This window comes from Micromys minutus, assembly GCF_963924665.1.
Source record: "Micromys minutus genome assembly, chromosome: 14".
Taxonomy (NCBI): Eukaryota; Metazoa; Chordata; class Mammalia; order Rodentia; family Muridae; genus Micromys; species Micromys minutus.
This window is the reverse complement of record NC_137983.1, coordinates 5077198-5149286: the sequence shown is the minus strand read 5'-3', so window position 1 is coordinate 5149286 and position 72089 is coordinate 5077198. Positions and strand designations below refer to the sequence as shown.

The window sequence follows — 72089 nt, the reverse complement described above, 5'->3', positions numbered from 1 at the left end:
CAATGAGATATTTTCATTTGTAAGAGTTTCATTAATCGTGGTGTCTCTTCACAGCAATGGGAAACCCTGACTAAAACATCCACTTTCTATTAAAACCTTCCATAATAGAAAAGAAAAGAAAACCTTAATTTCAAACTTCACCTTATATTTACTGAAGGTTTGGAGCAAAGCATTGTCTTTTGGACATGACAGGACAGTTAGGCGAAGGGGCTCACAAACCCCACCTCTAACTGAGGAGCTGTTGACAGTGAATGAATTCTGAGGAAAATAGAGTCTGTTTCCTTTAAAGGTGTAGGCTTTTCTAGATCAACCACACTCCAGTGGATGGCCTCATACCCAAGGGTATATGAGCAACATAAACTGGACTCAATAGGTTATCAAGAAGGAAAACAAGAGAGCACATCACATTGGCAGAAAGTAGGGAAGAGTAGGGTGGACTTGGGAGCAGTGGGTATAAATATCTTTAAATGCATTCAATGAAGCTCTCAAAGAATCCGTAGAATGTTTAACAAATTTTACTGAATTCTATAGTATAATATTCCTAAGAAACTAACACATTCCTTACCATCAGTAGTGTTACTCTCATCGAACTGGAAACCAGGCATGATTTGCAGTAATTAACCCAACTTAGTCATTGCAAGTGTATGCATATTTCAATTAATCTTGATTCTACAATAAATGTATGCACATCTTTATCAATTAAAAATGGGCAAAACTTGTTGTAAGTAATTGTGAAATATGCATGCCAATGTACAGAACTCGGATTTCACTCCTAGCTCATTGATTTTATTACTTGGAAGCTGGAATTCCAATATTGCTATGAAAACTCTATTTGACAAATTTTTATGAAACCAGTTACTTTCCTTTTTTTTTTTTTTTTTTTTTTTTTTTTTTGTTTTTTACTGTCCCCTCTAGTCCCTCCCCCATTTCCTTTCCCTCTTTTCTCGATTTCTTTCATTTTTCTTTGGCGGCATTACTGAAGATCAGTATCCCCTTTGGAGTTTTAGACTCAATGAAAGAATTTAAGAATGGATTCGGTCAGAAGCTTGAAGACAAATTTACTACATTTAAGAAAGCTTCAGGCAGGAAAGCTACAAATTTTGGCCATTGCCTGGAAAAGAAACACTGGGAAGAGAAAGAAAACCCCATATTGTTCAGGTGAAGTCCCTGGGCCAGGTGATTAAGAACTCAGATGGATGATTCGGTCTTAAGGGATCAGACAACGGTTTCTCACCTCCTAAGGGTGGATTCCATTCTCTTCTGTGTCTGCAGAAATCTTCCTGTCTCAGCCTCCAAATGCTGAGATTCCAGGCAGGCTTAGCTTGACTAATTTTTTTTTTTTTTTTTTTTTGAAGGAAAACAAACGATGCGGTCAATGTGGTCAATAAGAGTAAAACAGCTTCTGTGTCACTAATTTAAGATTTGACATTTAAAGTTTGAATTGTGTTAATATCATACTGTGTATCAGTCAGAGCTTCATCTACACTCGCAGTTTGACTTCTTACTTCTGTTGTAAATTATAACTCAACATAATAGTAATGTAGTGTATTCACATAACTAAGTAAATGAACCTGTATATCACAGGAATGTATATTTCCAAAGTGCTTTCTGATGAGGTACACATTTAAACAAACAAACAACAGACAGAGAGACCAATGTCCTAGGAGTTGTCAAGCTACCTTCAAGAGAAAATTTCTTTAACACTACCCTCTCCCACTGAATCCGACTCAAAAACTACATTCCAACTTACCCTAGTCTGGAAGTCAGTCAGCGTCGCTCATAAAGAACAAATTCTGGTGAGGGTGTGGACCAAAATACTTACTCACTGCTGATGGGATGTAAACTAGACTAGCCTGCATAGGTATCAGTATAGAACCTTCAGAGAACACGAAAAATGAAACTGCCTTATAACTCAACAAAAATAATAACAGCCCTGGGGATTTACCTCCAGGGCTCACATCAGCCTTTCTCAGAGATCCATGCACATCAAAGTTTATTACAGCAATATTCTCAACAGCCAAGTTTACATCCAAGCTGGGTATCCAACAACAGAGGAATGTATAAAGAACACGGAAGGTTTTTCAACTTTAAAAAAATAAAGCTATTTTGTTTGTAGGAAAATGGATGTATCTTGAGAAAATCATATCAAGCAATTTTAAACCAGCCACACAAAGACAAACACAGGCTTTCTTTGATTTGGGGCTCTTAGATTTCACACTGTCACATAGAAAGCAAGCATCTATATCTAGAATGAAAGTAAAAGTGAGGGGGGTTTGCTTCGCCTCTGCTAGTGGTGTCTTGGTTCTCAGTCTCTTCAAATGCTAAGCAATCTTGTTCCGGAGATAGTCTTTGAGGCTTCTGCCCACCGCCATAGAGGAGCCTTCAGAGAAAGTTGACCCAGTTGTGGATCCAGAAACTCCTCAGCCAAAAGATGAAGAGGACTCATCTGATGATTCAGTTTCAGAAATCCTACTACCAGAAGCCCTAGTAAAGGTCATGAAAAAGCTAACCCTGAACCCCAGTGCCAAGCGGTCAGCACATCACCGAGGCCTCTGCCGGATTAAGAGCAGACCTGTAGAGAACAGAAGTGAGAAAATCTTGAGGGATGTTCAAAGCGCCTTTCTCAAGAGAAAGGTCCGCACACTTCTGTCCGTGCTGAAGGATCCCAGAGCTGGGATGAGAAGGCTTGTTCGGATTGAGCAGAGACAAAAAAGGCTTGAAGAGAAGGAGTTTGAAGGGATCAGTGAACCATTCAGATGTCTCTGCACTTTCTGCCTGTATCCTTCTGAGAATGCTAAACTCGGCAAGAATTAGGACCTTCATTCCCGAGATACTGATTCCACACAGCAGATGTGAAAACTGCTTTTTGTTTAAGATTAAACTTTTTCTGGTGTTGGGGAATCTTCTAACTTGCTAATTAGCCTTTAAATTATACAGGATGTGTGATGTTTGGATTCATGTAAATGACTTAAATTTACCCCCAAAATGAAGAATGAGTCAAAGCATTCTGTGGACTTTAGAAGCCTCAAGCCCGGGGCTGAGAGATAATGTAGACAGAATTTGGAGTAGTTTGCTGTAGAAGGTAATTGGAATAGAATTTTGGATTTTCTGGTTTACAGAAATTTGTAATGGGCTGCATGCAATTAGCAAAGCAGTATTTCTTGCTATTTCTCCAGTAAGCAGTAACAATGAATATTGGTTGGAGGGATTGATTCTGCCTTTGTATGAAGGCAGAATGGAGAGGTGGCAGGTGGGATGGCTCAGTGGGAAGGACACTTAGTGCCAAGCTTGATGAGGCCCTCCTTTGATCCTTGGAACCCACATGGGGGAAGAGGAGAACTCTTCTGACTTCCACACAGGATCCATGACATAGACACATGACAAGCACGCACATGTGCATACCAGGTGGGCACACACAATAAATACAAGTAAAAGAATTTAAAGTACTAAGAAGTGGGTTAGTCACGAGACTTCAGGAGAAAAGAAGCCTGTAGAAATGCTATTGTCTGATTTCACCAAAATACAAGATTGCATATGACGATGAAACTCCAGAGTTAATTAGGCCAAAATATCTTTTTTCTCTGTCATCTGAGTATTATATTTCCAGAGATACCTGAACTAACTAATCTACTGATTAGCAGTATAATTTAATTCTGGGAATAATGTATAAATAACCTTGACCCACTTGATTTTTGAATACAAGAGAAAAAATACAGCATTTCCTGTAAGAACTTTCACTTACCCATCAGCAAATCTCAATGAAGCAGGGTGAAAACAATTTCCTACCATCCAGCTCCTAAACCACAAAACATCTGTTTTGATAGCATCTTTCCCAGATTGGAAATGTTGAGAGCTGCTACATTTGCTATTTTGTGAAACCATTCAACTATTGATTGACCTCTGTTTAACTTTCATGTGGTTTTATATTGTGCCTGAAAAAGAAAAATCAATTTTAGTAACTCTAAGACTAAATTAGAGATAACAAATGGATACAGTTGGGTTACTCTGCAAACTACTGTTTAGAAAAGGGGGGATTAACCCCAGATGTCTGAAAATGAACAAAAGTCAAACACAGCAGAGGAACTGCATGAATTATCATGTGTCTACCTTGTGCTGGCTAAGTCCAGATGAACTGTCATCTTTTTGGACAACTCTGCCTCCTACTGCTGTCATGGTTAGTCCAGGAAAGCTGAGACAGGTGGGTGGTGGCCAGGCTCACGGCAGCCAGCCCCAGTTACGGTGTCTGTAAAGCAGAATTTATGAAGCAGAATTAGCCAAGGTACTGACAGGAGACAGGAACAACGCAGTCCAGCTTTGTAGGTAGTTGTTCAGGATTACAGATCCAAAGACAACAAAATGTCTATAAAAATCCCAAGGGAACCTGTATTCAGCTCAGGTTTTATGATGAGTTCATAAACCTAGTCTGAGGTAAAAAACTAAAATCCAATTCTTTCTACTACCTGGTTTTTTGCCCCCTTGGAACTTTTTAATGGGGTCTCCCTCCCTTACTGGCAGGATTTCCAATCTGTGGGTCCCATGGAACAATCAGAATTCCACTCCATTAGCATTCAAATTAACTGACCACATTCATCTCCAATGTGTGCCTAATTTACATACAGTCAGGACTAAGTTGGGCTGTTCGAGGATATAAAAGAATCTCTGCATTAGATTTTTCATACTACCCTTCCAACCACCACTACACATACCCCTCCCTTGTTCATTCCCCTTTTCCCCAATCTCCATTTGATCCGAATGCTCCAGCCCCTGCCCCATCCACCTGTAACTATCTGTAACTATCTATTCTAATTCTCTTTCCTAACAAGTCCTGCACTCGATAACCCAACCTCTGCGGTTCTATGGATTGAAGCATGGTTGTTCTTGACTTCACGGCTAAAATCCATATGTAAGTGATCACATACCATACTTGTCTTTTTGGATCAGGGAAACCTCACTCAAAATGATTTTTTTTTCTAGGTACATACATTTACTCCCAAATTTCATGATTTATTTTAATGCTGAGTAATACCGCATTGTGTAAATGTAGGACATGTTCTTTATTCACTCATGACTTGAGGGACATCTAGGTTACTTCCAGTTTCTAGCTATTAGAAATTGAGTAGAATCAACATGGTTCATCGGGTGTCTCTGTGATGGGAAGAATCATAGTATCCTTTGGGTTCATGCCCAAGAGGTAGCTGGGTCTTGAGATAGATGGATTCCTATCTTCCTAAAAAACTGCCACATTGATTTTCATAGTTGATGTACAAGTTTGCACTCCTACAGCAATGGAGGAGTGTTTCCCTTATACCACATCCTCCCCAGCATGAGCTGTCACTTGTTTATGGATCTTAGCTATTCTAACAGGTATAAGATGAAATCGCAGATTGATTTTGATTTGCATTTCCCTGATGGCTTAGGATGTTGAACATTTTTGTCTTTCAGCCATTTGAGGTCTTCTGAGAATTCTGTTTAGATCTGTACCAAATTATTAAACTAAGTTGTTTGTTTTCTTGCTATCTAGTTTTTGAATTCTTCATATATTTTGTATACTAGTTCTCTCGGAGTGTAGTTGGTAAAAGTCTTTTCCTACTTCCTAATATATATCTCAATGAAAATGCCAAATGAAGGAGGAGACAGAGCCCCAACTAGCCATCACCTGTTACCAAATAAAGCTTCCAGTACCAAAATGGGGGTACATTGAAATGAATTGTTAGCCTAGAGAAACAATCAATCAAACAAACAAACCCCAGGCTGTTGCTAAAACTATAGGTTAATCTCCATAAAGTGACATCAAGGTCTCATTGTCCAATAGAACATCTACAGAAGCCATTGAACATGGAGAAGTTGAGTTGGTGCCTACATAGAGCTTTTACCCCTATGTGCTTGTTTCTTTGGTACACAAGGTCACTCTGAAGGATTCTAACAAACCATAAACACTGAGGCAGGCAGAAACCCTCCATCTTCAGTGGTATCCTGACTACAAAATATGCTAGCTCAATGCTGGCACAAAGCTTTTGGGAGTAGCCAACCAGCATCTGATTTGACTTAAGACTCATTCCAAGAGATGGAACCCATTTCCAACACTGTTTGGATGACCGAAGACTAGACAGCCCAGGGAACTCAGGTAAAGCCAGATGTTACTGGTGAAAGAAAAATAAGGCAATAAAAAGAGTCCTGATGACATTCTGCTATGTGCATAGATCAGTGCCTGGCTCAGCCATCAGCGGAGAAGCTTCCTCCTGCAGCACATGGGAATAAATGAAAAGACCCACAACCAGATACAGAAAGTGAGAGACCTTAGGACACAGCCCTAAAATGGGATGTATCTATAAAATCCCTCCCCTCAGAGCTCACCTTGTAGAAGAAGTAGGAAAATGGAGTAGCTGGAGAATATAGAGGACACCATAAAAACAAGGTCCTGTAAATAAAAGTTCCTATGAACTCATAGTGTCTGAAGCAGCAGGCACAGGACCCGCAAGATTCTGCACCAGGTCTTTTGTGTATTTATTGTGGCTTTCCGGTTTAGTGTTTTTATGAGATTCTTGAATGTGTAAACAAGTGGATCTCTGATTCTTGTGATTTCTCTTCTCTTGGGTTCTTTTTCTTCTTTTTGTTTTTGTTTTTTTTGTCCAATTTACAATTCAGAAGGGTCAGAAGGGTTCGTTTTTTTATATTATATTACTTTTATTTTATTATATTATACCTCATATATAAAATATTATTTAATTCTATTATTTTTATCATAAATTACATTATTTTATTATGTTACATATTATATTATATTATGTCATGTTTAAAAAAAAGCATCCTAAGAAAATGGGATTATGAGTTTGTGTTCTCGTTCTATGCAATTTTATCAATAAATTAGGATAATTTTCCCACCAAGCACTTCAAAGTTCCATGTCTAAATTGTTCTATATTCTGGTGATAAAGAAATACATGGAGGTTGACTTTCTGTGGCTGTATAGAACAATCAGGATGCTGAAGCAGGGTGATTTCAAGTTCAAGGCCAGCCTTAGGAATTAATCAGGACCCTGTTTCAAACAACAAGTGGATTGTGCCTAAGGTTGTCCTCTCCCCTCCACATGCATGCACTCTGAACACAGGACACAAGAAGACACACTCAGGAGAGGAGGAGGAGGAAGAAGGGGTAATTATAGAAGAGGAAGAGGAGAGGGAGGAAGAGGTGATGGGGGAGGAGGAAGAGGAGGAGGAGGAAGAAGAGGTGATGATGGAGGAGGAAGAGTAGGAGAAAGACTATCACAATGATTTGATTGGAAAACCTGATATTAGATATGAAGCAAAATAGCCTTTTTGAGGTCAGACAAATCTCTCTATCCAGTCACTGTACCAGTCAGAATTATCAGTGTTCTTCTGGGAGAATAGTCAGAATCTTTTCTAGCTATATAATCTCGTGAAGCTAATTGAACCTCCTTAAGTTTCAGTTTCCCTATTCATAAAATAGAAATGATAATTCTATCTATCTAATATTTATGGAGAAATGTCAGTTTAATAGAATGCTTAGAACAACAGTACCTGGCACATAGAACAGTGCTGACATATATGTGCACTTGTTAGTGTTATATTATACACTGGAAGGTAATTCAAAATGCAGTCTCTGCAAGGACACAGAACTTACGGAGTGCCCAGATATGTCCACTTAACATGTGCAGGTGCTACTCCAAGCTCACCAGTCCGATAAGTCATTTGCTACTCTCTGAGTGGTAGAGGAGAGTAGGAAGTTAGTGAGTTACTCTTTTTTGCAAAGTTTAGTGTGAGTGACTCGTGTGTGTGTGTGTGTGTGTGTGTGTGTGTGTGTGTGTGTGTGTGTGTGTGTGTGTGTGTTTGCATGGGGATGCTGTGGAGGCCAGAAGAGGACACCAGATCCCCTGAAGCTGAAGTCACAGGTAGTTAATTTTGAACTGCCTGGAGTGGTTGCTGGAAACTGACTTTGGTCCTCTGAAAAACCAGCAAGTGCTCTTAATCAATGAGCCTTTACTTAGTTATTGTTCAGATGTGAGTAATGGAAAGGCAACCTTTCTGTGAAGACATTACATGATGGTTACTGAGGATGCTGAGAGCCAGCAACATCCAAGGCTTCCCAGAGACCCAGGTGAAATTGCTATAGGGATCTATCTAGTTCTGTGTCTTTGGCCAGGGCAGACTTGGAAGGCCAGTCTTGGTCAGGGGTCTGAATCTGGAAGGAATTAAGGTTTCAATTCCTGGGAACTTGGCCATTCTCTTTGAGAAGACAGAAGTTATCAGTCCCAAAAACTGCTCGCTGTATGTCTAGGTCATAATGTTCTTGGGATACCTGCATTTCCTTTGTGCATATTACTTTATTAGCCTCTTATTGACTTCATCCCATTGACTCTGTCCCATCTTTCCCCTGAAAATAATGTACTTAATAAACTTGCTTGCGTGAGACACAGGTTATGTAAGAAAGGCCCCCAGATCCCAAACGTCCCTATCTTCTTATCTCCTGACCCTCCCACTTAGGATCCTGTAGAGAATGAGTCTTCTATCCTCCATTAAAGAAATCAAGATAATGCCTCACAGACCTTCCCAGAGACCAACCTCCTATGTCATTCTAACTCCTGTTGAGTTGACATTAACAATCATATCTAGTAAAATGCTTGGGGAGGATGTTGCAACTTGTGCCTCAGTTTCCCTACTGTATATCCTGGGGCAAAAATTCAGAACTTGACCTCAACTTACTACATCATAGTATGAGCAGTGACACCACACGGGCTGTTCTTAGCTTTAGGTAACAAGTATTAGAAAACCTCTCGATGTCATTAAAGACAGCACAGCCTTCGATCTGAACTGTACACATGTCTACTCATGTTCTTATACACACTGAAACAAATCAATCATTTTCATAGCCAAATGTTTCTGGCTTCAAAAAATTTGGAAATTAAAATCAGATCACAGGAAAATTTTAGACAATCAGATATCAACTCTTTGGTGCTCTTGACTTTTGTGATTAAATGCTTACTTCAACTGAACACTTGGTAGAATCCCGTGATATACAGGGACTCTGGGATGCCAGCCTCACCTTTTTTTTTTTTAATCTTCTGACTGAAAAGTTTTAATAGATTTATTAATCCTTGTCCTTGTGACCATCTGTTGAAATCCTAAGGCTATAAGGGCACTGACATGAATACTGGGTATGAGTCAGCACAAAATGGCTGACATCCAATATCTAAGGACCACAAAGATAATTAGTGATGGAATCTGTTGTAGAACTGTTTTGTGCATAGTAACACTTTTGTGTGGTTCTGTATAATTTGTCTATTGTAGTTTGGATGAAAACGGCTCCATAGGCTCATAGAGAATAGCACTGTTTGGGAGGTGTGGCCTTGTTGGAGGATGTGTGTCACTGGGGATTGGCTTTGGTTCTAAGATTTCAGTTTCTTTTCCATACAAGATGTAGAACTCTAAGCTCCTTGTTCAGTACTATGTCTACCTAAATATCAGTATGCTTCCTACCATGAAGATAATTGCCTACACCTCTGAACTGTAAGCCAGTCCCCCTTAAATGTTGTCCTTTATCAGAGCTATCACAGTCATGGTGTCGCTTCACAGCAATAAAACCCTATGACAAAGATCTTGATGTCAGAAGCCCTTAATTTGCCAGCCTGCCCGTGGGTTTTTCTGAAGGTATAGGTGTCTACTTCCTTGCAGTCTTTGTGACAGCCTATATATGTGCTGTGCCTACATGTATGAGGCCTGTGTGTTAACATATGTCTGGGTTCCTTCAGGGCCTGGTTCTTTCAGGAGGCTATCTGCTTAGTAATCAGTGTGTTGGTGAAAAAAGTGTTGTATTTGTCCAAGGAAGGCTCCTGTCTTAGTTAGGGTTTTATTGCTGTGAAGAGATACCATGAGAGGGAAGGCCCTCGGTTCTTTCTGCAAAGGCTTGACGCCCAGCATAGAGGAATGCTGGGGCAATGAAGCGGGATTGGATAGATAAGTGAGGAGCATCCTCATAGGGGTTGGGGGTGGTATAGAGGGTTTGCAAAAAGGAAACCAGAAAGGGGGATAACATTTGAAATGTAAATGAGTAAGATAACCAATAAAAAATTTTAAAAGAATAAAGAAATAGCATGACTAAGTTGGGGCCGGCTTACACTTTTAGAGGTTTAGTCTGTTTTATCATGGTGAGAAACATGACAGTGTTCAGGGAGTCATGCTGCTGAAAAAAAAAAAAAAAGTGAGAATTCTACATCTTGATCCGAAGGCATTAACAGGAGACTGTCTTCTGCAGGCATTCAGAAGGCACTGCACCAAGCCTGAGCATAGTGGGCCTCAAAGCCTACCTACAAAGTGACACACTTCCTCAAACCAAGCCACACTTCCTAGTAGTGCCACTCCCTATAGAATAAGCATATTCATTCCACCACAGCTGGTCCCTATATCTGCCTATGACTCTAGACCTTTCCTGGTATCTATGGATGGCCTTCTCATCATCTCTCATGTAAAACAAACAAACAAAACAAAACAAAATTTCATTATGAGCTCAATGAGCTTATGAGTTTTTTAATTTACTTAATCACTTTTCCCCCTATGGTTAGGGCTATACTTAACACAGATTTGTTGATTATTGAATAAATAAATAGAAGACAGAGAAAACTAAGTGAGTCAGACAAAACCACTCAGCACATTTTCAAGGCTGGGACTTTGTACATAGTAAGTGATTGGCAGACAGTGGAACTGTTATTAGAATGGGGACCAAAGGAGAAGTATGAAGAAGAGATACTGAACATTTGAGAGTTTGAGAAACTTGTCCCTAACCTAAAAATGTGGGTTGGCATACAATAAATGTACTGGCTGGTTTTGTGTATCAACCTGACACAAGCTGGAGTTGTCACAGAGAAAGGAGCCTCCCTTGAGGAAATGCCTCCATGAGATCCAGCTATAAAGCCCTTTCTTAATTAGTGATCATGGATAGGAAGCCCATTATCATGGTGCCACCCCTAGGCTGTAATTCCTGGGTTCAATAAAACAGCAAACTGAACAAGCCAGGGGGAGCAAGCTAGTAAGCAGTACCGTCCATGGACTCTGTATCAACTCCTGCCTCCCAGTTTCCGCCCTGTGTGAGTTCCTGTCCTGACTTCCTCTGGTGATGAACAGTAATGTGGAAGTGTAAGTTGAATAAACCCTTTCCTCCTCAACTTGCTTCTTGGTTATGATATTTTGTGCAGGAATACAAACCCTAAGACAAACTGGTACCAGAAGTGGGATATTCTGCAGGAGCTTAGAAGATAATGAGATAATGTTGAGAACAGTGCAAATGATGTAGGACTGACTTATGAAATTTCAGAGGGAAGATTAAAGACTCTTTTCAGGGCCATTGCTATTTTGATTGTGAAGTTTGTTAGCTGGGTCTGAAGAATCAGCTGTGATTAACAAGATATCAAAACTACTAAAGTTTGCATTGCTGGGATGATTGATACTAATTAGCTCAAGCTAAGAATTTAGTAGTAATTAAGAAGAGACCAACATCACTAACGTGAAATTTTGTGGGAAGTGTTTCCTGAAAGCACAGAGAAGCTGTGTTCTAGAGGCAGATACGGTTGTAGCTAATGTTGTCAGCCAGACTTGGTAATGTGGAAGAGTCACCCAGGTGGTACTGGTTTTGAAACATGAAGGGGTAACAACTGATGCTTGGTACTGTAAGAGGCCAGGAGAGGCCATTGTTGAAGGTACAGCCTCAGTGGTAGGTGAAGGCCCAGGACCGAAGGGGCCATGCTAAGAAGTTGTGGCTTAGCACCATGAAAAGACCCTATGTAAATCTATTTGTGAAAGTGCAGCTCAGTTGCAGAAGATAGCAGTGTTTTGGAAATGCCAGTGCCATGAGATGACCACCAAGAACAGCAGTAGCAGTAGATTAGAGAAAGCTGGATCCTAGAAGACAAGGTATGTACTACAAAAGGCAGAGCTGGAGAAGTGACCCAAGCCCTTGGAGGAGCCCAGAAGATCATGAGTGGATCCCAGATATTGGATCATTAGAGTTTGATTTTGCTTTTGTGCCCTGATATTTTTCCCTCTTGAGGTAAGAAATTATTTTCATGGAGCCCACAGTTAAGAGATTTTGAATTGTATTTGGATAATTTAAAGGGATTGGAATTTTAATATGTAAGAATTTGTAAAAACTGTGAGACTTTTAAAGTTATTTAGATCTTAGGAATGAATAAGAAAGTAAGGGTTGAGGCTTAATGTGATGTGCCTGTGTCTTGGTTAGGGTTTTACTGCTGTGAACAGACACCATGACCAAGGCAATTCTTATGAAAGACAACATTTAGGCCCACACCCATTGCCTCTCACAGTGTCAAGTCTCAACTATTCTTCATGACACCTTCATGCTTCAAAACCATATCACCTGGGTAATTCTTACACGTGAACAAATACAGCTGTAGCACGAGGTGCAATATTGGCTATCTCTGGAACACAGCTTCATTGTGCTTTCAGAAAACACTTTCCAGAAGATTTCACCTCAGTTATGCTGGTCTCTTCTTTATCACCACTAATTTTTTAGTTCCAGCTAACAGCATCAATTGTCCCAGTAGTCTCATTCTCTTGAATATAAAGTCAGAGCCACGTGGCCAAAGCTGCCAAGTTCTGTTGCTTGCAGGAGCTAGAACATCCCCCCTCGTTCTATAACATTATCACTAGCTTTCTCTTTTCCAACTCCCTTATTGCCTAAGCTTGGCTGTCCTGGATCTTGCTTTGTAGACTGACCTAGAACTCAGATATATGCCTTCCTGTCTCCTGAAATTAAAGGTGTGTATCACCACACTCGGACTTAACTGTTTCTTCACCATGAATATGTTTGTGGCTTTATCTCCTGGTATTAAAGGTGTGTACCACTATGCCTAGATCTAAATTTAGCCAGACTAAATCTTGCCCCGAAGTCCTACTCTCTTAATATGCCCTCTCCTAGAACACAGGATTCAGCTCCATTTCACTTCTTGGTGCCCCTTTAATACTCAAACCATATATTTTATGTTTTTTTTTTCCTTTCTAAGCTTGATGCATTTGTTCAAAATGCTCTTCATAAGACTTAACCAGAGAACAAAGTCTCTGCTGGGCTTTTTTTTTTTTTTTTGAGACTTCTTTTATCAAAGTAATTAAATTTCTTTACCTTAGCCTCAGGTAGATTCTTTAGATAAGGGTAAAAAGCAGCCACATTCTTCACCAAAATAACACAAATACAGTCTCTAGGCCACATATTGAAATTCTTCACTGAAACCTCTTGGGCCAGGTCCACATAATTCAAATCATTCTCAATAACAAAGTCTCCCATATTCCTACTAGGATAGTCTATTAAACCCCACTTAAAGCACCAAATCCAAAGTCCAAAAATCCACATTCTTCCAAACAAAAGCATGGTCAGGCCGATCACAGCAATACCCTAGTCCAAGGTACCAACTTTTTTTCTAGTTAGGGTTTTACTGCTGTGAACAGACACCATGACTGTGGCAAGTATTATAAAAGACACTATTTAACTAGGGCTGGCTTACGGGTTTAGAGGTTCAGTCCAGTATCATCAAGGCAGGAGCAATGGCTGCATCCAGGCAGGCATTGTTGCAGGAAGAGCTGAGAGTTCCTCATCTTCATCTGCAGGCTGCTAGTAGAAGTCTCTCTTCAAGGCTGCTAGGATGAGGGTCTTATAGCCCATATCCACAGTAACACACCTACTCCAACAAGGCTACACCTTCTAATAGTGCCACTCCCTGGCCCAAGCATATACAAATCATAACAGTCTCTGTGTCAAATTGACGCAAGGTCAGTTGTACTGGCTGGTTTTGTGTGTCAACTTGATACAAGCTGGAGTTATCACAGAGAAAGGAGCCTTCCTTGTGAAGGGAGAGAGGTAACCGAATGAACTCCATTTTGTTCTAAAGACTCCATTCTAAGTTAATTTGCCCTTAGAGAGGCATGGCCCCCTCTCTTAAGGTCTGAGAAAAACTATGAAATGTCCCTGATAGTTGCAAAATAGACTCAGCAGAGTGAGAAAAAACAAACAAACAAACAAACAACAAAAAAAAAACCAAAAACATAACTTTCCACGGTAAGGTGCTCCTTTTGATGTATACTTCCTTCCTGTGGTTTAACAAGGTGCTGTAAACAAATTAGCTTACAGATCAGCATTCCTTTACCCTCTCATGTAATGCCAAGGCTTGGAAACCCCCACTTGCGGTATCTTCCTTTATAAACCCCCTTCACTTAGACCTGGGGGTTCAGTCTCCTTCCTGTTCCCTCAGGAAGGCTGGTGGCCCAAGCTCCAGCTTGAATAAAGATTCTCATGTGTTCATATTGGAATTATGGGTCCGAGTTGTCTTTTTGGGTTTTTGCAATCTGGGTACAATATGAGATCCACCTGAAAAGCATTTTCTCAATTAGTAATCAAGGGTGAGCGGGCCCATTGTGGGTGGTGTCATCTCTGGACTGGTAGTCCTGGGTTCTATAAGAAAGCAAACCAAGCAAGCCAGGGGAAGAAAGCCACTAAGCAGCACCCCTCCATGGTCTCTGCATCAGCTCCTGCCTCCAAGTTCCTGCCCTGTGTGAGGTCTTGTCCTGACTTCCTTTGGTGATGAACAGCAATGTGGAAGTGTAAGCTGAATAAACCCTTTCTTCCCCAACTTGAATCTTGGTCATGGTGTTTTGTACAGGAATAGAAACCCTGACGAGAACAGTAAGTCAATAATAGATAATATTCAATACCTGGATTGCACTCACTGGCTCTGTATCCACCACAATTTCTGAGACAGGGATTTTCAAGAGCCTAGAACTTACTGTGTAGAGTAAGGCTAACTGGCAAGTGAGCCTTCCAGATCTGCCCAAATCCTTATTTTTCCTCATCAGAAAAGGCATTGTTATACAGGACTCTAAATGCGGTCGTTTGAATAGGTAAGTCCTCATAGATTCACGTGTTTGAATGCTTGGCTACAAGGAATGGCACTATTTGGAGATGTGGCTTTATTGAATTATGTGTGTCCTTGTCGGAGGAAGTGTGACACTGTTGGGGCAGACTTTGATGTTCTATAGGCTCTGGAACACTCAGTTGTGATTGGTAGTCCCCATCTGCTGCCTGTGGATCAGGATGTAGAACTCTTAGCTCCTTCTCCCGTACCATGTCTGTTTGCATGTTACCATGGTTCCCACAATGGTGATAATGACACTGATGATAAGGAGACTATAAGCCAAACTCAATTTCATGCTTTCAGTAGCTGCTTGTGTTCTAATGCTAATTGTGTCCCCTAAAACTGTTTGCACACAAGAGGGTTTGCAGGTAGCTTCTGGGAACCAGCTTCTAGTTAATTCTGAGTGGTAAATAAAGATACAAACAGCCAGTAGCTGTGGAGGAGAGACAGGTGGGTTTTAGGTTTCCTCGGATTGGGACCTTGAGGAAGCAGGAAGAAAAGAAATGCCATGTTTTTGTTGTGTGAAGGAGAGAGACTGTAGAGAAGCAAGGAGGGCTGACTAATTGGAGTTAAGAGCAGCCACAGTGCAACATAGAAATTAGTAAGTAGTAACACTAGCAGTTATTGGTCTGAGGTAGATTCTAACATCATCAACAGTAGGCAGATACCCAGCTACTGTGCTGCTTAAGGACGTAAACATATAAAGACTGCTTGTGTCTTACACTATGGAACATATTGAGGTGGGTAGTGTCACCAGGATTTATTAACATATCCACACTACAGTTATCCTTTATAAGAGTTGCTATGGTCATGGAGTCTTTCCACAGCAATAGAACTGAACTAAGATAATAAACCTGTCTGACTTTCCTTTTCTTTTTTCTTTCTATCTTTCCTTTTCCTACCTTCATCTTTTCTCTCTTCTTTCCTTCCTTTCTTTCACATATAGGTTTTTGTCTGTTTGTTTTGTTTTTAAAGCAGGTTACAGGGATGGCACTCAGCCTTTCATGCTTGCACAAGCAAACACATTGCTGACTTCAGTATTTCAGTAGCCCTGGCTTATGCTTCTGAAGTAGGGTCTTACTAAGGCTACAAGCCCTAAGTAGCCTTAAACTCCCTAGGGTACTCCTGCTTCAGTTTCCCAGGTGAATGCCGGAAGTACAGGCAAATTCTCCTCTGGAAATTTTACCGGTTACTCTGTGAGGTGTTCAAATGCCGAAAAGTTAGAGTTAGCCTTGGGCTAAACACTTCAGGCTAAGTTTAGCAGCTATTAGAAATAATGCAGTAGGCAGGAACATTCTGGAAGTACTGGAGGTAAATTCAGGACATTTTGGAACAGTTGAGCACTTAGAAAAAGCATCAGTTGTGAAAGAGTGACCTATTTCAAAGCCAGGCACAAGTACAGCTATTCTTATCCTAAAACTGAGATTGTCCCCATCTCAGAAACAAGAGACTTTTATCAGCAACAGTGGCTTTCTTAGATATCGCTGAAGTAATATACAGAGAATGAACAACTGTAGTACCATCTTAGGTGTTATCTAAAATATACTATACATATGTATGTATATATAGAAAATAAGATGTTTTACATTTTTTGTTTTTCTTTCCTTTTTTTTTTTATTCAAACATCTTTACAGGGGGCTGGTAAAATGGCACAGCGCGTTAATTCCCTTGCTGTTGAGCCTTGTGAGCTGAGTTCAATCCCCAGAATCCACACGGTGGAAGAAGGGAACTGGCTCTTTTAAGTTTTCCTCTGACCTCCCCATGTACCTGCCCATACACATGCACACACACGAAAGATGTTTCAAAAAGTCTTCATAGTATATGTTATAATCTGGACAAGAAAGAAATAGCTATAATAGATAAAGGTTCTTGAGACTGTTTTTCAGGAGAAAAAGAGACAATAAGGGACAATAAATATGGTAAGTAATAACTAATTTCATAGGTGGAGCTCAGAGATATTGGACAGAAAACAATGAGCAATAATAACTCAGGCCGTGACTAATACTTGAGTACCATGGTTGACTGGTCGAGGGGTCTCTTCTGGAGTGTCACCAGGGTGAAATACGTAAATTAGTGTGTGTTAGTCCGAGTTCTCTAGAGCCATAGAATTTGTGGGTAGTTTCTATACAGTAAGGGAATTTGTTGACGACTTACAGTCTGTAGTCCAACTTCCCTAACTCCCCAACAATGGTCAATAACAGATGTGAAAGGATCTAGCAGTTTCTCAGTCCCATAAGGCAGACAGGCAAAGAAGAGGGCCTCTTGCTTCTTCCAATGTCCTTATGTAGGTTTCCAGCAGAAGGTGTGTCCCAGATTTAAGGTGTGTACCACCATGACAAATCTGGGACTTGGTTTGCCCTACATGACCTTGAACACCAGGTTGCATATTTCAAGAATGATAGAATTGGGCTTTTAGGACACATGTATTTACTTGGGAAATACTGCCTAATCTTTGTTTTAGTGCCTATGGTCTTGGATTTCTACTTTATCTAGAAGGAAGGACACAATCCACCAATCTTAAAGTGCCATTGTTGTGTTCTTGAATCTTCTATTTTATACTTCAATTCTCTGCCAAGGATTTACCTTTGCTTTTAAAACTCACACTTGACTGTAAACATTTTAGTATGCAGGAATGCCTGGATTACTTCTTCTTCTACTTTAATGGAAAATCTTCTATGGAACTCCTACAATAAATTGTCAGTTAATAACATGTAAAAAATTACATAGTCCTTCTTGAGTATGTAAGCCTAGTCAATTGTTGCAATATTATTAGGTTTGGATGCATCAATCTGAAGACCTAGAAAATCAGAAAATTCTGATCTTTTTCTAAGATACTCTCTCTCTCTCTCTCTCTCTCTCTCTCTCCCTCTATCTCTCTATCTCTCTATCTCTCTCTATCTCTATCTTGTCTGTTCTGGAACTAGCTCAGTAGACCAGCCTGGCATCAGAATCACAGAGATTCACTTTACCTCTGCCTCCTGAGTGTTGGAAATAAAGGTGTGCACCAACACCTGGCTCTTCTACCCAAGTCTTAAGAACTTTGTGCTTGAGTATCTTATAATCTGACTAAAATATATGCTACATTTTAGAGTCACCGCACCCTTCCTATGAAGCAGCGTCAACTATGATACAGCGTTGTCCTAACATCATCAGTGGAATGCTTCACAACTGTTGTCTTTTCAATACACTGAAGAAGAAAAAAAAAATTTTTTTCTTTTGCGGTCAGAGTGTAAAAATGCTTTATATCCTCATTTAACTTTCAAGAGAAATTATCAAAAGTGTCTTTTCAAGACGTTCTGACTCAAGAGTCTCACGTACAGAAAGAAACTAGTACTGGAATTCTTCATGCATTCCCATCATGCCCAGAAGCCCCAGCTTTAGAGAGAGGCACAGTTCGTCCAAAGCAGCGAACACGGCGGACTTAGGACCCCGCGGAAGCCAAGTTTCCTCCGTCCTTAGACTCCTGGGAACCGGCGTCTCGTCCACGACGTCGCGCGCCTTCCCGGAAGTCCCGTGACGCCGGGGGCGTGTCTTCAGGTCTCTCCGCGTGCGGTTACCTGAGAGACGCGCGAGTTTTAGTGCGGCCGCGGAGGCGAACGTGTCTTCTGCGGAGAAGCTCGAGCTGCTCTGAGGCCCGTGCGGCGACATGGAGGTGGTGGAGGCCGCCGCGCAGCTGCAGACGCTCAAGTTCGGCGGCTCCGGCCAGGAGTCTGCAGCATCGCCGGCACCTGAGGAGCGCCGGGACGCCGGGCAGGCGGAGCGGGCCCCGCCGGCCGGGGAGCAGGCGCCGCCGGCCGCGAGCTCCGATGCTGGGGGAAACCCACCGCCGCCGAGCGGGGCGGACGCCGCGGAGCCCCTGCCAGTGCTGCAGGCCTCGGACTCATCGGACTCGGACTCGGACAGGTCGAGTGCACGCGAGCCCCGGGGCTACGGAGGCCGGGGGACACGGGGCCTAGGTAGCGGTGCGTGCGCGGGCTTTGCGGGGCGCTCCAGCTGATGCTCTGTGCGCACGTGCTCTCCGGGAACGGGTAGCCCGGTGTCGCCCCGTTGCTTTCCTCGGGTCCCAGCTCATTTCTAGGAGTTCCCAACTTCCTTTCCAAACTCGCAAGTCCATAAAGTTACAAGGGAAGGTAGCAACCTGTTTACAGGGTAGAAAACCCCGACATTTGTAAACTGTAAAATTAGTTGGCTATGTTATTATCATAGGACTCAGTTGAACACGTACTTTAGGGTTAGAACTTCTGTCTTTTGTGTCAGTTCAGAATTGTTACTTTTTTCATGGACTATTTTTTTCAAGTTAGGAGTTGAGGGGTCAGGAAAAGTACTGCTTGATGTTTTTTCAAAGTTCATTCTCTCCTCTTTTTTTCCTCGTCTAGCCCAGACTTGTCTGGAGCCTGGGAGGTTGAGGTTAAACTCCTGGTCCTCCTGTCTCTACCCTCCCAAGTGCAGGGTTGTACAGCTATCCAACACCGTCCTCTTAAAGTTGCTTCTTGACAGTTAATGTTAATCTGCAGAATCTTGGTAGGGAGCAGGGTTCTATGAAACCTGAGACCACTTTCTTGGTATTTGGGGCTCTGTGCTTTGCATAGACATTTCCTGTTTGTGTTCTTTGTGGAAGAAGATCCAGAATATAGAAGGTTATCAAAATACAAATGTTTAAATGAGCCTGCAGTAGAGGGCGGGGTTCAGGAGAGGGGAGCTTTTAGGAAGCCACCAAGAGAGGTAAGTGAGAATGGTTTCTACTGGAGGGAGAAGGTGTGAAGAGATTGGTGGAGGGAGACAAGCCAAGCTTGGCAGTTGTAAGATGGCAGTCATCTGATGATCAGAGCCTGCACTGCTGGGGAACTGATAGAGGGAGATCAGAGCCAGGGTTGGAAGGGAAGCCTGGGATGTGGTGAGTGGCATGGCTGGATAGTGTTGGAAACTGACTTCTGACTCTCGGGCCAGAGGGTACCAGATGCTTGGAGAAATGAAAAAGTACTGCTTTTTGCCTGTACGCTAGGTAGACGGTGTTTTCTTAGTAGGACCATTCGTTTCAAACTTTTGGTAATTGCTGTGTGGCGTGAACAGACATTTCTTCATCTGAGAGTGTGCACAGTAACAGGTCAAGGAAACAGGAGCACTGGAGCCCGGCGTCATGAGCGATATACATTGTGTGCTTGCATGCAAGAGCAAGGGTGACGCAAAGGTGCTGCAGCCTGGGAAAGCCCACGTAGCCTGGCTGGCAGAATAAGCCAAATGGCTGGAGCTCCTTGCTGTGGTGGCCGCTCTACAAGTAGCTTAGGGCCCTGTGAGTTTCACTAATTTCCTGAGTCTTCTAGGTCCTTCTCTTCCTCTAGGAGGCAGGGTTTCAGTTGGGAGGAAATAGTTACACAGCAGTAGCCCAGACTGGTTTTTAGCAGTGTGGACAGCAGTAGCCGTTTGAAAAGTGCACTGTGGAATTGGGAAGGAGAGTGATTTGGTGAGTAGGGGTGACACAAAGCAGGTAATATTCAAGGAGGAATCCATGTTTTCTAGGCTGAAGGCATTTCGGGCAAATTACATATTGCAATTGCATCACAGTGAAAATGCTAGGAGTTTGGGAAGTTTCACACATTAAGAGGATGGCCTTGAGTTTCTAGGAGAGCTGAGGTATCAATCGTGTATCACCATACTTAGCTTATAGTGGATATTCTTTTATTTAAACACAACGCAATTACCACAGTCATAAGTATTGTCTTATTTTATCTCTTGTTATATTTATACCGATTTATGTCAGTCATAAGTTTCTTCTTTAAAACAAGAGGGGGGCTCACTTGGATGAATGACGGTCCTGAGAAAGCTAAGGTAACTACAGTGGGGTGGAGAGAGGTTATGGGAGAGGCCATGTTTGTTCGGTATTGATTCAGCCATTACGGAAAAGGTGTGTAAGATGAGGAAGTGGAATAGGTTAGGAGACTGGACTCTGATTGACCTAGGATGAAATAGCTTTAAAATGATCCCAGGGTCTCACCTACCGAAACTGGGTGGAAGACTGAGTAGTGAAATGAAAAGATGTGTTCCAGGAAAGAAACCCATTCAGTAAGAAGGAGGGTTTTTTTCCCACCTTGCTTGTAGCTTGATGGGAATATGAGGTATATACAGTTCATACAGTCTCGATGTCCTCTAGAATAGTATTGTCAGGACTGAAAACACAGGCATTTATTTGCACATGGATGAAAAAGGTGACTGTGAAAACACTTAAAAATAGCACATAAAATGGGCTGAAGTAAGGGGACTGGTTGAGTCAAGCCAAAGAAGTTTTCAGAGTCACCATGGCAACCTTGAAGAATTCCAAGGTGAGAAGAAAGTTGTCATTGATATAAGTAGTTTCATTCATAGGTGAATCAGACAGTTACTTGACCTAGTCACTATCATTAGTCAGTGATTGTCACATGCTTAATTATATTTGTAGAGATTTATAACAAGACACTGTTGGTCTGGAGAGGGCCCAGGTTTTGATATCTTTAGTAGTTATATAGCCAAAGCCAAAAATGGTCTCCCCCACAATCATTCTTCATTCTAGGATTACTCTGACCTTTCATCCTAATGATTTCTGTTCTCACTTTTAAAGGATTTAAAAATGAACAAAATAAGCCGGGTGTTGTGAACATCTAGCACTAATTCTAGCACTCAGGTAGGAGAGGCAGGCAGATTTCTGAGTTCAAGGCCAGCCTGGTGTGCAGCAGGAGTTTGAGGACAGCTAGGGTTGCAAAAGAAACCTTGACTCAAAACCAAAACAAGAAACAAACTAATATCCTGCCAACAAAGTCAGTCTGGAATGTTAGCTTTTGAATTGGAAAAGCAAGAGAAGGCAAACTGTTTCCTACCTGAAGCAATTTTATTTTAATTATGATAGTACTTGACCAAATTTTCAACTTTTCCTCTACAGTGAAACAGATTCAGATAGCTCAAGCTCCTCCTCTTCGTCATCATCTTCATCTTCCTCCTGTGTATCACCTCCTCCTGTGTTGTCAGATGGAGAGGAAGATGTCCAAGTTGAGAAAGAAAATAAGAATTTTCCTCTTAAAACAAAAGATGAATTACTTCTTAATGTAAGTACTTACCTTGATTGTTCCATAAGCTTAGTGACTCCTCTTGGCTTTTTGCATGTACCTCTGACAGTCTATAAAGTCTATAAAGAGGCAACTTCTTACCCTGGTCCTTGATATTTAACTGATAAACTGATAGTTGTGGAGGCATTGATTTCACTTTGGTGACTCTTGTTTTCAGATCTTTTGAATGCTTTCTAGGCTGGACACAGGACAGTCAGTTTTGGACTACTTGCTTATTAACATGCATGAACCCCCCCCCCCCCCCCCCAAGGCTCTGTGTTCATTCTCTAGCACTACCAAACAATGTGGAAAATACTGTACTGGCTTTTGTGTCAACTTGACACAAGTCATCTGAGAGGAAGGTGTCTTAGTTGAGGAAACTCTTCCATGAGACCCAACTATAAGGTATTTTCTCAGTGGTCAGTTGGGGAGGACCCAGTCCATTGTTGGGTGGTGCAGTCCTTGGTCATGTGATTCTAGGTTTTATAAGAAAGGCAGAGCAAGCCAAGGAAAGCAAGCCAATAGGTAGCACCCTTCCATGGTCTCTGCTTCAGGTCCTGCCTTCAGGTTCCTGCCTTGTGTGAGTGAGTTCCTGTCCTGATTTCCAACTGATGAACAGTAGTATGGAAGTGTAAGCCCTTTTCTCTTTGACTTGCTTTTGATCATGGTGATTGATGGAAGCCATGGAAACCCTGACTAAAGCAGTTCCTTTTGTAGTTTCATGGCATTCCTTTTTTGATGCTGCTCTTGGTCCACAAGTCAGAAAGTTTCTTCCAAAGTAATTGAAATCTTTTACGTTAATTTCATTTAGAGAATTAGAATGCAAAATTCACTGGTTTTAATGTGTTTTAAGCTTTTTAGGATACCTACTCCTTGAAATCTTATATTTATTATTTTAAAGTCACAATTGGGAAATATTCTACCCAATTTGAAAAATAGGCTCTTTCTGTCTGCCTTTGCATCAAGATGTAGAATTCTCTGGGCCATGATGATAATCTAACCCTCTATCTCTTTAAGCCAGCCTAAACCTTTTAAAAGAGGTGTCTTGGTTGTGTTGTCCTGACATAGTAATGAAACCCTAAGACAGGCACTTACAGTGTTTAGTTAGTTAGGTTCTTTTTAGAATATCATTTACTTATGTTTTATGTTCATTGGTGTTTTGCGTAAATGTATGTCTGTGTGAGGGTATCAGAAAACCTTGAACTGGAGTTACAGGTGTGAGCTGCCATGTGGGTGCTGGGAATTGAATCCAGGTCCTCAGGAAGAGCACCCAATATTCTGAGCTTTCTCCTCAGCCCTTATTTACTGCCCCTCTTTATTTAGGTTTTTGAGCCAGGGTTTCTCTACAAATAGCCTTGTCTGTCCTGGATTTATTGTGTTGACCAGGCTGCTCTCAGAGTCATAGACATCTGCCTGTCTCTGCTTACCAAGTACTCGGATTCATTGTACACACATCATACCCAGCAAGTTTTTAATTTTAAAATGGAGTTTTGATTGGATATTAACATATATTGATAATATTAGGAAGGATAAATACTGCTGCTTTGTTATTAGAATTAGTGAAGACAGTATAATTTTCTAGTTTGCCCTAAATCTCTAGCTCTGTAAGGATCTATTAACAACTCTCAAAGGATTTTACAGGTTCAAGACAGAAGTGTATCTTGACCTCAGTGTCTTTCCTGCTCTGCCTCTGTGTTGTTCAGTGTGTGTGGCAGTTTGTCCTCCAATATGCACTTTTTATAAGGGATTAAATCAGATATGTACACCTGGTTACACAGTCTTGAATGGATAGTGGAATCAGGGAAGGCATATTGAGTTTGCTTGGACACGAGTCTCGTGGTCATCCCTGTGTGTGTGGGCAAATCTGTAGCAGTTGCATGCTCTGCTCTGCAGGTGTGGGCTCTCAGTGATACTGGGTGTGCCTGTGAGCCACTTGGCAGGAGGGAGATGTGAATGTGTGGAGTGACAGTTCTGGAGTTTTGGTTTCGTAAACAAACAAATAATTGTAATAATGTGTATGGGATTAAAATGAAATGGGGCTGTTTCAGATTCTCCACAGCAGTTGACTATGACTTACCTTGTGCTCTTGCAGGGAATGGGGGGCAGGAGGTGTTGACAGCTGCAGATAATTTCTGTGATCGTGTGACATTTGGAATTCTGGGGACCTGTCAGAGGACATATAATGCTAGAACCTCTAGAGGTGGGTTTGTTATTGTGTGTAAAGAAGAAACAACAAGAAGCAATCAAATATCCTGACAGTCTTGCACTCGGAGCCCTAGACCCTAATCATCAGGATGTAGTCTAAATATAACATTACCCCCTTCTGACCCCTAACTTATTCTGGGATCTTTTACTTTTCCTCTCTTTTTTCCTCTTATCTAAGATCAGGAGTGAAAGGGTGGAAGGAAGGAGAACCCACAAAGGAGTAGAAGGCAGCTACAGATGTGTGTTGGAGGAGGGTGGGTGCTGGGTTATTGGGATGGTTTTCTGACAGGTGAGGAGCACTGGGCTCCGAGGGAAGGACTTGGAAGGGATTGTGATGCTAAGCTAAGGTCGGAATCAGTGTTGAAAAGACCCAACTTACCAAAGAGAGCCGAAAGATTTATTGTAAACTTGCATTGGAAAGTCACAGGAACTAAGGCTGCTCTTATCCTTAGTTCAGTGCCTTTGGATATTCCTTCAGCTTCATAGAAACCATGTGATGTCTTTCCATATTGGCTTCCTGTGCTCACTGTTAAGATTGAACTTTTTCTTTCTAGCTTTATGGACTTCTCTATCCCAGGCTCTACATATGATATGTTCTTGTAAATTGGCTAATGTTTTGTTTCTTTCATTTTGGGTCAAAATATTAGGTTTTTGTTTTTGTTTGTTTAATAAGTAGCAATTCATTCTTCTTCCCTCTTTGCTGTATGCTTATGCTATATAGGCTGTTTTGTTAAGACCTTGGATGGGTCACTTGTACTCTTAGGCAGTATTAGGATGTCTTAGTGTGGAGCTGCTAGATATAAACCGTCTATTAATTTTATATCTAATGAAATCTGGAAGAAAATGAATTGTTTTTGCTATGCTCTAAACAGTTTATGTCAGCTTTCAGTTTGTGCAGGTCCTAGGGATGTCTAGATTGTTGACATGCCCAGTATAGTGCAGTTTTATGTCCTGTTTTTGAAGTGTTTCATCTTTGAGGGGTGTTCTCTTCAGATGTTCAGAACATCCTCCTTACTTCCCTTCAGTCTGCTTTCAAGCAAGAATGCTGCCTCTGCCTCTGTAAGTCATTCCTATTGTATGTAAACTAGAACTCAGTGATCTGGCAATGGGTTAAACATCTTAATGTGAAGAACTGAGGAAGGAGTCCCAGTGGGCCCTCTTGATGTCAGTTACAGGCTCTGATGTGTGATTGCTGAGGTGCTGTGGAACCTGACAACTGTAAACAGCACATGCACCGCAGCCTGGGACTCATGTTCAGCTCCATAGCACTGATTGTGTGTCGTTGAAATAGAAAGTTAGATTCCTCTTGAAAATTTTCTCAAATTTCTGCTTTTACCTCTTCAGTCAAATAAATCAAATGTAATTGAAAGTGTAAATTATTAAAAACATTAGGGACGGCAATGTTTCAGGCTATGAACTAGAAATAAGTTTTATACATTGCTGCTTATTTTCTTAACTGACAATTATGCCTTCAGTGCTAATGGGCAGTGTGCAGTAGGGATAATCCTGTGTGTTTATGCATGTGGTACAGCATGAGCAAGAGAATGTTAAATGCATGTCAGCAGTTCATGAGAAATTTAACATTCTCATCAAGGTTGCCTCTGTTTAGTTAGTTAATTTATAAGAACTGTACTTTGTGTTTAGGTTGAGGACATGTTTTCACCTGATTTTGCTAAATCATGCATGCAGACATGTCTAAAACATCTTCACATGAAGGAAGGACATACCTGGACCACTGCAGGCAGATAGAAGTTGTACTGAACTTCGTTATCCATACCTGATGTCTCAACTCCTGTGACATTGCACTATGGTCTGCACTGATCATTACTAAGTGAATGTGTGTGTGTGTTCTAAGTTCTGACTTACTAATAATTTTGTCCTAAATAGAGGGAAAAGCTTCTTTTAAGTTTTTATGATACTAGGTAGGTTTGGAATTCACTACAATCTAACCTGGGTACTAATGAAACTTGTCACAATGCCTCATACTTAGCAGGGTTTTATAGACTCAGAGGAAGATGATTTTTCTTTAGTATTTGATGTTACGCAGTAGTCAAAGTTTTAAAGGAAGGACTTGTCTTTCATTGTACAGCTGATTCCATAAAGCCCATATGCACCTACCTTAACCCCCACAGAGCCCTGGGTTCCAGCACCATACATGGTTATTCTTGGCAGTAAAGTGAACGATGTGTCTAGCTTCAGGTGAAGGTTGTTATGCACTAGTGCATCCTTACGTTTCCAGTGTTTGTACATATATGTGGTTATAATGATACAGAGCCATTCCATGCTCTTACTTTGTCTGATAGACTTTAATAAGTACCTTTGTCTAGCTGAAGTGTGAGGCTACATTTAAGTTGAAAGAGTAACAGAATTAGTGGCAATTGTAGAGGACTGCTGCATGGTAAGCAGTAGGACCTATAAAAAGAGAAGGCAACATATCTTGCCATGCTAAGGGAAGGAAGGCATCAGGGCTGAATAGAGACTTGGTGAGGAGCATGTGGACTTGCCTGAGACAGGCTGATTCTGTCCCCTGGCAGTTGTAGTCTGTCACCACCAGGGACTCACACAATGCTGATTTGTTCCTTTATTGTCCACACAGCTGAAGTTGGTAGTTCTGAACTGAGCTTTTTTTTCTTTTTTTTTTTTTGACTTAAAATAAACATTTTAGATACATGATCTATGGCAGTCAGCATCTTTTCTCTCAGTTTTATGTAAGATCTTAAATGAAATGTACAGTCTCAGGTAACAACTGATATGCTTAGAGGTTGTTAAGATTTTTCTTTATACTGAAGTATAATTTTAATTCAGTTTCATAGTTGAGTTTTGAGTCTTTTGCACTTCTTTAAAGTTTGTGCTTTGTGTGTTTTTGTTTGTTTGCTGTCTGTTTCTAAGATAGGGTCTCAGCTCTGCCTGGCCTCAAATTCTGCATAGCTGGTCTTGAACTCTGATTCTGGTTCTCTCTGAGATTAAAGGTGTTTAGCAACATGCCTACTCTTGAACTTTGATTTTGTTCACAGTCATTTTTGAGAAAAATGAAAACATAGTCATTGGAAAAGAAGAAAAAGACATTTCAAAGAATCTTTGACATTTTTAGGTGTAACTATTTAATGGCTGACCTGATACTGTGTGGTATCACAACAGTAATTACTAAGGCCACTAAGATGCAATCAGTACACAGATGACTGAGTTCTACAGAAATCTGAAGTTTCTGGAGAAGTTGAAAATTATGAATGAAATGTTAAATAAGGTCATAGTTGCCACAAATTGTACAGACCTAATTCATTCTTTTTTTTTTTTTTTCAATATGTTTTACCAGATAATAGGAAAAATAAAAATTGAGTCCTGGCTCTCAGTACTCCAGAGATTGGATCCTACTTTCCAAGCATGTCTGAAGGCTCACCTAATAGCATCAGGTAATTGGCATGCATTCTTCTTGGGTAATAAGAGAAAAGTGGCTTCATAATTTACTCCACTTTCCCACTTTTCTCATTTCTGCCCAAACTAGTACCAGAAGGGAGTTTTACTTCTTTTTCCTAGAACACTCTGTTCCTCTTATTCATTTTTATGAGTAAAAACTCATGTAATATTTTTTTAGATACTTTCACCTTAGATTATCAAGTTGCCTTTTTTTTTTTTTTTTTTTCAATAGTAAACCTTCAAAAAAAGAGCTAGAGAAGGCAAAGTCATTGTAGTGGATGAACATCATCTCCTAAAGGCTCTACTTGTGGCACTGCAGCTCCTTAAATTTTTGTGCTGGAAATTTTGTTTTTAGTAAGATGCATTTTGAATTTTGTGCGTTACTCATTTGAGTATTTTGTTGAACAGGTAACCTTGTATACTCCCAGATGTTTACAGAGGCAGAAACAATAATACTCTAACAACAAATGTTTCATGACTATTTCAGAAGTATTGTCAGGGTCTTTTGGTTTGGTTGGTTTGCTTTGCTTTGCTATTGGCCGTCTTACTGTTTAACTCTGACTAGCTTGTAACTCAATGTAGATCATTCTGGGTTAGGACTCTTAAGAGAGCCACTTCTCTCTGCCACCTGACTGCTAGTATTAAGGGGAGGCACCATCACATCATTTCTGGGTCTTGGAATTTTATGACGTGCTTATAAGTAAATCTAGTAATGTTCTTATCTGTATGTAGTTTCCATATTCATTACACTGCCTTTTGATGACGATTTCTCAGTGTGCTGTTAGACGTTTGTGCCAAGAGATTTTGCTCAGTTTTCTGTGTTAACGGGGAAAAAAAACTAAGAAAAAAAGAGGCTTTCCTGAGAGCTTGTTAAGTAGGAAGGAACTGATTCAGAATTGACAATAGCAAAGTGCCTAGTCACATTAGAATCTGGGCTAAGTAATGTGTTACTATTATTTAGGTTTTGAATAATAGTGGATTATTTTGTCATGATGAAGAATCTGTTGGATATATGTTTTTTAAATTATATTTTCGTCACATTTCCCTCAGGAAGACCTTTGACTTAGCTGTGGACTGTGTAGAAAATAAATGACCTGAATTTACTTAGTATATTGCTTAATCATTCCTTTACGAGAAGTGACTGGTGTATTTTATGTTCAGTTAGCCTTTCAGACTGAACAATGTCAATTCTTACATATTCTGTTTTCAAAAATAGAAATATGGACTGTCTAGAAAAATATTTTTATTAGATTTTTTTAAGATAGAGGATATTTTATAATATTTGTTTGCATAAATGATGGTGTAAGTATTTGTACAGTTTAGTTGTAGACAATGTACATTTAAAACAAGTTTTTAATTTCATTTTAATTTTGGGAACTGAAGTATACATTAATTACCGATCTTCATTTTCCAAGTAGAATATTTAGGTTAGCAGGAAGGAGTTTCAGTTATGTGGTTATGTGAAAATTTTAACTCTGTCCCAGGCTGGAAGCAGATGAGTATTAATGACTGTGTGTCTGCGCCGGTCTCTGTAAAGCGACATTATGCAGAAGTTATGTGCAGTTGAGAGTGTTTAGGGACAGTCGACTTGAGACTGACTCTTTAGTTAAAATTGATTTAATGAGTTACATTCAAACTTAACCAGTGTAGCTAGTGTCTTCCTATATGGATATGTAAAAATGAAAGGGATTGTTTATGGTTTGGAAAGTGATGTAGGGTAAACCCAGCTCATTTAAATTTTCTAATCTGCAGATAAGTACCTTCTTGTTTTCTCAGCGTCCTGGGTTTTGTTCATTACTTGATGATTAAGGTCTTTCCCGTTTCTTATTATCTCTGAATTAGATAATTTAGAGATCCTTCCCAGTTCTGTAAATGCTGATTGGAATCAAAGTGCCCACCAGGATGTATTACAGTTTCCCCCTATTATTGCTTTGTGTGTGCTTTTATTTCTTGTCAGATGTATATCCTTTTACCACCTACGAAAAAGTAAAGCGATTGACTTCTGTTTCTTTTAATAGAGGATAATATGCCTCTGAGGAGATTTACATATTGTCTGACCAGGAGATTTGCTGTGCTATCACAGAAGCCAGTGTTAACCTAATTGTGGTAATGCTTGCAGCTGCGGCTAGATGTGTCTAAGCATCATTCTTGGCAGTAAGTTTTTTTAGGAGCCTTTATTTTAATTTGAAGTGGTTGGGTTCAGGTGTTTTTCCTTCCTTAAGGGCTATATATTAAATTATATTTTCATTTTCTGATTTTTCCTCTGACTAAAGTGAACATTGACTTCTGAGATCTTTGATTAGCTTGGAGTGGCAATATGGATAAATTTATTTAATAAATATATAATGGATGTTCTGGCCATTGTTCTGGGTGTTAAGCTGACTGGGTCCTAGTTACTGGGTTTATTTCCTCATTAGGGTTGTGAAAAAAATGGATAGAATGTTAGTGTGATTTGAAGGAGGAAGAGTAGAATCATCAGGTAAAGAATAACTAGCTTTGGTCTTGAAGCACTTTAGGTTTAGTAGTTTGAAAGAGATGGTAAACTTGGAGTACAAACATTAGACAAGGCCATATTAATACTCTACTGGACAAGGTGACCCAAAGAACTTCACTTTGGATTTTTTTTACAGATCTATCCCTTGCAATCCTTTCGAAGTTCTGAAGTTCTGCTTCTTTGGGCTACCAGTAATTTTCAAGGAAAGAATATCTCTTAGATGAATTCTAGATGTTTTTTTTTTGTTCCTCTCCTAGCCTGTTTATTTGACAGAAATAAACATCTATTTTCCCATTAGTTTTTGTTGTTGTTGTTGTATGAAAAATACCTGTCATTCTGGGTGTAACTTTGTACAGCTTGATTTAGCTGGCTTTTCAAGGTTCACTAAGCTCAAATTGGAATTGAGTAGTGCTAGATTCATTAATAATCGATTGAACTTTTTCTGTACAATATTTAGCTGGTTATGTTTGCTCTGTGTTCTCTAGAGTAGTTAGAATAGAGACTTTATGGCACTTTATAGGTAGGTGTTATTCTGCAAAGGGTGCTGTGGCATGTGTCTGCAACTCCATCACTGGGGAGGGAGGGTGTTACTGCAAGTCTGAAGCTTGCCTGTGTAGCCAGTGAGTGAGCTTCAAATTTAACAAATCTGTCTCAAAAACCAAGGTGAGAATGATGAAGATACTTATGTCGCTCCTGGTTTACGCACATAGACACTCACACTCACACACACACACACACACACACACTCACACTCACACTCACTCACAAAATGAGTGAATAAAGGTGAATTTAATACCTTCAGTTTAAGGTTGAGGAAATATACATTCTCCTGTTTCAGGGTCCTCAAGATTGAGATTGGAAGTGTGGTAACAATCACTAATTCCAGTGTTTAATTTTTCCCTGTGTTTATTTTTCCATAAAATCAGATGTCCTGCACAATTTTAGTTGTAACCTCATATTGTTTTAATAATGATTGAAATAATAGTGATTGGTTTGCCTTAGAAACCGTCTACTTTATTTTCTTCTGCAAATTTTCCTTAGAAGAATATTAGGACTTCATCACGATGTACACTGAGGAAGTTACAAAAATTGTGTTACTAATAGGCGATGAAAAGACAGTAAAACTCATTGGACTTCTTTTGATTGTTCTGAGGAATAATTATATATTCTCTAACATTATAAAAATACAAATTGATATGGAATCTAAGAACATAAAGTACTATTATTGCAAAGAGTGTGTCAGTTACATTCCTGTAAAGACCCAGACAGAGCTGGGCAGAGTGGCACACACACACACTTGGAAGCAGAGTAGGTGGAGTTCTGAGTTTGAGGCCAGTCTGCTCTATGTAGTGAGTTCCAGCACAACCACAGTTTTGTAGTGAGTCCTGCCTCAAAAGAGCAAGGAGGAAGGGGAGAGAACTGAGCTCATGGGGTGGGATTAAGAAGGGATGTGGGGACTAAATATCAGGAATTTATGATAGCGAGTAATTAAAGTAGCTTAAGCAAGCCTAAGTGTTAATGTTGGTATCAAAGCTACTATACTGTGACCTCAGTCAATACTAACAGTACTGATATGACAATTCTAAAGTTTACCTTGTAAAACAAAAAGTTAAAAAAAAAAACCCATCTGAAAGATTATAATCTGTGGGGATTGCTGGCTAGTGTTTTAGGTAAAGAGAAAGCCAGTTTCTGTACTGATTTTATACAGGATAACATAATGAATTGACCAAATAAATCAATACTGACTTCTGAAACTAGAGGAGTGGCAACAGTGCCAGTGGGTTTTGAGCTACTCAGAAGTGTCAGATGTGTGCCATATGTGGAAAAGTCCATAGTTCTCAGAAGTCAGTGAAGAAGAAAACTATATAAAGTGCATTAGCAGTTCATAAGCACATGCAGATCACCAACAAATATGGTGTCTTGCTTGAGTCAAGTTTAAAGCAAAGATGTTTGAAGGCAAGATATCTTATTCTGTATCAGCTGGCTTCTCAGTAAGGATATGATGTAGGATGTGTGAATTGATACTATGTAGGATAATATGGAAGATCTTACAAGACTCATACACAATTAGGTAAAAATATGTATGGCAAAGACTTCTCTTTAGAGAGCAGTTAAAAGTATTTCATCATTACTGTGTTAGATTATAGCACACAAGACCATACAGTAGGTGTAAAGTATGATTGGGTAGATATTTATATTCTGGTCTAGGAAAATATGTGGCTGTAAAGGGGATATAGGTAGTTTGCAGCAAGGATATTTCAGTAGAGTGAAAAATATCAAGCTAGGTAAAGCCTGTGTCTTCATAGTGAATGTATTTGAAGGGATCACAGGTAAATGACAGTAACTGCTGTGGCAACAAAGAGGTCAGGAAATTATTCTTTACTTTGTATCCTGTACTACTAGAGGGCGTTTTTTGTTCTTTCCAGTTCTGTAAATGCTGATTGGAATCAAAGTGCCCACCATACTGACTCTGCTTTGGCAGGAGGATCTTGCCATAGAACTCCCTTCCGTCTTTATTGTGTTAAAGTGTAAGTCAGGGCTGGACAGATCACTTAACCCTTAACAGGCTCAGTTCCCATCACTTGATGACTCACAACACATCTGTAACTCAAGTTCCAGGGATTTCTTGCCCTCTTCTGGCCTCCTTGGGCACCAAGGATACACCTGGTGCCCCAACATACTTGTAGCAAAAACATACACATAAAATGATACATTTCAAAAATGTCAAGTGATTCTCTCCCTAAAGATGCTCAGTAGAAATCTGACAGTTGAAACAAATTTATTTTCTTTAACACTAGGCATGTTTTAGTTCTGCAGAGGCAAATTGCTGTATTATGTTGGCTGAAATGCTCAGTGTATCTCTTTGTAAGTAATCTTTGATTTAAAAAAATAGTATAGCCCAGAAGGAAGTATATTTCAGACATATGATTAAATGATTCTTTTAAAAATGTATGTTCCCAAAATGAAAAATGACTACCTATGATTATTTGTATTATACTATTATTTATATTTTTCTCATCTTTCTCAAAATTTCTCCAAACATTATTCTATCAATAACCACTAAGGTATTGACAAGACCTTGGCACTTTCAGGCCACCTTCAGAAAGGAACCCATTTGATCAAGGGTCAAGAGCAGAAAGCTCTGTTTACTTAATATGAAAGCTAACATTAATTTTATTCTTTTTTTAACTTTATTTTAAACAAATAAAGATAAAAGAACAAATTTTAAGCATTTTTGCATAAGTGTATACGAATACACTTTTGTCAGTGCTTGGCTTTTTTTATAAGTTTTGATATTTTGCATTAAGGTCTTACTAGTTACAATGAGCAAAAAATACATGTAAAACAGGATGTAACCTGGAATTAGTCAACGTTTTCTTGGTGTGTAAGGATTGAGCATAATGGTTTTTTTTTTTTTGTTTTTTTTTTGTTTTTTTTTTTTTCTTGAACTTCACACAGTCTGTGAGTTGTTTCTGGGGCAGTCCAAGCCTCTGGGGTTAGCATCCCACTATCAGTGACTGCATATTATGTCTGTTCTTTTGTGACTGGGTTATCTCACTCAGGATGATATTCTCTAGATGCAACCATTTTCTTAAGAATTTTGTTAAGCCATTGTTTCTGATAGCTGAGTAGTACTCCATTGTGTAAATGTACCACAATTTTTGTATCCATTCATCTACTGAAGGACATCTGGGTCCTTTCCAGCTTCTGGCTATTATAAATAGAGCTGCAATGAGCATTGTGGTACATGTATCTTTGTTGTATGTTGGAACTTCTCTGGGGTATATGCCCAGAAGTGGAATAGCTGGATCATCAGGTGGTACTATATCCAATTTTCTGAGGAATCGGCAGACTGATTTCCAGAGTGGTTGTATCAGTTTACAACCCCACCAACAGTGGAGAAGTGTTCCTCTTTCTCCACAACCTTGCCAGCATCTGCTGTCATCTGAGTTTTGGATCTTGGCCAATCTGACTGGTGTGAGGTGGAATCTCAGGGTTGTTTTGATTTGCATTTCCCTGATGGCTAAGGATGTGGAGTACTTCCTTAGATGTTTCTCAGTCATTCCATATTCCTCAATTGAGAACGTTTTGTTTAGCTCTGTACCCCATTTTTTTAATAGGGTTGTTTGATTCTCTGTTGTCTAGCTTTTTGAGTTCTTTGTATACCTTGGATATTAGGCCTCTATCTGATGTGGAGTTGGTAAAGATCTTTCCCCATTCTGTTGGCTGCCGTTTTGTTTTCTTGACAATGTCCTTGGCCTTACAGAAACTTTGCAATCTCATTAAGTCCCATTTGTTAATCTTTGACCTTAGAGCTTGAGCCATTGGTGTTTTGTTCAGAAAATTTTTTCCTGTGCCTAAGGTTTTCCCTACTTTCTCATCTAATAGTTTCAGTGTATCTGGTTTAATGTGGAGATCTTTGATCCAATTACACTTGACATTAATTTTATTCTTAGGTTTTGCTTTAACTTCATCTCTTCTAGTGTTTAGTTTCTATAGCAACTGAGGTATGGTTTACAGTTGGGTCAAAAAAGAAATCTGTAGGTGTTAAACTTATTTTTTAACCTGGAAAGAGAAGGTAGGAGGAACATCTTTTTAGCTTTTACGGGCCACATCTGTTTCCAAAAATTCTGTATTTGATTGATAGGTGTCACTGTCAATTAGACTTTCATGCTTCACACAGTATCAGGAAAGATTGCTGATTCTTTATTGTACTATAATTAAAGTCACATTAATTAATTAGCTAGATTAACAAAGCAGCTCAAAGACGGGGAGCCTCCTGCCTTGGAGCAATGGTCGTTCTTAGTAGAACCCTTCAAATGGAATCTCTGGATTTCTGAGTACAACTTCTTTTTATAGAGCTCGTCTCCTGTCAAGTGTGATTGGTAGTGTTGAGGTCTATATTCTTTGGCTAATGTACAGGGAGTTACTGAGCCACTTAAGTGTCAGCTACAATCAGCAGTCCAGATGGCTACTTAGAAAGAGACAATGAAGGAATGCTTTAACCCTTACCATCCATCTAACAGTCTTTGTCACACTTTAAATGGAAAATATTTTACCTCTTCTTAGAAAATGTTTTTGGAGCTGCAAGATTAATGTTTTCACTATTTATTATTATAGGAACTACCTTCTGTTGAAGAACTCACTGTTATTCTGCCTGAAGACATTGCATTAAAGCCTCTTGGGAACGTTTCGAGCATTATTGAACAATTAGGTATGTAAGTAACTTACAGTAACAATTTATGTTCAGGCATGCACCTTTGATATCAAGGTCAAGTACTTGATGTATTAAATTTTTTGAAACATGTACACTTTATCTTAGTCATTAAACTTGAAAGTAAAATACTCAGGTTTTAGTTAATTTTTTTTTTTTTGAGATTTTTTTCTTTGTATTTGTGTTTATTTTATTGGCTGTAACACGGTGGCATGAATTCTGTGAGTTAAAAGCAGTACAAATTTGCAGCATTCTTGGACGTCTGAGTTTAGCCTTCTAGGACCAGACCTGTATCACTGCTCCACATAGCTACCCAAGAATGCTCTGCCCTTCGTGGGGATCCTCTCTTTGGTTTGGTTTGTTTTTTGTTTTTTTGTTTCTTCTAGGCACAGCTCACAAGTTTCCTGTCTCTTATCTCTTGTCTCCTTCATTCTTTTGTTTATTTGCTTTCGTTGCTTCAATTTTATTTTTTGAGACAGGGTCTCTGTATAGACCTGGCTGTCCTGGAACTCAGTAGACCAGTCTAGCCTTGAACTCAGAGATCTACCTGCCTCATACTTACAGGTAGGAATTAATCCTCTTGGACTGTTCCATCATTACATATATTGTTGACATATATCTCTTGGAAAGTCTGCCATGACCAGCCATTAGGAGTAGTAGTACTTTGTGTAGATGAAGAAGACCCTCCCATCTGCAGAGAGTCACCTTCAAGAATATGAACTGTGTCCTCTCCCAGGAACCTGGATTTGGGCAGGAGAGAAGTTTGCAGATTTTTTTTTAGAATAAACAACAAAGGATAAAGAGATTGACTTATAAGGCCCTGGGTGAAAAGGGTTTTATAACCCATTCAATGAAGTTTAGTTTTTCTGTCCTGCAACCAAAGTATGTGGAGTCTTTGGCAGTTGGATCTTGTCGTCTAATTATTGTAGTCAACCAAGAACAACTGCTAAGTCTTCAGTGAGGTAAGTCTAGGAAGCTACAGTTTGCTGAGACCACCATAGGTTTTTTGAATTTGAGAAAGCAACTAAATTATGAGTCTGCTTAATTTATAGAACATACATAGCACAATTCAGTTCCTACTGTTTCTGATCTTACATATAGCTGAGATAGAACTTTATCTTTTGACCCATTTCTAAGCAATAGCTATATTCATATTTAAAAAAAAATTAGTACTTAAAATAATTTTCTAATTTTTTACTTAAATCTGGACTAAAGTAAATAACCTTTATTTTTATAAATAATAATTCTAAAACTTACATTTTAATACATTTACTGCATTTACATATACTCCATGGTATATAAGTTTTTGCATTTTATTACTGACTGTATGTGGGTGGAGGTCTCCTGAACTATCATGCATTTATATTTAGAACTCAGAATTTAGTTGTAGAAATAAATTAAAATACAAAAGAAAATTTTGGGTTATTTTAATTATATGAGCTTTATTTCCAGTATACATGGCATTATCTATGTAGTATAATGGTGTTCTGTGTTAGTGTAACTTTCCTACAACTTACCGTGGTGTATATATGTTACACATAAGAATTGTATCATGCTAAAGCCTTGGGATACTGAGAGGTGTGTAATAGTAATCACAGTGGGCTTGTTGTCACCTTGCTTTCATTCCTTCAGAAGATGTTTTCCTGAGTCATTAAACTTGTTAGCAAACAAAACTTTATAGGAAAGAATGCCACTGTTCTGTAGTAGCAGTTTTGAGACTAGATGATGATATATTTGGTAATAACCGCTTAAAAATGCACATGGCATAAATTTGTTCAAGACTAGTGAGCAATTAATATTTTCTGTTATATTCTATTTTTTCCCTCTGGGAATTGTAGATATTTTATATTAAAATAGCTACAACTCATCTCTGTTTGCTATTCGGTAATGAAGATTTTGTTTACTAAGGAGGAATACTTGCTGAGGTATGTTATGCCACCTTTAGATGTATTGCACTTAAGGCTTAGATTACATTTAAAATTACAGTTTTTCTTTTTAAACCAATCTTTTTCTTTCAGTAATAATTGAGTCTATGGCTAACTTACCTCCAGTCAATGAGGACACTGTCATTTTCAAAAGTGACCGGCAAGCAGCAGGCAAGGTTTGTTAAAACTCATACAAGTTTCTGTTACTGTTTTCTAGTTTTTCTCGTTTGTCTTCAGGGCTTAAGTAGATAAGTCGTTAAGTTATAATTCACTCTCAGTTCTTCATGTGTCTTATAAATTGGCTTAATATGCCCAACAATTCTTGGCTTCATGGACCAATAAATTCACATATTCATTTTATTTTTCTCAGTATTTTGTCAGATATTCAGCAATAGTGACATTGCTTCTCTTTCCACAGGTACTCAGGGCTGTGTAGCAGATTCCTAGTGTATAATAACTACTGTTTTTCTTTTATAACTTAGTGGCTTTGAAACTCTTTAGATGAAGGTACAAAAGGAAGTTTATTTCTTGTCTTTTTATGGGAAAAGGCTTTAACAACAAATTGAATATTGCTCTGTGTAAAAGCTAGAGGGTTATCAATCTGGATGTAGTAGCCAGGTCCACAGGACCCCTTTTGCCCTCTTAGTAGGTAACCATACATGTCTGTGCTTAATGTGAAAACCACACAGTTTGCCCAGTAAGTAAGGTAATTCTGAACCTCTTAAATTCAAGAGCTTAAGTACTAAACAATATTCATTTTTGAATTGAACATGCTGAGTAGATGTGTCCATGCTTTAAATTTTAAGTTAAGAAACCTGTGGCTCTCTGCAACATGCTGTTCAAATTTAGTTCTCAGATGAGCTTTTTTTGTTTCAGGAAATTTAAGTTACATTGACTCAGGAAGAAGGAAGTATTACTAGAAAAACTTACCTCCATTTCTTGGGTCTCTGCTTTTCTCACTATTTTAATTTTAAACAACTTAGAAAGAACCAAGTTTTACAGAGTTCTGTCACCTTCTATCACCTACATATGTTAAACTGGGCAAGCTAGTATACCACGGCCAATTGCAAAGCGATTCGTGGCTGGATTTATTGGCGTTGAGAACTTTGTATTTTCGGGGAAGGTTGTGAAGGGAGGGGAGATTTATATGAGGAGGATGGTGCTGTGCTTTGCTCCTGAAAACTGAGGCTGCCAGTGTGCATCTCCATACACGGAGAAAGAAAAGGAGTGTGAGAGGCCACAGGCTGTGCTCAGGGCAGCTTTCCATGGCCACTGTGCTGTTCCAGAAGAAACCAACTTTGTGCTTATTGCTGTCCCCAAGGAAGGTGACTAACAGAAGAAGGAAGGAGCAAGGAGAATCTGTTACTTGATATTCTTTTAATCTGAAATAAACTTACTAAAATTGATTGCTTTTCTAATTCTTAGTTTTTACTATGATAGCTTCCTTGGGAAATTTTAATTTCAGAATACATGCTTTGGTCATTTAACCTTAAAAATGACATTTTTATGCCACACATGTCTGAATTTGCAGGCATTAGATGAAGATTACATGCATGAAGATAAATGACATCTATGTTTAAATTTTTACTTAGAGAACTTGTAAATTGGAAAAGTGGTGGGCAACGCAGCATTTTATGGTCTGACCAGAATTGAAGAGACCCCGCCTTAAAGAAGGAAATAAAAAGTACCTTTTCTTTGAAATGGGTTTAGAGAAAAGTTGGGTAAAGATATTTGAGAAAGAAAGCCAGTGACCAGAATGAGGAAAACAAGCTGTTTCAGGTCCGTTTGCTGATAGATTTTTACTTAGAGAAAGTAGGAGTAACCTGGTCCCACATGGACTAACTGCTGGGTAAATGAGTAGAAGGGGATGGAGTTCATTTTTCCTAGAGTCTGTCAGCCGGCTTGGCCAGGGGATCACACCATGGTGGGTCACAAACTAAGGATAGCTGTGAGACAAGGATTTGGGGGACTGAGTACTCCCTCACTAGTTGTTTCCACGGAGCTTCCTGTGTTATGTAAGTGCTGTGTTGTGACGTTTGCATGTGTTGACTGCTTTGACAGGAACCCTTTGTGTAATTGTATCTTATTTAAAGATGCTTGTAGGTGGCTCAAAGTAAATGTCTCAGTTCTTATTGTTCTAAACTTTGCTTTTATGCTTTTCTCACACTGTAAAATTTCCTTTTAGTTTCACATTAGGTGCTGTGCAATTACAAACTTTCCAGTACTGAGTAGAATGTTAGGGCAGGGGTGCTACCCAGAGCCCACCTGTAAAGTTGCTTTTCAGTTTCACCCTCCGGTGTTGCTCAACATCAGATCTGTATTCTGAGCATCATAAGGTTTTTTTTTTTTTTTTTTTGATTGATTGATTGTTTCTTTGTTTTAAAATAATGTTACTGCATCCTTTTAAATAATCTTGATTGAGCAAATTGTTTTTAGTCAACCAAGTTTTCCTGTGACTGAGGTACAAACATGAGATACAGGCTAAGTATAATAATCTTCCCATTACTAGCTACATGATACTTTTTTAAAAAGTGGTTTATTATTAATTTCATAGCCCCAAATCGCCCCTCTTCTCCTGGAGTTCCTCTTGGAAGCTCCTCCCCCATTTTCTCCCTCTCCTTCTCTTAGAAGGGGGATCCCTCCCTCACTTCCCCTCTAACCCCCACACAGATCAGTTCCTACAGGGCTATCTACGCACATCCTCTCACTGAAGCCACACAGGGCTGTTAGGGGACTGGGATCCACAGGCAGGCAACAGATTCAGGGACAGCCCCTGCTCCAGTTGTTGGGGAATCCACATGAAGACTAAGCTGCACCTCTACATATGTGCAGGGTCCTGGGTTTGAATATGTGTGCTCTTTGGTTGGTGGTTCAGTCTCTGAGAGCCCCCAAGGGTCCAGGTTATGACTCTATTGGTCTTTCTGTAAAGTCCCTATCCTGTTTGGGTTTCTCAGTTCTTCCCCTGACTCATCCACAAGACTTCACAAGCTCCATCTAACGTTTGGTTGTGGATCTCTGTATCTGTTTAGGTCAGCTGTTGAATGGAGCCTCTCAGGGGACAATTTTTCTAGGATCCTGTCTGTAAGCATAACAGTATCATTAATAGTGTCAGGGAGTTTGTGCCTATGGGAGGAGTCTCAATTTAAGTCAGTCATTGGTTGGTCATTCCCTCTGTCTCTGCTCTATCTTTGTCCCTACACATCTTATAGGTCGGCCACAGTTTATGTTGACGCTTTTGTGAGTGAGTTGCTATCTTTATTCTTTTCACTAGGAGCATTGCTTGGCTACAGGAAGTAGCTACTCAGGATCTGTATTCACTACTATTAGTAGGTTCAGCTAGACTCATTCATGTAGCCACCATGGGGCTCAGTACCCCTCCCCTGTGTCCATCCCCCATCCCCCATCCCCCATCCATTCATTTCCATTCTCTCTTGCTCTCCCCACACCTGATCCCCATCTCACCCCTGTTCTTCCATCTCCCAACCAGTTTCCTCCCTCCATCACCTCCTATGTGATACATTTTTTTTTTTACTTTGAACTTCAAAATGATTTAATTGTAGCTGTGAAGCAAAAACACTTTAGATCATAAGGGAAGGGTTGCTTAATATATGTTCAAGAATTTTCAGTGTCACAGATTTAACATAAACCAAGCTCTACATAAGCCTGAAGTCACTAGGGGTCCTCAGGTAAAATCATTACCATAGTTAAGAAATGACATCACACTATTCGGGAAATGAGACCTTAGGGATGAGCCTTATGTACAGGGATGAGCCTTATGTACAAAGTTAAGGATGTAGATTATTACTATCTTATCATGTTTGTCCAGGAAGTAAACTTTTGAAGATATGCTGTAGTTTTGTATAGCATATAACTCATGAACACTGATAGAAAAGTTTACTATTTTTATCTAGAATGTACCATCAAAATGCTTAGAATTGTCCATAAAACAAACTTCTTTTCCTTTATTTGCAGGAAAGAAATGTGTCATAAGCTGTGTCTGTAATGTATGAAAGCTTGAGGTGTAAAACAAAGGACCGCCGTGGCGGAATGGCCTTGCTTTAGCGATTGTCAATGTTTTTAAAAAATTGCCACCTTTTCAAATTACTCTTGAAGGACACATATTCCATGCCTTTTGTTTTGTAGATATTTGAGATATTTGGACCTGTTGCTCATCCGTTTTATGTGTTACGGTTTAACTCTTCAGATCACATTGAGAGTAAAGGTATCAAAATACAGGACACTATGTATTTTGCTCCATCAATGAAGGACTTCACCCAGTATATATTCACAGAAAAACTCAAACAGTAAGTCTTGTGTGCCAGTCATTTATATTTTAGGAGTGATTCTCCTTAGATGATCATTTCCTTACATTTAAATGTAGCTGTTTTCCAGAGAATTCATTTTTCTTTCTATGAACATCTTTGGGAGCTATGACTTGTCATCAGCATTAACAGTTAGAAAATATATAATTTTATGCTTTTCCCAGATCAGCCACTAAGATCACAGCATTTGCAGAACATACAACCCTTATGAATTTTAGTTCATTGGGTTTTTTTCCCATTATATATTTTGTTATACAAACTACTTAAATAGTAATTATTTTTAATAAAGTTCTAAGTTTAAAGAACTGTTTTTAGTTTTGTTTGTTTTGGTTTTGTTTGCTTTTTGATTGTTTAAGGAAGAGTGTCCTGTATCCCTAGCTGGACTCATTCCTGGTCCTTCTACCTCTGTCTCCTACATGCTGAGTTTTCAAGTTTGTACTGTTCTCAGATACCACATAAGGCGTTCTCTAGGCCATTTTTATGATCAGTTAGGTTTCTGGATGCCATGTACTAGAAGTAAATATTCTGTTATTCAGACATACCATCTATAAGGATCTAAAGGGAACCGTGTGGCCTCAATTATTTTTCCAGCTGTATGTAGTTTTTTTTTTAACATAAAATGGTGACGAGATCCTTCATCACTAGTGTTTTTCTCCCTAAACTCGCCAGTCTTTTACACTTTGTTTTGAGAATCACTCACAAAACTGATGGTATTTCTTAGGTGAGTGAAGGAAACAGAACCTTGTCCCTTTGCCTCTGCCTGTTTCTGCGAAGTTCTAGAAAGGGGATTATTCTATTGTTGTTCATGTCTTACAACTGGAGCATCTTCTCATGTGTGGGTGTGGAACCAAGTTTTGTACAAAGCTCAGGCATCTTCAAAGTGAACATCAAGTGTAGAACCTCTTACTCTGCACTGCATAACCTCAGCTCAGCTCAGCTCAGCTCTCTAGTGTCAAGCACGTTTCAGGTGTTCCTCTGCGTGTGTGTTTCCTGTGGGATGCCTGCATTATTTGATATTGGTAAAGGACACCAAAAATAGTCTCAGTTTCTTTGTTTTTTCATATAAATTAATGCCTGGGCTCACTTAATTTCTCACGTGTTAGGTTCTATAAGCACTTGACAGAATATGATCTTTTCTAGGGACAGAGGATCGGATGCGTCTTGGAAGAATGATCAGGAACCACCTCCAGAAGTTAGTATGAGTCTTTTCATTTAATGTGTCACAAGGCAGCATATACTTTAATCATGTACATTGTTAGTTAATTCTAGCTTTCTTAGTTATAATTCTCATTTTTATGAACTTTGTTGATAGACAAAATGTTATTACTTAAAATCAGGTTGAACTCTTATGCTTGTGACTGTCAGTGTGGGAACTGATAACATTTGGATGTGATGCAAAATTAAGTAAGGCTCCATTGAAGGTGTGGGTCGTGTCAGGAGCCGATGCCAACTTTACTCCCTCGTGTTTGTGTAATACGGTTGTCCTTCTAAAACTGCATCTCTTGATTTTATGTGTTAAGGTGGGAAAATAATTTAATCTTTCTAGAGCTATGGGTCTTATTTGGGAATCACATGTGAATGAGTCGTGATTATTTTCTTCCACTCTAGGTGATGGAGAATTGGGTATTCTAAAGATTTTGTTGTTATGGCCTTGGTTTAATTGAAGATTTAATTTCCGAATATTTCAAATATCTCAGTGTAGAAGATCATGGTGTGTGTTAGTTTCTAACTTTTTTGAGGTATGAGTTATGGCCTCTTGAGATCTTTACAGGCACGAATCAAGTGGCCTGTCTTGGTATCTACACCATTACCTAGGGATGCTAAGCATGTATACTCACTCCCATTTTCTGGTACTTGCAGCATCTTAGCAATGAAATTACACGTTTTAAAGTGTTTTGGACATCAATATGGCCCTTAAAATTGATCCTGTTAAATTTCCATTTTAGGTCTCAGGATTAAAGTTAATAATTTTGGTAATGTTAAGTTCTTGTGAAATTGATTTCCTTAGATTTACTTTTTTTATAGAAGCAAATCCCACGTGCTGTATGATTGTGGTTTCTCGGGGTGGGAGGGAGAGCCGACTATCTCTGATTTAATTTTATATAGTCGTTAATGACATCTTTCAGTCTTAAAGAATTCTCTAATTTTAGATCATGGTAAAATGCTGGACATTCATAAATGACATAAAGATTTCTTAGAAATAAATTTTACATGTTTTTATCTATAATTCTAATGTACATATGCAAACTTTATAATGGACTTAAATATTTTATGAATGCAAAATTGAGTTTGTATAAGAAAGATGATTATAGGGGATGAAAGCAAAATTTATTCAAAGCCATCTTTAAATTCCCAATTAAAAGGTTTTCTCCCTTTAACTCCTGAGAAGAAGGCACTGATACTACCATGTTCTGATTCTGTTATGTTACACAAAAGCTTTGGTTTGCCTTAGAGAGCACATTTTCTTTTACGTAACTCTACTCTGTAAGTCTTTGCTGCTTTCTCCTGACCCAGCCTGACACTCCTACTAACACAGCTTGTTTGTTGTGTTGTATATTCTAAAGAACGAGATTCAGATGATAAGTTGATGGACAAGGCTTGTGTCTGATTTTGAGTGAACAAGTCATGGACTGATGTTTTTGATCTGGTGATGTGTAAAAGTAAAAAAGTTTAGCCATCATTACTGCTTTCTTTGTCATTCTCTGGCAGCTAACATGATAATGATCTTAAATTTAAGCAGGAAGTTGGACTTCTGGCCAGGGAATGGAATATGCATTCCATATCTGAATATTGTTTTTTTTTTTTTTTTTTTTTTTTTGGCATTTCAAAGTTACCTATCTGAAGACTTCTAGGAATTAAATAGACCAAAAGCAAACAAACAAACAAAAAACCAGTGTCCAGCTTAAGGAAGTTATTAGTGCTTAAAATCAAAGTCCCAGGGTTTTGTTATTACTTTAGATATTATTAACTCATATTAATAGGTAGTATTAAGTAGAAATGAGCACCTTTCCTCTGCTCAGTGAGTAAGCAGCGGTTTAAGCATGGGTTTACTGTCTCATTGACAAGCCTTACTTTTATCTGCAAGGCCTTGGACTTCAGTGATGATGAGAAAGAAAAAGAAGCCAAACACAGGAAAAAGTCTCAGATTCAAGGCCGCAAAAAACTCAAATCTGAATTGAATGAGTCAGGTGAGTATATTGTTATTTTATAGTCATTTTTACTTCATCTACAAATAGGTAGGTAAACATTAAAGAGAAGCATCCGTGTTCTCTGTTTTTCTCATGGTGCCCTCATATTACAGGCATTGCACTGGGTTAAAGCCCTCCAGTGAGCTCCATCTCAAGTTGTCTTCTAGTAACAGACAGACTGTCCGACAGCCGTGCTTCCTGTGCGGTCTCTCCAGGAGCCTGTGTGCCCATGACTAGATCTTAGTGGAACCCAGTCCCACATTTATTTTGACTTTCCCTTTTATAATATTTTCATTTTAAAAATTAAGCTTTTTGAGATTGTAGATTTACATAGTTATATTAAAACAACAGGAGAGATTTATTAAATGTCCTTCACCCCATGTCTTTTACTTGCAACATCTTATAAAATTGCTGTCTCAGCTAGCATTGTTATTACAGTAATGTTTTCAAGGCTCAATATTTCTAAGACCAGATCAGAGTGCTCTTTAGTCCTTCATTTGCTTTTAGCTGTGGCTACACGTCTTTCTCACCACAGTTCATACAAGCATGTCTGTCTGTCTGTACTTCCCTGCTCCATCCTTTGTTTTGCATGTGCAGTTGCTGGGCTCAGGGTTGCTCTGTCTGTGCTGTTCTTTATTTATCTGTTTACTATCTTTGGTCATTTCAGGAATGTCAGTGAAATCCTGTAGTGGATCACACAGTGCTGGTCATATTCTGGAAATTCATCCAAGCTGCTAGATGTGTATATTGTTCTTTCTGGAGTTTCTTGTCCTTTGGAAGGAATTACACCATCCATACATAGTTAGCTACTCACCATTAAAGAACATCTAACTTGTTTTCATTTTCTTCTTCTTCCTTTTTTCTTTTTCTTTTTTGGCCAGGAGTAAATCTTCTATAAATATATTTGTACAGGGTTTTAAAATAAATTTTTATTTCTCTAGGACAAATACTAGGCAGGAACATGGCCTTCCTGCTCAACCTTGGGTGTGGATTGGGATGAAGCTGTGGAGTTTGAATGCAGTTATTAGTAAATGTCTGCTGTTTTGCTGTTCTTTCCTAGTCATTAAGTTCTGCCTTTTCAATTTATTTAAAATTGAGTTTTCTGTCATGTATTAAGGAATGGAAGTTACTTTTTGACAATGATCTTGATATATTAAACTAAATTTTAATTTTTCTTTTATTTATTTCTGCTATCAAAGGTGAAGATTGTGGTGAAGTACATCAGAACTGGAATGCCCATAGCTCTTCAGAGCATCCAAAAGGATATCACAGCAGGGAACTCACACGAGGCTTTCAGAGGGGTAGATACGCTCGAGGAAGCCATGGCAGGCCTCCGCCTCGGCAGTACTATAACTCAGATCATATGGCATCTCAAGAGAGTTTGGGATTTCCACCTCAGAGACAAGATAATCCTGTCATGCCCCACTATCCTTTCCCCCCACCCATGTTTGATATGCATAACTTTCCACTCCCGCCACCACCCCCACCCCCACCCACTGTAAGCATGGGATGGGCTGCACCTAGCATGGCCTCTCATCCTGTACTGAACTTACCTTACTCCCTACCCCCGCCACCCCTTCCTCCCCCTCCTCCCCCTCCCTCTCCTGGGGAAAGTAATTCTTCTCATTTTGGACCTTACTATTAGTTGTATGCTTGTATTTCAGAGAAATATGGTAAAAAAATTTTTAACAAATATATATTATGGAACTAGATTTTTTTAAAAAAAATACACCATTAAATACTAAATCAATGACTCAGTTGTGCATTCATATATATTTTAAGTATCTCTGTTGTGAGTTCATATATATTTGTAACCTTTATGAAGTAGTATTCATAGGATCAGTTCATGTCATTCTTAGAGAACGCCAGTTGAGTTAATATTTAAGTAAATTGTTGAATCATGTCCTCCACTACCCATAGCTGGTAAACGGTATGCACAGTGGTGGTTAGGAAGCAGTTTCATCACTGCTTCTCATATGCTGACCACTGATTGTCCTTTTAGTATAACCTTAAGATGTTGAAGTCCTACTAAGCGTTAAAGTATTTTTATAAACTTGAGACTTTTGAAATTAGTTATAAGTTCAGGAATTCTTTAAGGTTGGTTTTCTCAAGCAAGTTGGAAGTGCGAAGGAGGAAGACTATTGGCCGAAGCTGGCACTCAGTGTTAGCTGTGTGTGGGCAGACTCCTTGTCTAGTAGCTGTTACGTAGAAATATGTAATCTCACTGCTCTGCTGCTTGTATTAGTGCATGTGTGGGTAGATATGTGTGTTCTGTGTCTACTCCTAGGCACTCTGGTGTCTGACATGGATGACATGCATAATAAAGGCATACATGACTGAATTTAGAGTTATTAATTAAGCAAGTGTTTTCCAGCCTTTGCGAAAACAAACGTTAAAAACAATTAAGGATGTTGAGCGTGAGTCGGCTTCCAGTGTAGTTTGTACAGGTTTATTGACTGAGGAACATGAGTGCTCAGAAGGGCTGTCAATCTCACCAAGACCACGTAGTAGCTTTTACCACGGCAAGGAGTCAAATCCAGGTTTCTCTGTGTTCTCAGCACCTTACTCAGGTGGTGCTTCTGACCTTTCATTCTTTGACATTTCTACAGTACTTTGTATGGCACCCTTATTTCAAGCCTGTCAGCTCTGTTTGCATTGAGGTCTCACTTAGTTCCCTACAGACAGGCAGCTGCAGTATTTGTAATAGAGAGCTGTAGAGCTCTGGTGTGGCACACAGAGCTTAGTCTGTGCAATATGTGTCTTTTATTATGTTGGGATTCTTCATTACTCTCTGAAGGTTGCTCTTTATAGCTTGCAGCATGTATTTCTGGCTTGTAGAATGTTTCTGCTTAATAGAATTAAGATTGTATTTGGCATGGAAAAATGGCTCAGCAGTTCAGAGTGCATACTGCACAGACTTTAATCATAGTCAACAGATATTTCAGGGCAAACGCATTACTACAGCTTTCTTGATAACTGAGTGGGCTAGTTTTGGGTAGCAGTAGTGGTACTGGTGAGAAAAACTAGCTACAAGCTCTATATTCTTAGCATTTGAGGATGGATTGTCTGCTCAGGATGTGTCTTGTAGTCAACCCTTCATCTTTGGGCTGGAACACAACTGCTAATGGATTTCATCCAAAATGAGTTGTCAGACAATATGCTGTAGGCAGTATTAAATGATATGGGGCCTTTGGGATGTGATTCCTTATGAACGAAGCTACCCATCAGTGGGTGAACGCCCTGTACTACGGCTGGTGGAGACTGTTATCTCTCTTCCTCTTCTAATCCTCCAATGGAAATTATGGGAACAAGGTGCTGACTTTGGAGCAGACATGGGCCAACATCAAAAAAGCTGCTATTTTCCAGCCTGCAGAAACAAGAATATTAACCCATTGTAAGTTACCCAGTCTGGATTTGGAGCAGTACACAGACTAACAGACCTTTTGAGAAAGAGATGTAAGTTTGATACCCTCACTTTCGTTATAGAGTGCATTTCAAATCACCCTGACCTTACAGCTAAACTTCAACCTGGAAAGTTGGTGAATGAATTTATTGAGGGACATGCCTTTCTGGGCAGTGGAGTTTTGTAACAGTGTACCTACCACAGACTGGGTAATTCATATCAAAATGACTCCACTCCTTTATATTCTCACAGTTTTTGGAGTCCTGGAAGCCCATGTCAAAATACCAACATCTGGCAAGGGTTTACTTTGCTGTTTTATCACATGGTAAAACTGGTTGGGGAAGATGGGGTATTTATCATACCATTTTATGTGACAACACCTGTTTTTAAAGGTCCCACTTACTAGTAACCTTCTAATAACAAACATGAGCTTGGGAGGGGACGGTCAGACCATAGCAGAACGTTTTGGAAAGTGAATTCAGAGATAGGTGTAACAGTCCTTAGTCATCAGTGCTACATAGAGAAGGAACAGAGACAGAAGCAGCCTTTCTTCTCTTACCCACTTTGCATACTCCACTCCTTTATATCCTTTTTGTTACCCTTATGTGTTAAATGTTTTTGCTAATAAAACATCATTTGATGAGAATCCAAGTGTTGTCATTTTAACTTCTGATGTGAAGGAGGGATTTAGGGCCCCAGAAAGCAAAGGCTACGTCATGTATATCTACAATGAGACTCTGAAGCACGACTGTTTGAAGGAGACTCAGCTCAAATGTAGTGTGCCATTGATGTCTTCTTTTAGCAGTAATGACTGTTTATTTGATTATGTGGATTTGTACATTTAATACTTTAAATGGGTTTGATATTTCTGCTGGGTCTTTTACAAAATTCCAATTATTGAGTTCCTACTATCTAACACCTTTCTGTTACACTATAGTCTGCTTCACTTCTAAGTCTCTTAAGACAGGGAATGTAAACTCAGTGAAGTAACAGCCTTTGTTCTTCACTTTCCCCTTCTTAACCAATGTCCTCTAAGATGTAAACAAAATTCTTTACATGGGGGTACCTTATGCCATGTAGCCCTTAAAATTCAAAACTTGACATTTACAGAATGGATTAATCTACATGTTCACATAATGAGCCTTCCTGAAATACATGTTCAGACACTGTTTGACATCAAAACCTATGAGGTGTGCATGCACGTGCACACACACAAGTGTCATTGCAGTTTGGAATAAAAATGTAAAATACAAAAATTTTACAAGGACCCATCAGGTAGTGCTAAAGCTGAAGGAAAAGGAAAGCACACATCAGTATCTTTTGTAGCCATTGTAATGCTGATACTCTGCTTTTCCATTCTTATGACTTTGCTCATCCTTATGTATGTGGATGTAAATTAGCATATAATAGCAGACAAGATTTTGTGCAGTTGTGTGCTGAGATATTAAGGACACTACTATAGTTGAAACCAAGGTTGGACATTATCTTCAATATTTCATATCAGATACTTGCTTTAAGCTTCTAACTGCAGTAGCATCACATACTTAACTATGTATCTAAATTCTTGTAGTGAATTAGATATGTACAACTACTCGGTATACTGGAAAAAGAGCAAATGTATTATTAGAAAATGAACAATAAAAATGAAGACATTCCTTAGTGCAAATAAAGTTTCACCGTGTGTGCTCTATGTTCTATGATGCTATTCATGTTTATTATTTGAAACCTAGTATGAAAACCTCACTATGACACATCAGTTGTTCATTGCCTCTTCTCTTTTGTAAGGCAAAATACATTTCACACTTTATAGTTCATTTCATTACCCCCAAAGAGAGCAAATTGCATGTGGTAAAAGCTTTTGTTTATATTGACGATAGAGGATCCAAGTGCTTTTTTAAACAAGAAATGTGACTCCAAAGATAACCTAGCACAGATACAAAGGGTTAGCAGGTACTGCCCATTGAAATATAAATAGATGGTCTCGGTGTGGTGATGCTATAGATGGTCTAAAATGTCCTTGGTATTAATTGCCAGTCATTGGGCAAAACCTGTTAGCATACCTCTCTAACACTTTTATGGTGTGTTCCAGTGACAAACGGGAACATTTGTTTTTTTCCCCTTCCAACAGCTCTTGAAATATCTGATGATGTGTCTATCATGCAGTGTTGTTTCAGACATGATTTGGCACGATCAGACTCAATTATGGGAGCTGTTTCAGTGTATGATTCATTTGATATAGATAATTTTAATGCTTTGGATTTTGACTGCATAATTATTGGTGTATTTGTTGGTAACAATACATGTTCAGATGAATTCAGATTACAAGTTATAGGCAGAAATGGTTTTAAGAGAAGAAAATAGAAGGCATTAATTTTGTTAATGTATTCCAATACTGTTAGGTTGAACCATTCAAAACTGGTTACAAGGTGGTAGTTACATATGGCTTAATGTATAAGTTGCGGACATATTGCTTTCTGAAGGTGTGTGTGTGTGTGTGTGTGTGTGTGCATGCGTGTGTTTTTTTATAGAACTTTGCGTTTAAATGCTTTTGGGATAATTGGCAGAATTTTGTATTAGGGTTTTGTGGTTTGAAGAGAATGACCCTCATAGACTCATGATTGAACGGAATGGTAGGTCCTAGTTAGTGGAACTATTTGAGAAGGATTAAGGGCATGCCCTTGTTGAAGTAGGTATAACCTGGTTGAATATCATTTTACTCCCGTTTTCTCTCCTTCTCTCTCACCCTTCAGAGATAATAAACAAACTCATGATTTAATGCTTCCCTCTATAAAAGTTGCCTTAGTCTTGAATTAGAGTCATGGCATCCCTAACAGCAACAGAACAGTAACTAAGACAGATGTCTGTCTCAGAGATTGCTCATCCTGCTAAGAAGATAATTAGACCAAAAGCAACCACTGTTCTTTGGTATAGTCTGTAGGTTCAAATGCATGGCTTTTGTTATCCAATATTTCAGAAATCCATTTAAATCCATGTAGTACAGATTTTTCTAGAACACAAGGCTCATCTTATTTTCAGGAGAGAGCACAAGATACAGTCCACATAATATTTAGAGCAGGAGAACATACAGAAATGTTTCTAATTCTGACAATGTTCAAATATTCAAAATCTCTATTCAGCTGTACATAGTAACTCCCATTTATATATGGTGCTGTGTATTCTCCCAATTCTCTTTTACCCTGCCCTCATACTTCTCCAATCTATGTGCAGGTCTATTTTCTTTTGTGTTCCCTAGCCTCACATTGGTGGGTGGGCACCTATCTACCTTTAGCTAAACAGGGTTACCCCGGCTTTATTTCATTTTTCTGAAAAGGACCTGATTTGGGAGTGGGGTTGAATACTCTGTTATGTATCTCGACTATTTTCTGTATCCTTTTGTCAGTTGATGTCACTGTGTGGTTCTTGAGAATAGTGCTTCAGTAAGCATGCATATACAGATGTCTGCAGTACCTTGACTTTGTTCTCTTTGAGTCTTCCTGTAAGTGCCATTGCTAGATCACTTAGTACTTACATTAGTGTATTAGGGAGCTATATTGTTTTTCCCTAGTAGCTTACTAATCTACATCCCTTCTTCCACACAAATTTGTAAGGATTTCCTTTACCTGCTCACATCCTTGCTAGCATTTTTCATTTGTTTTGTTGTGGGTTTGTCTAGTATGTTGTTGGTGTGGTTAAACATTATTTATTACTATGTATGCATACATATGTGGAGATTAGAAGACAACATTATGGAACCAGACATTCTGCCTTTATGTGGGTACCAGGAATTGAACTAGCATTGTTTTAGAAGCATCTTAACACATTGGACCACCTCCTTGGTCAATCATTTTGCTTTCTGATGAAGCCATTTTGACTGGACTGAGATGAAACCTCAACAAGCTTTAATTAGTTTTCATTTTGTGATTTTTCCCTTGTAGATAAAGATCTTCAGCATGTTCCTGTATTTGTTGGGTCTTTGTTTGTACATTTTTGAGAATCTATTCATAGGGTTTTTTTTTTTTTTTTTCCTCTTTATTTTTCCCTTCTTTTGTCCCTTGATCCCTCATCTATGTGCTGAGGGTAGCAAATTCCAACAGAAGGCCCGCAGAGTCCCATGGAAGTCCTCTACCACTGAGCCAGGCATCAGTTTGAGTTCTTTAGAGATTCTACATGCTAGCGCTCTGTTGGGTGAATGGATGGCCAGGATTCTCTCCCTTTGTATGGTTGGCCTCTCCTCAACCCCAAATGTCAGTTCTTTCATCTTCTGAGCTATGTTAAAAGTCCTGCTCTGCAAATCACAGTTTGTGCCAGTATCTTGAAGCTTTGGTCTCTTACCAGCTTAAACTTTTGCATGAACTCTGTTTTAAGGTGATTTTTATATGGCATAAAAGGGATCTAATTTTGCCTTTCCATCTGCATACTTTGTTTTGTAATACCTTTATTAAAGAACATGCCTTTTCTCTAATAATTTTGCCACATTTATTCAAGAATAAATTCACAATAATCATTATGGACAACTGGTTATCTGTGAGACCGTTTGGGAAACAACTGAATTTTAAAACCTTTTAAGGATAGTTTTTGTTCTTAAAGAATTTTATGCAAGGTATTTTGACCATACTAACTCTCTACTTCTTTACCCCAGCTCTGTCCAGCCTGCCCCCTTCCATGGGCTAAGAGAAGGGGAGGGGTGGATGGCTTTTTTTTTTTTTTTTTTTTTTTTTTTTTTTTTTTTTTTTAGCAAGTACAGCCAAAAGCAGAAGAAATATATGACATCTGTGATACCTAAGAATGCCCAGAATACAAGTTTCTTCCTGAAGGGAACTTAATTCTTCCTTGCAAATGAGAAATCATTCTTAGAAGAAGGGGAACCAGCATCCGGCTGATGCTTGCCAGTCTCTACTGTATCCAACTAATTGCAGGCCGACTGGGAAAGGTTGGAAATTATGCAAGTTCTCAAAGTGAACAGAGGGAGGCAGGATGAGGAAAAGACAGAGAAGGTTGTCGAAAAGACATGGAGGTGAGGGCAGAATGAAGCCACTCTGGAGCCTGTTCAGCAAAATGCTGTGACTTTTGGACAGTGGATGTGCCAAGTGTCACCACAATTAAAAAAAAGAAAAAATTAGCCTTTGGTATTATTTACCCAAGATTGAGCTTGGTTGTTCAGAAGAGTTGTGATCTCTTCTCTGCTCTGCTCTGAGCAAAGGCATCCTATCTATTAAACAGCAGAAAAATACTATTATGGAGAAAGTATGTGGGATTTTTGTCTTAATGAGTCTTTTATAGGGATCTGACAAGGGATGTGTACTGACTGGTTTTGTGTCAACTTAACACAAGCTGGAGTTATCACAGAGAAAGGAGCCTCAGTTGAGGAAATGCCTCAGTGAGATCCAGCTGTAAGGCATTTTCTCAACTAGTGATCAAGGGGGAAGGGCCCAGCCCATTGTGGGCGGTACCATCCCTGGGCTGGTAGACCTGGGTTCTATAAGAAAGGCTGAGCAAACCAGGGGAAGCAAGCCAGTAAGTGACATCCCTCCGTGCTTTTGCATCAGCTCCTGCTTCCTGACCTGCTTGGGTTCCAGTCCTGACTTCCTTTGGTGATAAACAGTGATATGGAACTGTAAGCTGAATAAACCCTTTCCTCTCCAACTTTCCTCCCCAACTTGGTCATGATGTTTGTGTAGGAATAGAAACCCTGACTAAAACATGTTGGAATTGCTTTACTCACCCTACTGATCCAGAACAGCACACAAAGACATAAGTAGGTATCATCAACCTATGCCCATAGGTTATTTTCAACATTGGTGGGGGACATTGTCTCTTGGAGCTTTGAATAAATGGTCAACATGTCTTATGAAAAGATACACTCTGAATCAGGCCTGAATGGTCAACTTCAGCTTGTATGAGGTAATCAATAGTAGGATTGATTACATTGGGTTTTGTAAAGGTCAGTTCATTCTAAACAAGCTGAGTCTACAGTACACAAGACAGTACATAGCTGTAAAGGATGTCAAAGCACAGCATTAACTTCGTTACTACAAGCTACAAGAAGCATCTCTGAGAACAGCCATCCCCACAGACCTACAGGATTCCATGCAATTCATACAGTTTCATAACATGTAGTAAGGGAAAGCAGCACAGATAGATTTACAACCATATAATTTAACCATATAATTTGTTCTTAATGTTTCTTTTAATGAGTCCCCCTAGTAAATGTATTTAGGGAGCCTTTGAACTGTCATCTCATTGATTCGAAGAGTATTTGTTTTGTGATCATTGTCTGATGACTAGGGTATAACTCTTTGAGTTCAGTGGTACACAACAGAACACTAGGTGTTATACAATATGTATGTGTAAGCTACAGTGGCAATTCTAAGAGAGTGAACTATTCTATGTTAGGTAGAGATGGGAGAGGAATAAGGCAGGGAATTAGTTCACAGAGAACAGGATCCTAGGCTGAATAAAAACAATTTTGTATACACTATGGAATCAAACAATCAAGCAACCAGACTTGGTGATGCAGGTTTGTAGTCCTAGTATTTCAGAGACCATGGCAGATAGACCTGGCCTGGGCTAACTCTGAGTTTGGCGCCCACCTGGCAGACATAGTTAAACTCTATCTCAATAAATAGGCAAATAAATATACAAGTAAGTGAGTAAAAGGAAACAAATAAAGCTCATTAAATTTCTAAACAAATTTTTGCTTTATGAGACAATTTGGTGTCATAATGATGATATCAATTTATGTGATATTTTGACAAACATGAATTAATTTGTTTGACTTTCAGAATGGTTCATTAAGCAATTAGCAGGGAATGGTTATGAAATTCTGTTTCATTTATGTACATCGAAAACACTAAAATGATACAACTTGTGCTATTTAAATAGAAAAGAATATTGCAACCTAGCAGGGCCATGTATGCAGTCCCTGTTACCACAGGTAAAGAAACAACAAATAACTAAAAACTAGCCCATGGGATGCTCATGAAAACCACTTGTTGGGTAAAAATTGCCGGAAGTGTCCAGCTTGTTTTGAAAAACAAGCTAATAAAAACCTTCTTTGAGCATGTTAAATGGTCAACAGATGATAAACAACGATGATGGCAAGTTTGGCAGGAGCTTCCGAAATGCTTATTCCCTTGCTCTGATACTTTTAAAGTCTATAGAGAGGAGCAGTGGCCTGTGTTCTCTTTCATGCAGTTGGTTCCAATAATGCTACTTTTTAAAGTTGCAGATGATGACAGCCTTGACAGTATATCCACAGAGTTAAAATAACCATAATCTGTGTATGTGGATATAAGTAAGTACTAGTCCACAAAACCCCTCATGCTAGTATTTTTTTTCCAAAATAATCAAATTTCTATAAAAACCTAGATATTAAACTGGACAAAGAAATAAAGTATCAGCGAGGCCCCTTAACTATTAAGCAGGAGCAACATCTGGACACCGGCTTTGCCTCAGAGAATACTCAGGGCCACATAGCTTCACACATAAATTGTAAGCATTTTCCAAACAAATACTCAGTGTCATATAAAATGGTGAGAAAGCCGAAGAAGAAAATATCATCTCTGAAACCAATGCAGCTGATCTATAGTCTGACTACTACACAGCAATAAAGGAAAACTACAGGCGTGTTTCTCTTAGGAATGTAGATGTGAAAACTCCATGGAGTATAGTGAATTGACAACAAGAAACCAATGTATTTTTTAAAAGATGAGACACCATCACCTAAGGCTCACATTACAGGTCCAGACTGGTTCAGCATGTCAGTCATTGGAGTAAATCTCCCTTCTCTTCCCAAACATCGTCATGTTTCCCCTATTGGGAAATTACCTCTGTCGTATCTTTTTAAGTCTTACCTTTGACCCTTTTTGCCAGCTAATGTCCTATCTGGTTCAGCCATCTCTGTGGTTGCTGCTACCACTTTCTCTTTAGTTTATTCTAAAGAGGCCTTTGCTCCCACTGAGTAGAGAAACAACCTCATCAAGTCCACGAATGATGCTTACACAGTCTGGAGATCTGAACGAAATGAACAAGTCTGTGGGAATGATGGAATGTTTAAGTGTCTGAAAGTTTTACACTCTCTTCCACAGAATCCAGCTGCTGTGTCCATCTGGCTTTACCTGGGTTCCAGGACGCAGACTCAGGTGATCAGAGCTTGCACAGCAAGTGCCGTACTCACAAAGGCTTCTCCCCAACCCCTATTTCTGTCTTCTATGTCCATGCATCTCTCAAATCCAGACATCTTTAGCTTTGTAACAGAGACCTTACCGTGCCCAAAACAGAACTGGAGACATGCATTTAAAATTTGCTTTAGTAGAAGTTTCTGTTCTTATGGTTGGTAGGTCCATCTTTTCAGTTGCTCGAGCCTCAGGAACCTAATTCACAACAGGGCAAATGGAAAAAATAAAATAAAGACTGCCTTTTTCTTTTACATTGTATTTTCAGATTGGAAGCAAATAGCAGTGGTGAGAGCAGAAAACTGGCCTGTTTTCCAGCACTTTAGGAGTTAACCTATTTCAACTAGACATTGTCCCCATCCTCAAAGCAAGCCACTAGCAGTTGGTGTTACCTCATCTTGGTTGCTAAATTAACACAGCCCAGAGGTAGGAACTGCCATTGGATCTTTGCCTCCACTAGATAGGCCTGCAGGCATGTCTGTGATTGCTAATTGATGAGCTTTCAGTGCACTGCACTGGATACCATCCCTAGACAGAGGAGCCTGGCCTGGATGAGAAAAGTAGCTGAATATAAGTCCACAGTGAGCAATGGAACAGGAGCAGGCAGTATTCCTCCATGGTCTGCTCTGGGTTTCTACTTGAAAACCTGCCTGGCTTCCCTCATAGGACTATAACCAGTAATAGGAAAGAAACTGTTTCCTCCCCAAGTTACATTGTAGTTCCTCATCACAGCAGCGGAAAACCATCTTCTTCTCCCTGGATACCCATCCCTTTTACACTTGACCAAAATCCATCTCTTTGTTTATCATCACATCAGTGTTAACGTGTGGAAGAGAGTATTTGTCATTTGTCCCTCTGGAAAAGCAGCCGGCAACAGTCAGCTGTGCGCTACAAGTTTTAATGTAAGGCTTTATAATCTTTTACTGAGTATGACATAACCTCTATAGATTGTAATACTGTAGAAAAAAAATCATTCCATATACAAACATGGAGGTCAAAGGACAGGCCCATGGGATTGGCATACTGTTTCCTTCCACCTTTAAGTAGGACTATTGGTTGGAAGCCAAGATACCAGGTCTGCACAGCAGCTGCTCTCTGAGCTGACCTGCCGAGCCGAGTATTTAGAGATCATGATGGTTAATTACTAAGGCTACAAATATAAATACCTGTGTTATGAGGTAGCTAGAGCTCATCCCTGGTGGGCTCCAACCATGTATACTAGAGTCTGATACGATGGAAATAAGCCAGGAAAGTCCAGAAGCAAAGCTGAAAGGCAGTTTCAAATCCATCTTTTCATTCCACTTTGGCGTAATCCTCCACTGGTGCTAGCAATGGCAAGCCTGGCAATCTGCTGTAGCATCTTTACAGACTAAAATCATCATCATTATGACTGCACAGAAAGCAGGTAGGGTGCTATGCGCATTGTATTTGCAGTAAGTAACAGGAAAAGCAGTGCAAGCATCGCGCCCAGGCATTTGAAAGGCATGGCATGGTGTTGAGTTATTTCCATGCAAGCATCGCGCCCAGGCATTTGAAAGGTATGCTGTTTAGTCATCCTTTATTGCACGTGGGAACAGAAGACCAGGAGTGTTTCTGTCCGTTCAGTCCTGAGCCTATTTTAGATTCTGCTCAGACTTGTCAAGGACAAAAATAATATCTAACTATATGCAGGGTGTGAGGTAATTCTGAAAACTACTTTTCTGTTAAAATGAAGGCAGGTTTTAGCTCCTCTTAGAAGACTGTCCTTCTCCCACCCTAGAGTTCAGAAAAACATGTTCTGCTTTGCCTTTCTGGGTTCTGAAAGACAGCTGCATCCTTGTCTGTTGGAATAACTTTTTTATTTTTATTATTATTATTATTTTACTTTGTATGAAGGTGTGTCTGTACATTTGCAGTTGTTAAGTCTCTACTGGCAGAGAGTTAAATTTGGGCAGGTTTTGGTATTCTCATTTCTATTGTCCTCAAGTGGGCATTTCTACATTGTACATATTCCTCGCCTGTCTAAAGGCAATCTAGAATTGTATCAGATGATGTCTCATTGCTGATTGGTTATAATAAAGATCTGATAGCCAATAGCTGAAGTTGGAAGTAGGAGGCAGGACTTTCATGCAGAGGAGATGAAGCAGGGGATAAGGCCGATGCAAGGACTTCGGGAGTGGACGTGGGGACACTGTGGAGTAGTAGGGAGCTAGCCATAGGGTGGGTCATAGGCAAGGTGGAGGTGTTAAATTAGATGAGCTGGCTGGATGACTGTCTTCGCAAAAGGCCTATGCTTTAATATGGCAGACTCTGTGTCATTCATACCATGGGCAGGTCCAAGAAAGTCCTGCAATAATTATCTCTTCTTGTTACTACCCGTGTGTGTTCTGTACGTCACGTTGTGCAATAACTCTGACATGATCATTATCTCTACAATCAGGATTTCTCTTCCTAGATACACTGAAATGTTTTGCTTTTTCTCTCCTCCAAGTAAGTAGTAGCAGTTGTGAGTTGCTATTTCCGTGTAGTCAAGCTGAATTATATTTGTGTTTTAAAGCCTGAAGTTAAGTAGTTCATCTTGAGTTAGTCTGTGGCATGAATTTCTTATGGAGTCTGTTGTCAGGAATAATGCGTGGTAGAAAGGTAAGAGGAGAGAGACGTATTCTTTTTTATTTCTTTATTAATCATTTTATTTGGTTACATTTCAAATGATATCCCCCTTCCTGGTTACTCCTCCTCAACACCTCCTGATCCTGCCCCACCCCCATTGCTTCTATGAGGTGCTTCTCCACCCCCTCACTCAGTCCTGCCTCAACACTCTAGTATCCTCTTTTCTGGGGCATCAAGCCTCCCTCTCCTCCCATTGATGTCAAATAGGTCCATCCTCTGCTACATTTATATTTGGAGTCCTGGCTCCCTCTTTAGTTGATGGTTTCGTCCCTGGGAGCTCTGGGTGGTCCAGTTAGTTGATATTGTTGTTCTTATGGGGTTGCAATCCCCTTCAGCTCCTTCAGTCCTCCTCCTACCTCTTCCATTGGGGTCTCTGGACTCAGTCTGATGGTTGGCTATGAGTATCTGCATTTGTGTTGGTCAGTTGCTGGGAAAACCTCTCAGGGAACAGCCATACCAGGCTCCTGTCAGCAAGTACTTTTTTGGCATCAGTAGTAGTGTTTAGGTTTGGTGTTTGCAGATGGAATGGATTCCTAGGTGGGACAGTCTCTAGATGGCCTCTTCTTCAGTATCTGTTCTATTTTTTTTTTTTTTTTTTTTTTTTTTTTTTTTTTTTTTTTTTTTTGTCCCTGTCTTACCTTTGGACAGGAACATTTTTGGGTTAAGGTTTTTGAGATGTGTGGGTAGCCTCATCCCTCTACTGGGAGCCATGCCTATCTACTGGAGGTGGTGTCTACAGGTTGTATCTCTTCTTTGTTGGATATTTCAGCTAAAGTCATCACCATTGGCTCCTGGAAGCCCCTTGATTTCCTGGAGCCTGGTACATTCTAGTGGCTATTCCTGGATCCCCATCCCCCACTACTATATGTTTCTATCCAATTTTCTGACCCTCTGCTTCTCTCTTGTCCCTTCCAATACCTGTTCCTGCTCCCCCTTTTCCCCTTCCCTCCTCGCTCCCTCCCAGGTCCCTCCCTCTTTCTACCTCTTGTGATTATTTTGTTCCCTGGTCTATGTAAGATTGAAGGATCTACGATTTGGTCTTCCTTCTTCTTAAGCTTTCATATGCTTTGTGGGTTGTATTGTGGGTATTCTGGGCTTTCTGGAAAAAAAGCCTCCAAAAATGTAAATCTCGATTCTTAGAATGGAGGGTGCTCTTCGTCCTTTTATGTCTAAAATACGTCTACATACAATGACCTCATACACACCATATTTGGCATATTGAATTTGTAGGATAAGGGATTAGGAAAAAATGTCTGAAAAGACTCTTTGGAGGCACAATAATAGTGATGATGATGATGATGATGAGATAGAACTCAGAAACACTATTATACTTGTGCTTTTAGTTTTTATTAAAGGTTTTTATCCTTCCATGCCCTGGCTAATGGAACAAATTGTAGAGAACTAATAGCTATATGGGAAGCGATTTTTTTTGTAAGTGGTTGAGTCAGGGCCGGGCTCTCCGGTAAAAGCCTGTTTACAGCATGTGCTGAGTCTTAGGCGAAAGTGAGGTTACTCTTATTTGAACTGGAGTTAGCTCATTTCTGAAGGACTAGGTGAGCCCCAGGCAGAAGAAAGGAAGTCGTGTTGTCTTGGATGGAAGCTGGCAGTCTGAGAGTGTACTTGGACTCCCAGACTGAAGGGTCAGATTCAATGAGCACAACCTGACCATAGCAAGTGGACACACGGTTCCACTTTGTGGCTCTACCATGCCTACCTCTACACAAAGGAGAACATTTTATGTTCCTCTTAGGAAGCATTCAATAATATTTCATTTCACGGGAATAAAATTTTGCTTATAATAAAAACATTACCTACCAGTACATTTTTCATCTTACTAAATTCTGTTTGTAAATAAAAAGAAATCTAAGAAAAAGTTACTTTTGACAAAACTTTGTAGCACTGAAAGAGTCTGTCTTCTGAAGTCCAGCAATAACATAGAATGTTCAGAGTATATGTTTAATAATAGATATTGAGCATATATTTTAGTTCAGAATAACAGAACAGGTTCAAAACCTGTAAGTTTCATTTTTGTAATTATTCTTATTGTTTTTCTCCAGTTTATACTCAGTTTAATTATTGGTAATGTTTAGTAAGCATTCAAGACTATACATTGGGTACTCTTCTAACTGCAATTTAATAGAGAGTTTCTCAATACTTATTAGAATGCTATTATCTGAGAGCTATTCTTAGCTGCAGCTCATAGTGAATAATTTTCCAGTGCTCACACTGCTAGCAAATTGCAGAGCTGAGGACTACATCAGCTTTTATCTCAGTGCTGATCCCATGGCTCAAATCTCAACCTCAGGAGCCACTACCCCAGGGGCTGTTCATTATGTGACAGTAGTTGCCAGGAATAGCCATAGCGACTCTGCAGACTAGTGATTAAAAGGGAGGGTCGCCATGTCTCTGCGGAATCTCCCTAAAGCAGTGCCAGAGCACAACTTTTAATAATATTGGGAGAAGCAAAGATTTGTCTTGAGCCTAATGAAAATTCCAGGTGCTGTGTTTTGTGTTCTTTGGTTTTCTGAGACATGGAATTTGCCAACACATGAGAAAAAAAGAGGAACAATTTGTTGAGCTGAGAATACAATTAAAGTGGATTTATTTTATATACAAATACTTCTCCTGGTAATTTATTCTGAAGCACCACGATTCTCACAAGTCCCAGCATCCTGGCAGGAGCCCTCGCTCACTCTGACATCATCCACTATATTCAAATTGATTCTTAGTGGTGGTTCGCTCTAACTGTGGCTTATAAATCAATAAACTTGGGAAATAGAATGGATAAGTCTTCTTATATAAAAATGTTCACCTTGCCACTGTAATGCAGGAAAATAATTGTTGAAATATGATTATCAATATATTTTAAATCTGTCTTTTTCAGCAACAAAATGAAATAACATGTATAGAACATAACAGAGCATGTTGAACAATCAGCTATTACCAACGTCTTTGCAATCTTTTGTGTATGTCTGTGGTGTATGGACATAGTCATGTGTGTGTTTGTGTGTGCACATTGGTGCACTTGCAAGTGTGTGAGCATGGATGGGGGGAAGGGGGTAGGTAGTGGGTGTTTTCCTCCCCAGTTCTGTACCTTACTTTACAAACACACAAACCACATCACCAGGAAACAAAAACACAGGGTTTCTCTCTCACTGAACTGGCTGTCTTCCTCCATCTGGCTGCCAAGCACTGGGTGGACAAGTACCACCACACCTAGTTTTTTTAAACATGGGGACTGAGTATCTGAACTCACTTCCTTACACTTGCATGGCAGGCACTCAGCCGAAGAGTCATCTCCCAAGCCCCACCAACAATATCAACTTCACTAATGATATTCTTTTGCAAATGCCAAGTATCCCAAAGATGACAGCAAGAAACTACTGTCTAAATTACACATATTTATTTATATGTCAAAGGACCTTATTAAATTATCTGTCCTGAAGAAATCTCTTGACAAAATTTATAGTCATCAAGTTACCATTTCTTTGTAAACAAATAGCTAAGAAATGATTAGAGAAAGACTCCAAGTAAATATACAACATCTACAAAAGTCATAACATCTGTAATTCAAAGAGGAGCAGCTGTTGTTTTGTTGACAGAATAATAGTTGGTAGACTTCTGTGAGCTAGAATTTTGACAGACTAATTGATTTCTGTAAAAAAAAAAAGAAATATACAACGTGAATCAATGAGTCACTTTAAAATTTAGATTATTGTAGGTTCTGCTTACAGTGGTTGGATCTTTTAGTCTGGAAGAAGTCAGTTTGTTCTTAACTTAAACTTTTTCTGTATTCACTAGTATCGTGTGACAGTGTATGATGCTCATGAGCATATATATGTTCTGTGGTGCACGTGGGGAGGTTGGAGGACAAAGCTTTGGCAGTCACTTCCCTCTTTCTACCTTCCAGAAGTTTCTAGGGATTAAGCTGAGCTTCCAGGTTTTGTAGCAAGAGCCTTTACCCCATGAGTCACCTCACTGACTCAACCACATTACTTATCTTTCATTCATTTTATTCTTTTTGCCTCATACATTGACAAGACTGGACAGAGAGAGAAAACATTGGAATAGAGACAAGTTTTTTTTCTTTTTCTTTTTTTTTTTTTTTTTTTTTTTTTTGTTTCCAAGTTCACCCTTTTATAGATGAAAGAGGAAGAAACTGAATTTAAACTTGCAGTCCCAAGGTGTGTACTCCGGAAAGAGTCCACAGTCCTAGGCTCTCCTGCAAACTCAAGCAGGTCAGAACTGAAGGAAACCGTTTCCCGGAAGCTGAAAAGAAAGGAGGTAAACAGTGAAAAACCCAAACAAAAGCTAGGTGAGGACACCCTTCTTACTGGTTTTCAATTTTAAGGGTTTGTTTTAATAATGTACCCATATGTGACTGTGCAGCTCCCCCTGGAGCCAGAGGTGGGCATTGTATCCCTTGGTGCCAGAGTTAAAGTTACTCTACCTGATGAGGGTGCTGGGAACCTAGCTAAAGCTCGACGCAGGAGCAGCGTGTGTTCATAACCACTGAGCCATCTCTGTAACCCATAAAGGCGGGTTTGGAGGTTTCTTTGTTTTCCCTAGGAGGTGACTGTTGTATGTTTGAACCGGCTAGCTTCAGTGAAGGCTGTTTCTTCCTGGAAACTCAACTGAAAACAGTAACACAGTGAAAAGAGGGAAGAAGTCTCCAGTTCCAACAGCCACAGACTGGGGTGCCTGCAAAAAATGTCGGAGTCCCAAGCCTTGGTGCGTGGTCTCTGTGATGTGACTGAGATCTAAGTAGAGGCACTAGGCTGCGTACTCTCTCCCCGTTTCGCACAACCTCCAATAAAAAGGGTTTCCTTGGACCCAGGGTTTTAATGTGGTAGTGAGGAAATATAAAAAATTAGAAAAATGAAAAGAGAAACACAGCTGAAATTGTGGGATACGAAAGGACCTCTTGTCCATCTTCCCCCTCCCCCTCCATCTCTGTCTGGTTTTGTGAGACAGGATTACGTAGTCCAGGCTTTTCTGGAACTATGTAACTCAGGCTAACCTCAAACCTGGAACTGTGCTTCCTCAGTCTCTTGTGTGCTGATGTAGAGAAGCGAACCCCCATACTTGTGTAGTTTTTAAAAATCCCACGCGTAAATCTGGCTATAGGCAGGATCGGCTTCGCCTACCCCGATGGACAGCCCCAAGCAGCCCCAGTCTTATCTTGGTTCCTGAGGCAAACCTGCTCCCAAGGTGCTATGATCAAAAAGCAGCTCCGAGCTAGGAACTAGCACTCCCAGTCTCTGCTTGCTAAGCCTACTGACCAGTCTTTTCAGAAATGTCTGGAGTTGCTGCTTCCCAGGCAGTCCACCCCTGTGGCTGGCCCGCAGAAAGCTAGCTACCACTTGCCCAGATCCCCTCAGCCCCAAGATGTGATAACAATAGACACTTATACTAGCCAAATTTGTATGGTAAATCTCCAACCCCAAAATGCCCGTGCAAGGAACACACAACCCAATTATATAATTACAAGCTGTATGCTTTGATTAGACAAATAAACCACGTTACTACTCTATTACCGTGATATGAAACCCCAAGCTAGTTGTGGCTCTTCCAGGCCACGTGGACCTGGTTTATCTTCCTCCTCTATCTTCTCTCCATCCTCCATCTTATCTGACCCTTCTCTTTTCCCCTTCTCTTTTTGTTCTGCCTGGAAGATCCCTCCATATCTTTGCTCAGTGATTGGCTTTCTGTGGCAGCAGAGGCCTTCTTGCTTGTGCCTGCCCACCCGATGCACAGCAGTAGTTTCTGCTCTGGAGTAGAAGCAGCCGAAGAGAGCATCAGTTACCTTGATCCGACTCCCCTTTTCCCTTCGAAGAGCACAACCTTTAGACCACTCTAGCCCCGGACAGAGACCCTGCAGATAGAGTCCTGTATACAGACCAGCAGCTTGCTTTGTTTTGTTTTTGAAGACTAATAGTATTTGGTTTACCCTAGGTCTCTGGTCTCAGGGTCTTGGTTTCTCAAGCAGTGTCAAGTATGGGTACCATCTCACAGAGAGGGCCTTAGGTCTGAATAATGATTGGCTCATTATTCACAGAAGCTTTGAGCGACCATTGCATGAGCATGTATTGAAGGCAGAAAACGAGTATATTAAAACTTTTGTGGCTGACTTAGGTGTCTTTGTTTCTCTATTGGTAATTAATATACCAAGTACCTTCCTGAAAGAAAGATGCTAGAACATAGGAGGTAGGGCTCTATGTATGCACCAACTTGACTTCTTGATGTTCAGTGAGTCGTGTGTGTGTGTGTGTGTGTGTGTGTGTGTATGTCTGTGTGTGTGTGTGTGTGTGTGTGTGTGTGTGTGTGTTGGCTTCAGCAATAGCATCTTGCTGAAAGTATGTGAAGAATAAACTATAATCCTGGCAACAGCTTGGGTTGTTTGGGATTCCCAAGGGACTTCTTTGGGCAACAACTCGATTAGGTGTAACCCAATCCCAGTACTGGAAGCTTCATTTGGTAACAAGAGATGGGCTGTTAGAATCCATCTCCATGATTATTTGGTGATTTAATTTAGATCAACTTTTGTAGTATGTAAATATTACAAAACAGTTCACGCAAGTGCCTGCTAGGCACCAGAAGTCTTGATCTGTTCCCAGCTGGGTACATAGCCTGAGACGGAGACTGCATGTTTACCTTTGCCAATGCCTCTCCCACCAATGCTGGCTCTGCCTCTCCAGAGCACTGAGAAGGCTCTCTTGGTCTCTGTGGCCAGCTGCTGCCAAACTGCTTTCTTACTGTTCCAAAGCCTGGCCAAATTCTGCCTTGGCTAAATTCTTTCCCTTCGGCCCACCTGAGTCACTGTGAATGTAACATACAAATCTTAGATTAAAATCAACAGATGATACAACCACTGGGCATGAAATCTATCATATTAAACCATCAACAACTAATATATGTTAGAAATCATCTGGTGGCAGAATCCACAGTTCCCAGTCTACATGTTGTCTGCTTTTGCTCCTGCCTCGACGTGCAAAAGGGCTGTTCCTTTCTCCCACATCTCTTCCTCTCTTGTTCTCCTCCTTTCGCCCAGTGATTGCCTTCTTGTTGTCCTTATTATCCAGTTAATTAGTTAGGGGAAAATTGCACTACAGACTTCATGTCTATCTATATCTTAGGAAGCTTCTATTGTATTAGACATCGATACTTCTGCTCAAATGAACCTTAATTTAGCTGTCTTTTCCCATAATCGTTCCCTCATTCAATTCTCTCCCTCCCTCAGCTCCCTACCTGATTCACTCCTGCACCCTGTCCATTACTACCTGTGTATATTGTTTCCATTTCCTAACAAGATCTGTGTGTATCTTCTAGGCCCTTATTCTATCCCTAACTTCTCTGGTTCTTTGAAGTTTGATTATTATTGATATGTCAGCTAATATTAAAAAATGCATATTATATTTGTCTTTATGAATCTAGGATATCTCACTCAGGATGATCTTTTCTTTCTTGGTCCATCTATTACCAGTGACTGTCTTGATTTCATTTTTTTTTAAAGGTTGAGTAAACACTCCATTGTGTGGTCGTGCCATATCTACTTTATCTATTCTTCTGTTGAGCAATATCTAGGTAGTTTCCAATTTCTGGCTATTATGAATGTGATTGAACAAGTATCTCTATGGTAGCATGAAGTTTCCTGTGGGTATATATCTGTTGTATCTGGGTTACATTGCTGTGAAGAGAAACCATGAACATGGCAACTCTTATAAAGAAAAACATTAAAACATTTAATTGGGGCTGGTTTATAGATTAGGGTTTAGTTCATTTTCATCATGGCAGGAAGCATGGTAACATGCAGGCAAATATGGTGTTGGAGGAGCTGAGAGGTCTATATCTTGATCCCCAGACAGCAGAAGAAGACTGTGTCATTGGGTGTACCTTGAGCATATATAAGACCTCAAAGTCCATCTCAACAGTGACACACTTCCTCTAACAAGGCCACACCCCCTAGTAATGTCACTTCCTGTAGGACCAAGCTTTCAAAGCCATGAGTTTATGGAGGCCACACCTATTCAAACCACCACAGTATTCAAGAGTGAGGAGCTAAATTTTGTTTTCTATTTTGTAGGCTGCTACTTTAAATGATGGTATCTTTGCCATATAAAAGCCTTTCCATGTCATGAGGTCTCATTTATTTATGATCTTAGTGCCTTTGTTAATCCTGTTTTCTATTCAGAAAGTATTTCATGGACAAATGAGTTTAAGGTTATTCCCTACTTTCTCCTCTATCAGGTTCAGTGTATGTCATTTTATGTTGAAGTCTTTCAGCCACTGTGACTTGAGTTTTGTGCAGGATAATAAGTATGGATCTGTTTGTATTCTTCTACTTGCAGACATCCACCTTGTCTAGCATCATTTGTTGTTGAAGATATCTTCTTTTGTTTCAGTGGATATTTCTGTCTTCTTTACAAAAAAAAAAAAAAAAAAAAAAAGTAAGAGTCCATAGGTGTGATTTTTTTTTTTATGGCTAGATCTCCAATATGATTTCATTGATCAGTGTGTCTGTTTTTGTGCTAGTACCATTCTTTTTTTATTGCTATAATTTTATGGTATAACTTGAAATGGGAGATGGTGATACCTCTATCAATTCTATTATCCATGATTCCTTCATCTGTCCTGTTTCTTTCTTTAATTTTTTTTGTGTAGAGCTCAAAATTTATTCTCTCAGGATTTGTGAAAAAAAAAAGGTGTGAAAATTTTGAAGGTAATTGCATTGAAATTTTGGCAGGATAGCCATTTTTTCAATATTTACAAAAGTTAAAATCAGTATATGGATCATAATGATCCATGAGCATGGAAGATCTTTTACCCTCTTATATTTTCTTAAATTTCTTTCTTCAGTGTCTTAAAGTTTTTAACTACACAAGTCTTTAACTTGCTTGGTTAGAGGTACTCCCAAGATTGTTTGTATTCTTTGAGGTTTCTATGAAATGTCTTCTTTCTCTTATTTTGTTCTCTGTTCATTTCTAATTTATCTATAGAAAGGCTACTTATTTTTTGGTTAGTTAATTTTATTTTCAGATTTGCTAGACATTTTTATCAGCTGTAAGAGTTTTTAATAACATTTTTAGGGTCACTTATGTGAACTATTGTTTCATCTGCAAAACAAACAAACAAGAAGACACATTGATTTCTTCTTTTGCAATGTGTATCACCTTAATATCATCTTCAATTGTTTTACTGCTCTATCTTTGCTTCAAACTGCCTTACTATGTTGAAGTATTTCTTTTGCATACCTAATCCTTCCAGGATTTTTATCATGAAGGGGTGTTAGATTTTTGTTAAAGGTCTTTTTTCCACATCTAATGAGAGAAACTTTGGTTTTTGTCTTTCAGTGTTTATGTGGTAGATTACATTTATTGATTTGTATATGTTGAACTAAAAGGATAAAAAATATAGCCTAACCCCTCCAAGGATCACAAGCTACCTCACTCTAAAGGAGCCTTAACTCCCGCTCCTAAGAAGTCCCAAATACCTCAAATTCCATACCCTGCTCTCTGCCAAAGGGTAGGCATAAGGTCACACTCCTTGCTATTCCGGAGCCTACTTTCTGTATGAAACTGGGTGAAAGGGTGTAGGACAGGCCCTTGGATACAAGAGCTAGGCCTAGTAAGTTAACAGGAGATAAGCTGACTGTTTATCTGGCTTCTGCAAACTGCTCACCCAATAGAAACCCCCCCCACCCTAGTGATATATCTTGACTGCCACTGCCACCTCCACCCAGGAGACCACTTAAATACAGACCTCTTAGACTATAGGGAACTGATTGGTCCATGAATTTGTGGGCTTTGCAATGATTGGTTTGTGATTTGCGAGTTTTGCCACAATTGGATTGTGATTTGAGTGCTTTGTTGTGAACCTTATAAAAGATATCCCGATTCTGCCCTCGGAGTCCACAGCCCTCTATCCCTGCGTGGTGTATGGTTGTGGGCCCCAGTGTGCTTGGAATAAAAATCCTTTTGCAGTTTGCATCAAGACCATTTCTTGTGAGTGATTTGGGGTGTCGCCTTTCCCTGAGTCTGATCACGAAGAACCCTCCTTTGAGGATCATATAATCCCAAATCTGAGGGTCTTTCATATGGTGCATTTCCGGGAAGGTGCGACAACCCCTCACACCCAAGAACCGACTTGGAAGTAAGGGGATCCCCTCTGGAATGTGTGCATGTCACCTGGCATCTCTGTTCTGAGTGTCTGTTGGAGTGTTTTCTTTGAGTCTGTTCTCTGGAACATGAGCTTTTGGTTTACAGATGTCCTCTTGGACTGTGAGGGCCAAAGGACTGTGATGGGTAGATGTGCTAGGAAGATCACAGGCTGCCACCCTGGAGGATGCCCCAGGAGGTATGGAGATCCAGGGACGCCTAGTGGTCTTCTACTGGTGGTCAGAGGACCGAGTTCTCTTGTTGAAACAGAAGATTCCCCCTCCGAGGCTAGCTTGTGGAAGATACAGACAGGTCGCAAGTGCCTGGATTTGTTAGTTTCTGTTTCGTGTATCTTTATCTTGTGGGTCTTTGTCTACTCTTTTATCATGGGACAGATGGTGATGAATCCCCTTAGTTTGACTCTTGAGCATTGGACTAAAGTTAAATCTCAGGCTCATAATTTGTCAGTTGAGGTTAGAAGGTAAGAAAATGGCTTGGGCAGCAGTAGTGGATGGGCCCTGCATGGTCTGGACCAGCAGCCTGCCAGAAGGAACTTCGGCACAAAAGGCTGAGCTGTGGCCCTCACACAAGCCTTGTGGCTGGCCGAAGGGAGATCCATACACATTTACACAGACAGCAGGTATGCCTTTGCACACATGCACAGGGCCATCTATAAACACAGGGGCTGCTTACTTTGGCAGGGAAGGAAGTCAAAAACGAAGAGATTCTAAGCTTGCTAGTATCTCTACATTTGCTAAAACGATTAGCCATTATACATTGCCTTGGGCACCAGAAGGCCAAAGATTTCATCTCAAAGGGGAACCAGATGGATGATCAGGTAGCCAAGAAGGCATCTCAGGGTGTTAACCTTATGCCTATGGTGGAGATGCTGGGGATTGAACCCACGGCCAAAACCCTGGAACCTAGATGGCAGTATACCCTAGAAGACTGGCAGGAGATAAAAAAAAAAATAGAGCAATTCTCTAGGACCCCAGAAGGAACCTGTTATATCTCAGATGGGAAGGAGATCCTGCCACACAAAAAAGATTAGAATATGTCCAATAGATGTATCATCTAACCCACCTAGGGGCTAAACATCTGCAGAAACTGATTAGAACACCGTCTTATCATGTTCTGAGACTACCAGGAGTGGCCAACTCAGTGGTCAAACATTGTGTACCTTGCCAGCTGGTTAAAGCTAATCCTTCAAGAACACCTCCTGGGAAGAGACTGAGGGAAGCCACCTGGGAACTCACTGGGAAGTGGACTTCACTAAGGTAAAGCCAGCCAAACATGGTAATAAGTACTTATGAGTTTTTATAGATACCTTTTCAGAATGGATAGAGGCTTATTCTACCAAGGAGACCTCAACCGTGGTAGCTAAGAAAATACTGGAGGAAATTTTCACAAGATTTGGAATACCTAAGGTAATAGGGTCAGACAATTGTCCAGCTTTTGTTGCCCAGGTAAGTCAGAGACTGACCAAGGCATTGGGGATTAATTAGAAATTACATTGTGCATACAGACCCCAAAGTTCAGGATATGTAAAGAGGATTAATAGGACCATTAAAGAGACCCTCACCCAATTGACCAAAGAAACTGGCGTTAACGATTGGATAGCTCTCCTACTCTTTGTGCTCTTCAGGGTTAGGAACACCCCTGGACAGTTTGGGCTGACCCTCTATGAATTGTTCTACCAGGGGCCCCCTCCACTGGTAGAAATTGCCTCTGTACACAGTGCTGATGTGCTATTTTCCCAGCCTTTGTTCTCTAGACTCAAGGTGCTTGAGTGGGTGAGGTAGCGAACATGGAAGCAGGTCTGGGAGGCCTACTCAGGAGAAGACTTACAAGGCCCACATTGCTTCCAAGTTGACGATAGATGCCACCGCACAGGAAACCTTGAGACCAGGTAGAAAGGACCCTATCTTGTACTACTGACAACCCCTACCGCATTAAAGGTTGAGGGCATCCCAACTTGGATTTATGCCTTCCACGTCAAATTTGCCCCATTGCCTGATGCGGATTGGAAGCTGGAAAAGACTGACAACCCCCTTAATCTTCCCCTTTGTTGCTTGGTGGACTCTGCCATCCCTACTGCTCTTTCAGCTAAGTGAACCTAAAACCAACCCACATACTCCCTTAAAACTTACTTGGCAAGTGCTCTCCCAGACAGGGGACAGTGTCTGGGAAGTCACCAGAGAGAGCCCTCTAGGAACCTGGTGACCTTCCCTTCACCCTAAAGTTTGTGCTTTAATAGCAAGACTAGAAATGTGGGATATCCCTGGCTATTCAGATGAAGAGACACCCTCAGAAAATTACTCCATAATGAAGCATTCCCTCCAGCAGGGTATCACCTCCCAGGGTCAGTACATTGCTGATGACCCTGGGTGTAAAGATTTACCTGCCCAAAGAAAATTACAACAGACACCCTCCTATGTCTGCCACCGGGATGGGAGAACAAGATCAGAGGCCAACAGATGTGAAGGGATAGGACACTTCTATTGTAAAGAATGGTTCTGTGAAACTACTGGAAATGTCTATTGGCATCCTACATCCTCATGGGATCTTATCATTGTAGATAGAAATAATCTAAAAGGAAAAGACTCCCTTAATATCACTGTTACCACTAAAGGAAAACAATTTCCAGATTGGCCAAAAGGCCACATGTGGGGGCTTCGGTTCTACATACAGGGTTAGGACAAGGGATTTGCCTTCCAGATAAGACTAAAAGTAGCAACCCTTCCACCAGTACTGGTAGGGCCTAACCCGTTCTTGGTGGATCAAAAACCGGTACCTCCGGGCTACCACCGCCACCACCACCGCCTCCGCTGCCACCTCAGCAGCCATCCATGACTTCTTGGCCTATGCCTGAGATGTTGATCCCTCAGAATGACACGTGACACAGCTACTATGGTCACTTCTAACTCCAACTCCATAAGTCCTACC

At 39.8% G+C, this 72089-nt stretch overlaps 2 protein-coding genes across 2 annotated transcripts in view; both read left to right on the top strand.

The window, feature by feature from the left end:
* The window catches only part of LOC308429680 (developmental pluripotency-associated protein 3-like), a gene marked incomplete at both ends in the record, with an annotated part of 3992 nt that extends 1178 nt beyond the window's left edge, over nucleotides 1–2814 (top strand). The window contains one exon of the mRNA XM_080928603.1: nucleotides 2347–2814. Coding sequence (XP_080784729.1) covers nucleotides 2347–2814 — 468 coding nt within the window. The remainder of the gene's footprint in view (nucleotides 1–2346) is intronic.
* A 15676-nt stretch (nucleotides 2815–18490) lies between these two features.
* Nucleotides 18491–46408, top strand: NAF1 (nuclear assembly factor 1 ribonucleoprotein; the record flags this gene model as incomplete). Its single annotated transcript, XM_080928934.1, has 8 exons — nucleotides 18491–18830; nucleotides 21838–22000; nucleotides 35235–35328; nucleotides 37347–37429; nucleotides 41397–41557; nucleotides 42716–42767; nucleotides 44661–44763; nucleotides 45963–46408. Exons 1-8 carry the CDS (start codon nucleotides 18574–18576, stop codon nucleotides 46406–46408), a joined length of 1359 nt encoding a protein of 452 aa, XP_080785060.1. The 5' UTR covers nucleotides 18491–18573.
* Between the last annotated feature and the right edge of the window lie 25681 nt (nucleotides 46409–72089).